The sequence below is a fragment of the Toxotes jaculatrix genome, chromosome 1, assembly GCF_017976425.1.
Source record: "Toxotes jaculatrix isolate fToxJac2 chromosome 1, fToxJac2.pri, whole genome shotgun sequence".
Classification (NCBI taxonomy): Eukaryota; Metazoa; Chordata; class Actinopteri; family Toxotidae; genus Toxotes; species Toxotes jaculatrix.
In genome coordinates this window covers 30580799-30641746 of record NC_054394.1, presented here as the reverse complement: position 1 = coordinate 30641746, position 60948 = coordinate 30580799, and the positions used below count along the sequence as shown (strand labels likewise).

Below are 60948 nucleotides of genomic sequence, written 5' to 3'. Positions count from 1 at the left end.
GATCAGGTATTTGGGCAGATGCGGTGTAACGAAGGTTTTCATCTGGTCCCCGCTCTGTTATCAGCTCCCTGCGGTCCTCTGGTGAAAACACGCCGCCCATGCAGCGCAGAGGGCGGGATCACGTTTTCTGTGTGTCCCGGCTCAGACGGTGATTCAGCAAAAGGAAATACTTCGTTTCAGGATTTTCCCATGCAAAAAAAAAAAAAAGCAGCAGCGTGCCTCAAATATGGATCCCACATATATAGTGGTTCCAATGGAGTGGACGGCCACAGACAAACCGCTCCGGCATCATGACGCGAGCCGCTCTGCAAATGGTAATTCTGAATGTGAACCAGGGGGAGCGCACTTTACTGCGAGTCCACGCTTTGATGGAGCTTCTTACAACGTTTTATTTATTTAATTTTATATATTTATTTATTTATTTATTTTTTGTTATAAACGTCTGTAGGTCTGCCTCTGCTCCCTGCTGATCTTCAGCAGCCACACCACCGGTCTAACTGCTGCTGCAGCTCAGGGATCCCGATGCATCAGCCTGGACGAGCTGAATAATCGCACTGACAGGTTTTGGAAGACTCACAGCAACAAACTGAGTTTCCCCCAAAACCTGCTGCAGGACGCGCGCACGTGCGCGCAGACGGCCAAGCAGATGCGCGGAGACGTGAGCAGCCGCTCCCTGGCCCCGTGGAGGTACAGGTAAGCGCTGCTACGGGGTCCGCGGAGGGTCAAACGCGCTCAGCGATGCCATGAGTTTGGATCACCTGAGTAAAGGGGCTCAAACTTTTTGACTTAATTGAGTTAAATGACCGCGTTTAAAATCCCACTTAAACAGAATTACAGTTATCGGCAAAATATTAACAGTGAAAGTACTAATGTATTAAAAATAATAAAAAAAAAAAAAGATAAGATACTATGAAATATAAGTTATTGGAGCCACGTTGCTGAATTTCTTTGAGGTTTTGACTGTTCTGACTGACTCGATCGGACAAAACAAGACATTTAAAAAAACTCATCAAAACAGATCAAACAATTAATTGATTGCTGGGGAAAGTAATAGGTAGACTAATTGATGATGAAACTGATTAATAATTAGTTGCAGCTTAATTAGATTGATACTGAGCATGTTATTGTTGTAGCTGCTTGAGGTGGAGCTAATTATTGAATTCATTATTAAAAATAACTAGTTTACATACAGTTTGGTTGGTTAGTTCAGTGGTTCTGAGGGTGTATGAGGTGATTAATGGGGAAGGAAGGAAGAAATAACAAAGATCTGACAGACAAATGTGTTTTTCATTTTGGGTAACTACCCTTTTTGGCTCTGAGACAGCTATTTAAATGAAACCACCTGAGATATTTAAAAGGGGAAGTGTCATCTGAAACCACACACTGGTGTTTCTGTAAGACGTCAAAGGCCCAAAAAAAAGTTTAATCTTTAAAAATGTGTTGTAATTTATAAACTGATCTCAGGTTTTATATGTCAAATATTTATCTGAAAAATAACTAGTGAGCTGTCAGATAAATGTATGACATTTTAAAGCTCAATATTTGCCTCAGAACTCCACAATAAAATGGAAATACTCAAGTGAAATACAAGTATTTCCGAACTGTTCATCCTGACCCATCTCTCATTTGTTTAATATAAGCAAACAAATATGTCATTAGTGCAGTCTAGCAATATTCCAGTGCATAACCAGAACAGAAAACCCAAAATGATCCGTTAGTTTTGTACAAAGTAAACAAACAATTTATAACATGTTAATCTAACCTTTGGATTAACCTTTGACAGATTTTTTTTTAACCTTTGAACAGAGGGTTTGTCTGCTGCTGCCTCTGGCTTCATATTTAACAGACAGACAAGATGGTTTATATTTCTAAGTAGCTTGGACAGCGTCCGTCTGACCCTCCCACACCAAGATCCCAAACACGTTTCAAACACTCTGCAACAAACTTCTACAGCAAAACAGCAAAATAAGTTTGTTGTTTGCCAGTTTGTCTACTGTGACTATGAGGTTAGCACCTGGACAACCATCTCAGGATAATCAAGCTATCAGGTTCTTACCTACTTGCCTACCATCAGAGCTGCAGTGTGTTTGTTCTCACACATCACCCAGAGCAACGCTCCTCCTGAGGCCTAATACGCCTAGCAGTAAATTTCATAGAGATGCAATAATTTACTGTGACATCAGCAGAGGCGCTCGCCTCGGGTGAGGCACATTGCCTCTGCCATAACAAGCTGTTAGAAACCTCAGAGGGAGCCCCGAGTCCGGTCGGATCCAGATCATCCTCAGGCTACTTGGGTCAGATCTAATTTTATTCAGAATGACTCCACAGACAGCGCCATCTAACGTACCTGCTTCAGAGTAAAACAGTTGTTGGCTGAGTTTGTACAGATCTGTGTCGGGTTGTGTGTCCAGTGGTCTGTTCAGTGACATAATGAAAGAAAATACTAAATGGCCAATAAAGAGAGAGAATAATAACTCTTTGTGTTTTCTTATTTATGTCTATTAACATGTCTATTAAGATTAATATTCCTCATTTTGTTTCTTTGTATGTCTTGTAGTTTGTGCTTTTGAGTTGAACGTTTTAAATAGTAAAACAGTAAAAGGTGTTTTTACTAACATTAATATTCTCTTGCTCAGGTGCATTTACAGGCATATTTATCCATGTCACTGTTAAGTAAACTGGAGAAAAAAATAAACAAATAACTGAAGATTAAAACAGTAAGTAGACACTCAGCCATAGGAAACATTCTCACTATTCACAGTGTGGAACAGCAGCAAATTAACGTCACTATAATCAAAAATGCAAAATCAGAAAATGAAAATGTGATTAGTTGCTGACTCGATTGCTTTGTGAGCCGCTGATGTCCGCTTTGTCTGTTTGTCTCCTTCAGCCTGAACCAAGACGTGGACAGGTTTCCTCGTGAGATCGCCTTCGCGGAGTGCGTTTGCCAGGGCTGCATCATCAACCAGCACGAAGATCTGAGCTACAACTCTGTGCCTGTGTTAGCTCAGCTGATGGTCCTGAAGAAGACTCGGTGCCCACGTGACCCAAACAAATATGTGATCAAGAAGGATTTTATCAAGGTCCCTGTGGCTTGTACCTGTGCAGTGCCCAGGTGCACTAAATGAGTATTACAGTCACACACTCACATCGGAGCTGATGTTTATTTTTCCTCTTTAATAACCAAGTTAACCAAAGCAAAAATAATCCATTTTGTAGCTTGGGCTCACAGTATATACTTCTGTGTGATCTGTTAGACAAAGGTAAAACTAACACGCTAAACAAAGATAGTTAACTACATAAATGTTGCACTAAAATGGTTTGAGTCATTAGTTTGATGTTAAACATTATACTTATACTAAACATCAGTATTTTTATGCCAGCCATGGATGCTGGCATAATAGTTTTATTAAATACGCACTAGCTAAAAGGCTATGTAATCTTTCCTCACCTTTAATGGCAGTTCTCTCCTAACACCATAAATTATTTGATATTTGTTTATTTGCACAGGGACGAGTATACAGCATAAGCTAATTCCTCACAGACCTCCTCAAAGTCCTGCAGGTTTAACTCTGAAGCATGATTTGTAAAGATTAAACCAAAGACAGGAGCAGCAACCCAGTGCTCCTAACTACACTGATCACCTGATCACATCGTGTCACAGTGACTCGCAGGTAGAAGTGAACAGTATCAATGCCGATACCACTGACGTGTCTATACACTAAGTATTTGCTAAATTAGCTTAATTTAGCATAAAGAAGTCAAAAAAGTCAAAGTCCTGCTTTCAGGATCCAACTTCAGTAAAAGTACAAGTGTGACCAGCAAAATGGACCTAAACCATCAAAACTTTAAGTTCCACAAAAATATTATATAACATTATTAAGTTGTTAACATTGATGCATCAGTGCAGTTGTAGCTGCTCATGTGGAGCTGGTTTTAACCACTGTAGTTAATTTAGCGTTGCGGTTCCCAACCTCTGGGTCAGACCCCTCCGCGTCATCTGTTAGATAAGATAAGATAAGATAAGATAAGATAAGATAAGATAAGATAAGATAAGATAAGATTCGAGAATCTCTTGAAGACTCATCTCTTCTGAGAGCGCCTCCTGTCCATGCACCTCTATCCCACGTCCTGTCTCAGAACCTCAGAACTGTTAGGTTCCACTACCTCGCATCAACACCTCTAAAGTTCTCTACTGAACATGTGATACCACGCGTCATGTTGCTTCTGTTGGACAGAGCCGGCCCAGCTGTTTCCATCTGCTTCCAGTAACCATCACCTTGCCGTAGTTATGATTTAACAGAGAGACGAGAACTGTATCAATCTTATCGGCTAACTCTCGACAAGAAAGCGCATTGCCCAAAATGGCGAACTGCTCCTTTAAAATAGGTCAGTGTTTGACACGTGTACGCTGTGCGCAGGTATGCAAAGGTGACATGAATCTTTAAACCACTGTGACAATTTAGCTTTAAAAACACTTTAAAGCATCAAACTCATCACTGAGAACTTGAGCTTATGTGCTGTATGTTTCATGTGAAGTGAGCCTCATTAGTCCAAATGTGAAGATTCCTACAGTTTTTATTTCTTTAATACACTTTTTAGTGAATTAAGTTATTTTAAAACTCATCTGGCAAACTGTAAACATTGCCCTCTGGTGGATAAAGACTTTAATGCAGCTCTGAATGAGAAAATGTGACTAGTTAATCCACCAGTTTAGATTTACTGCTCGATAGTCTCGTACTATAAGGCATTTTGCGGTGTACTGTTATTTTTATTTTTACATTTTATTTTATTTATTTATATATATTTTTTGTTGATCTCGTGGCATACATTTTGAAGAAACATGCCTCACTGACTCCTGTGCTGTTGCTCGTCATTTGTACACCTTTGTCCATGTTCTTTTTCATTTGCACTTTAAACTGTTTGCCAAAAATAAAACCATTTCTTTGAGCCATTTGTCTTGTCTTATCTTTAGCACTGCATCTGTGTTTCAACCAAGCAATTTAACTGAACTCTCTTTCATGTAAAAATATAATCTATAATCTTAAAGTGAGCTATTCGTTTTAGTCTGATGCTTACAGAGATAATCTCCCAAATTATGAGTTACATGAAAAAGTTATCAGTAATGTTGTTTGTGGTTGTGAGTATTTGTCTCACCTCAGTTTGGGGGGACGATCTCGAAGTTCTGGAACCACAGTTCCCAGTATGGGTGACGTAAACAGGAGGTGTCGTGCTGCTGTGGAGTTAATGAGTTCGCTGTGGGCTACAACTTCAGTCCTGTTTATTTTGCCTATATTTGGTTACATGTGGTACCATTAAAAAAGTATGCGGGATTATCCCAGGGTTTGCCTCTGGGCAGAGGAAAACCCAGAGGCAAACCCTGGGATAAACTTAAGAGACAAAGCCAGTGAAACACAGACTCCACCAAATGAACACGGGTGCAGACAAACTGATGGGGGGGGGCTTAAATACACAGGGGTAATGGGCAACAGGTGAAACCAATTAGGGCGGGGCAAACAATCAACAAAGGAGAAAAACTGACAAAGACAGGAAATAGAACAAAACTGGATACCCTAGGGACAAGTCTTCAAAAATAAAAGAGGAAACACACAACCAAAACTAAAAAAAAACAAAACAAAACAAGAGGAACTTGATTAAATAAACACCACAGGAACAACTAACAGAACTAAAAAAACTGAACAGGAGTCCAAAAAGGGGCTGAAAAGAGATTAACAAAATCCAGAAATTCAAAATGTCCACAAAGAGTTCACAACCCGACCAGAAGAGTTCAGGACACAATTTCTATGATGAGGAGCAGCTGTTTTTAATATGAGACTTCTGTCTTTCCTGAGCACATTTTAGGAAGGAATATTTATTTCAATCAACATTTTTTCCTCATTACACAAGTTACAGTGCACACTTTAGGTCTGCGTCGAAATTAGTAAAGTGGTTTTGATGCTTTACAGCTGAATAGCTCAACATTAAGTGTTGATAACGTGACTGTTTCCTGATGTATTTTCTAAAGTCTGAATAGAGAAAGGACGTCAGTGTGGACCTGAGGCAGGAATTAACCGGACACTCGTTAACTTCAGCTTTAACAAAACACTGAAGTTTTCAACCAGCAGCAGCTCTTCAGAGGAAAAGTGTGACTGAAACAGACACTAACAAAAAACACGTGATGAATCAGGGGAGCGCTCCACCCAGAAACCCAGAAGGCATCAAGCAACACGTTTGGGATATTTCAGTCTGAACCAAAACCAAACAAAACTGGAAACTGTATGTTTCACATCCACATAACGAGCTTTTTTATATTCTGTATAATATTAAACCTTTCACCCATAACTGAAAACAAATATAATTAACATACGTTTTCCCAACCACTCATTTATCAGACGTTAATGTCACACTTCTTCAGCTGCAGTGTACAAAAAAGTCCACATGGTGTCTCTGCATCACAACAGGAGTCAAAAACAGGCTTTTCAATAAAAAAAAAATCTCCTGTGTGCAGCTGCACATTCACGTCGCAGCACTGAGGTTCTCACTGTTCATCCATCACTTCTCATCTGAGCATCAGAAACCGGCAGGAAAGGCAGCTGAAGCCAGAGAGACCAAGAAAATCCACAATCATTTGCTTGACACACAAAATAAACTCATTTATTTTTACTCAAAGGGACTGTCAGAGAAGCTGGTCTCAGCATCACACTTTACAGTGTAAGCAGCTCCTCATATCTCTGCAGATCTTATAGTAGAACATTAAAATCTGGCAGTTTTAGGCAAATATCTGTTGACTTATGAAGTAAAAACACGATGTGTGTTAGCCCACACGGCCTGTTTCCCCCCAAATCCTGTTTAGCTTTTATAATCACTATTTAAACAGTTCATATGTTTCTAAGACAATATAATGTATTTGTGAGCAGATATAAATGTTCAATATATGTTATAATATAATATATGTTTACATAGTGTTGAAGGGAGGTTACCATAAAGATAAATTTCACTTATTCTGTCTCCATCTTACTAATTAGAAAGCAAACTTCATTTCTAAAGCATCTGCTGGAACAGTTGCTGCTTATAATGAAAAAAATCTAAAAGAAACTTAAATCACCTTATGAACAGCAAAATCACAGAAAATGACCCAGTTACAGTTTGTCATCAAATTCACCTCAGTCCATCTCTAACAGGACGCAGGTTTTTCTCAGCCTGTTCATTTACCATGATGGAAAAAAAAACAAACCAAACACTTAATAATACGGGTAAAAAACATGCAGAACTATGGCTACTAAGATCTAAGATTTGTGACGATTTAACGCATGGATTAAGAAATGATAAAGTCAGTATGAGATGCTGAGATTAGTTTGAGATCATCGGTCTCTGAAAACACGACAGGACACAAAAAATATAAAACTGCTTTTATCAAACGTGTGTGACACAAACGGTCGACACAAACAATCTCTAGTGATGTCGACAAGTCATGATCACATTTCCGACACATTAATATCCAGAATTTCATTGTTATGTTGCAGTTTGAATTCTGGACTTATGGGTCTGAAATTCACCTTTTCTCTAACCGGACTCCTGTAAAACTGGTTCCATTCAAATTCATGTGGAAAGTAACTCTGAGTTCACATTCATTAAGTGTTAATTAATCCCATCAACTCACAGTGACTTCACTGTTTCTTAATGGAGTGCAAGAGAAACTCATTATACATCCTTCATCAATTAATGCATTAAGCTGTAGTTAAAAACAGTGCCCTTATATAAGGTGTTACCAATAATGAAAGCTGAGTTGTTACTGGACATTGCTAACTACTCATGTTGGGACTGTAAAAGTGGGGATTTTATTTTGAAGGTGGTTACCTCTGGCCAGATTAGCTTCACAAACATACATATTAAATTCCAGAGTTACAATCTCTGTGGTGTAAACTTCTTTGTGTTACTGTCCCTTCGCTGCAGCTGAGCAAGAAACACATGGAGGGACTTGGTAGAAACCTTCCTGATCTGAACTGAATAACTGCTGAAGCCTCATATTAGCTTCAGCGTCAACTCTGGACGACATTCTTCCACAGAAGGACTTTGGATGTTCTTCCCCATCGCTGACAGTGGACAGACACTGGGAGGGGCTCTCTGCAGCCAGTGATTACAGCAAACAGAAACCGGTTTAGTGTTCATACAGACACCTTACTGTTGTCTTACGACACATTGTGAGCCTGTACTTTAAAATGTATGCCCAACTAAAACCGGAATGGTTGATGAAAATGTGGCAGAGTTAAAATCCTGGGAACAATAACGTCAAGACAGAATATTTTTAGTCATTCGCTCCGGTCTGTTCGCTCCAGTCTGTCTTGTCATGCAGGGCGACCCTGAACATCCTCTCTGAATGTTATGATGTGTCTTAACAAGCCTTTTCTTTGTGTGAGATGAGGATCAGTCTGTCAGCCCATGATTTAAACAAGTTAAACAAAACTGCAGGAATGAATGAATGAGTGGTTATGTCCCATGTTCACTCCTTCAAATCACAGAATTTCCCCCCGAGGCTGTAGCATATTTGTCCCTTCTGTTTGGGAGCGGCAGCTACAAGCCTGACAGACTTCAAGGTTTAGAGGTTTGAAGACTCGGCTAATTATTGACTCCCTTTACTTCACAGCTTCTTAAGCCCCTGCTATGTGAACAGTCATGCTCATTTCAAAGATCAGGCTGTTTCAGCAATTTTAATACATCCACACACTTAAAACTCTACTATCCCTGCTTCCTTCATATCGTACATTCACCAATTGTGCAATTGAGGCCAGAGAGGGCGGTGCAGTAACATGAGAGCAAAGAATAGAGTTTCTCAGCCTTTCATGGTGTGATGTGACTGAGTTTGGACTTAATTCCCCAAATGTGTCTTCGTGTTTCCACATTTAATTCCACTTTGTTTTATCTTTTTCAGATTCATGGCAGGAAATTCAGTGCATCAGACCCTGAGGTTGAGAAACTCACATTTTCATTCTCAGAGAGGAAGGCTCAAAACAGTCTGTGAAAAACAACAAAAACAGATTGCAGCCATAATGTACACGCACTGTATGCACACGCACTGTATGCACACGCACTGTATGCACACGCACTGTATGCACACGTTTGAACTTTGTAGGTTCCTGCGAGCTGCACTCTGTTGTTTGCTGGTTTTAAAAAAATACATTTTATTTTGAAGGCTTGGTGCAGATCCAGTTTTGATCTACAGAGCAACAGAATAAGCTCAGAGAAAAACCTGATGTGTTCAGTTTAACACTGTTAAATGTGAGATGAGAGAGGATTTTTAAAAATATATAATTAGGTGTTTTTTTTTTTTTTTTTTAGCAAAACTAGGATGTAAACTCTGTAAAAAACAGAATAAATTAGCAGTATTATTTCTCCAAGTCTTCCTCAGATGTGATATCTTATTTATTTATTTATGTAACAGATCAGCAGTATGGGCCGGGTTTTTTAAAGTCTGTCCAAGCCCACATACGATCAAACTGTTCATTAGTGGTGGTGGCTATTATCCTGGAGAAAGTACAGCGACTGTACTGTGCAGGGATGACATTAAAATAACCCCAGCCGGGGGGGTCGGTGGGAGAGATGCCCAGGTGCTCCATACACAGCCCCAAATACACATCTTCAATGTAAACAGCTTTAACGTGTCTGGATGCCCCCACAAGCTTTTTAGGGAGGTCTAAAGACAAAATGTAGCCCAGACCCAGAGCATAACGTGGGTACTGCGAGTTAGCGTAAATCTCCACAGGTAGGTACCATTTGGAGGTCTGGTCTCTCAGAACCGCAGCTCCTCTCGCCACGAGTCCCGTCATGTAGTTCGTCTTTGGAGCGTTTGCCAACATGTTAACGAGATTGGGCACATTTAGAAACATGTCGGAGTCGATCTTCATGGCATAGGACGCGTTGGAGCAGTAGGAGTCCAGCCACTCCAGCATCACCATGGTCTTGATGGTGAGGTTCTTGTAGCAGTCCAGGAAGTCGCTCTGGATCAGGTCTTGGTGCTCTGTGCTCTCCTGCTGCAGCTGCTCTTGGAGCTTCTCTGCTCCCTCTCCAGTTTGCTTCCCCAGCAGGAAGAACAGCTGCACCACTTTGCCCTGCACCAGACTTTCACCTCCCCAGGTGTTACGGATGATGTCACGATGAGCCTTGTTGTGGGGCGCCACGGGAACCATCAGAACCACGAAAGGATTCTTCTGCTCACATTTCTGCGGCTCATTTATGATGAAGTGGTACTCGTAGGGATATTCCACTAAGTACGGTCCCGGAGATACATAAGGGGCCGGTGCTGGGGGCACAGAGTTAACCTGTGTCGCCGGCTGAGTCACCACCGAGGCAGTTGGAGTCAGGTGTGCTGTAGTCTCATCTGCCTGCTTTGCAGAAGTCGTTCCCTCAGTTTGGGGAAATGTTAGCGAGCTGGTCTGAGTGGTCAGCTCAGATGTGGATCCAGGAGCGCTGCTGTTGGACTCAGCCGTGTTGGGAGAGGCCGCGTTTTGGCTCTGACCTTTCAACAGAGCCCACCATTTTGGATTCCAGCCATTTGCCATTTCCATTATTTCTGTGTTGTAAAGGAGCACAACAGCTGCCAACACCAGAATGAAGAAAAAGCAGTGGCGCCGTGAGCAGCTGCACCATCTCCTGCCTTCTGGCAGTTTCCCACCATCCGCCGTTCCCTGGCTGAGAGGGGCGACAGGACAGTGAGACATGTTGTGGACAGGAAAGACACCCATAATCAGTGTTTTGCTTTCAAATGATATAAAACAAATGCAAAAACTAGCCATAATTTGCTGTTTACAGTGTAGGCTGTATTTTTCCACAGATAACTCATTGAACAGTGTTATGTTCCACCTTCCTGCACCGCTCTGTTTCCTCATCACACACAAATGCAATCAAAAAAGCAGCGAATGAAACTGAAAAAAAAAAACAAAAAAAAAAAAACACACACACGTACCTTTGTACCTTAGCAAAGCCACTTTCTAGCATGTTGACACTCTCCTGGTTACAGATGTGAATTTTCATCCTTTTCCATATGCGGCAGAAAAAAAGTGACAGGCTGTTTCTCCACTGAAAAATTCATGACAGGGTTCCTTTGCAGTTACGTGTGACTCTTACCTGTCCGTTCACACAAAAAGCCGCAAAGAGCATTAAGGTATTTTTGTTTGTTTCGGGATCCTGACACCTGCGTGACATACTGTGGTGCTACTCTGTAGGTGTCTAGCGAGTCCCTGGGTCGATCAAGTAACCATGGCACCGTGTCTTTTTTTCTCTTACCTGCAGGGAAGCCACACCTTTGTTTACTCCACCCCTTTGCAACAGTTTTTTTTTTTCTTCCTGAAAACCAATCAAAAGCTGAAATGCCTCCAGAGGCTTTGGGTGCAGCTCCTCTTAGCTGAGCTGTCCCTCCTGTTTCACACAAATGACACTTGTGTGTTTGTGTGTGTGTGTGTGTGTGTGTGTGTGTGTGTGTGTGTGTGTCTTAGAGGAAATAAGAAGTGCCTTACCAGTTCTATGGAAACTTTTTGTGTTACCTAACCTATGGTTACTCTGTTGGATTTGAGTCATGAGGAGATTCGTGTATGTTTCTGATTCTCATGGACAACAGCATTAATTATCAATCAATCAACAACAATCAAACTTTATTTGTACAGCACCTTTGGTTCAGGCTAGTGCGGTTCAAAGTGCTTCACAGCTATAATAACAGTAACGATCAAACAGAGATTAGATAAGAACTGGGAAAAAAAGCTGCTTAAGACAAAACTCCTAAAAGGGAACAAACAACATGTACTATAAGTAATAATATAGTAACAATTAAAACAGAATAAAATTTACAGAGGTGTAAAGGTTTTGCTGTCAGTGTTACATCTATAATTTGTTTATTGCCACAGTTGTGTTTGGTTGAGATTAATTTACACTGTTGTATAAAACTGTTAGTTCAGTGTTGCCATTCGCACGATAGTTATTATATTTGTACTGTAATTTAAGCCTTGGTCTTATGTACGTTAATTCCGACAACTGCTAAATGTACGACAACTTAAACACGTCTCAATCTCACAGTGACTGACGGTTTGGAAGCAGCCTGATTATTCAGGACACGTGAACAACGTAAAGAACAACAGAAAAACTCTTCACACTGACTGTTCTTCACCACACTCACACTCAGGACCTTCACCCCATCTCCGCTCACGCTCGACTGCTGTTCGATATGGTTTATGATACAAAACCGGTTTGCTTACATTCCCGGACGCTCAGTTTTCAGACCAATAGAAAGTTGAAGAAACAACAGTCAAAACTCAAGTGGTGAAAAACTGTTTGGAAAACATGATGGAACATGATGGCCTTTATGTTTCAGGTCTGCTGCTGTTTTCAGTCTCCTCAGCTGACTTTCATTATATGAAGTGTGCACAGAACCAGGTGGATACAAACCCACTTAATCATCTAACGCTGCCTAATCAATGACCTTTGACCTCTTTTGGTGCAGTGTCACAGCTCGTCCTGATCCTCACATCATTTACACAAGTCCACAAACTTTAGTTAAGCTTTTTTGTTTTGTTGTTGTTGTTGTTTTGTTCTGCTGACAAAAGAGTTTTGTTTTGTTCACATGTATTATTAAATATTACACTCTAATATTTACTCCTTTATATTCGTCCTTTACATTTGAACAGCTGAATACAGTTTGGGCTGTGATGAGACTTTTCAGTGCCTTCTGCCTCTGGCCTCAGTACGAATTCACCTTTCACCTGCCATCACCTGTACCGTCAGGTGATTACACGGATTACCGTCCGTGTAATCAGCTCACTCTGATCTTTTGGCCTTTGTTTCAAGGCGCAGCAAGGCGCAGCAGGTCTGTCGAGACTTCTCCAAAACCAAAAACACCTCATCGAGGCCTTTTCTCTTGTTTAATGAAACACTATAAAGCATAAATCTAACCCTCCTTGTCCACGTTGTGAGATTAGCAGCGGAGCAGAGCTATGTGGGACTGAAATGAACCTGATTCTATGAGACTTACAGCACTGGGACACTCACTGTGTCCTCCTTCTTTATTTCCATGTCTTTTACATGGGTCGTCAGCTGGTGAGAAGTCGGGACGTAAATATGAAATATGAAAAACGTCAGGAGGGCGTGTTTGAATCTTAGTTCAGCACCATTATCAGCTGTCGAGAGTGTTTAAGATCTTGTTTTAAAGTCGGCGTGAAACATTAAAATGTCAGCCAGCGTTCGGTTAATCGTTCCTCTAATCTGCTGTTTGTTATTTCAGCCCATAATTGATGATCACTGGGCAGAGCCAGGCAGGCAAAGCTGCGCTTGTCAACGCGTGTCTCAAAATCAAGAAACCACCGTCTGCAACAGAAATCTAATCTGTCGGTACCTAAATAAACTCCGTCTGTGTCGCTGCAGCTGTTTATGTTCCAGTCAATCTGTGGCTTCGTTCAGTCAGAGGCAAAGTATTAAAGGGCCATTCCTGATAAAACCCTGAAGTGACTCATTGTGCACTGGGAGGGTGAATGCACGTTCATGTCTATCAAATCACAAGTGCGCGTCACCGCAGGAGCCCGGCAGCCGTCAGCTCCCGGATCAGTCCCGTCAGTCCCGCTCTGCTGTAACCAGTCACCGCGTAATGATCAGCCTTTGTCTTAGAGTTTATCTAAGGTGGAGAACAGGATTCAGAACAGCTTCTTCTGCCGTGAACACTCTCCATCACTCATGTTACTGTTTGAAAAGCTGCATGTGTATTTAGGATAGAATAATATAGAATAGAATGCCTTTTTTGTCATTATACATCTTTTACATATACAACGAGATGAAAAGCATCTCCTTCTTCAGTGCAACGTGTATAAATATACAACATAGAATAGATTAAAATAAAATAAAATAAGATTAAATAAGTTTAGTGCAAGTTGAAAATATATCAAAAGAAAGCTATACAACAATGTATGAAAAGAGAGTTTTAAAAAACATGTTGTTTACAGTGTGGTGAATTTAATGCCAGGACCCTGAAACAGGGCCTGTCGGCCTCGTTTCCTTCTCATGTAGAACATGAGATTATCAGAGGAGTGGTGTGATGAGTCGGGGGTGTAAAACAGGTTCAGCTTGTTTCAGGTGCCTTCTGTACCTCACCTGATTTATCGCAGCAGGTGAGGCAGCACTGCTTTTCCTACCAGTGTCCTCCGTCATCTTTATTGATACTTTTTTTGTTCACCAATGGATCAAAAGGGCAGAAATCTGTCGAGCTGATTATGATGAATTACTTCAGATGGTCTGTTTTGAATAAAATGTCATGGTTCCATCTGGTAAGGTTTCAAATCTGATACTCAAACCCAGCTCACCTGGCTCGTATTTCCTGTCTCGGCACTATCTGCAGCAACACACACACACACACCCACCACCTCAGGCCTGTTGCAGCTCTGCCTTACAAAAACACAAAGAATGTATGGGTGGGTGCGTTTGCTTCAGGTACAACTTACATCAGACATGAAGCAAGATCCAGGAAGTGCAGGTTGAGTGAAATAAAGAGTGTGAAATAAATCTCAATAAACCGATGTACTGAAGTACGGAATTAGTTTGTCTGCAATATGAAAAAGTTCTTAAAAACTTAATTTTAATAAACACTGCAGAAACCTGAAACAAAAACTGAGCTTGATTTGCTTTTGTTTTTTTTTTTTGCTGGAGCACTCTGCATTTTCTTTCTTTCTTTTTTTGTACAGTGTGTACAACACTCAGCGTTACTTCATCCTGTTCAGTGGTGTGATAAGAGACCCAGCGAAGAGGCGAAGCGTCTGCACAGGTGTGTGGAGGTTCGTCTGATGAGAGGAAAGCTGACAGCCCACTCTCAACCTGCTGTTCCAAAGGTGAGATACTAACCACACCTGAGAGCCCCAACCCCCTGACTCCAACACCTCTCCTCTGAGAGGAGTCGGTGGTTATGTTTTAACTCAGCAGCACACGCTCAAGGTCACGCTGGGTGACGTGGACGGTTCTCGCTGCTTGTTGGTTCTAACACGGCTCGGCCTGCAATGATTGACTAACCTGCCACAAGGAGACTCTGAGTGACCTTTAGCTGAACACAAAGTGTTTACACAGGAGAAAGACGTTAACGTTGAATGTACATGAAGGGGATATTGTTTAAAGGGGAGATGTCCCTTGTGCTCTGCTGGTCTTAAATTGGGAACAGGGTGTGTGTGCCGGTGTTTCATGTATGTGTGCAAGTATAAACATTTACATGTCGCTGAAAGGAAGCTTGTGTATTCAGAGTAAAACCTGTTGAACCAGAAAGGCAATGGAACCAATGCAGAGGAGACCCAGTTCTAATGAGAGTTAAATAACGGTGGTCTCTGTGTTATCAAAAATACAAGAATCATTTCTCACAGATGCAGTTTCTGGTGGTGTATTAAACTGCTGTGTTACTGACTGATTTGTCCAGTTATTATTAAATCTCATAGAGAAAGTGTAGCTACGTGTTCTGGCTCTGTTCTGATTTTACTATTTATTTATTTGATTAATACTTAAAGAAAAACAGGTTTATATTGTTTATTTTCTGTATTTTCACCATCACATTTATGCTCTGTATACATTTTATTAGCAGGTCTGCTCTTCAGGTTTTAAAAAAGAGTTAAACAGGCCTGAGATCTGGTTTGGTGAAAGAGGTTTTAAATTTCAGAAGTGAAAGTCTTGTGTTTTTTTCCATTTAGTTTTTTTTTTTTCGGGGATGTGAAAAGTTTCTTTCATATTGCTGGAACCAAACAGGTTAGTTCAACCAGTCCTGCCTCAGGAGAAAGTAACAAAGGTAAGTAATGCAAACAAATCAGTGTGGAGATGAGGCCCAACCGGTTCGTCCACCGATTTTTCAGTGACCTACGTGTGTGTGTAGGTCTGACGGTGAAGACAGTGGTGAGCGGAGGTGGAGCTGTGTTGTAAAGGCTGTTTTCTGCCAGTAACAGTGACAAGAACAGTTCAGAAAGTTCAAGACACAAAGGCCAACAGACAGACACAAACATAAAGTGAACAGACACAATATAAATAATGATATACACAAACTATTACCCAGTATATGACAACTAGGGTTTAGATGAAACAGGACTGGGGTAATTCCTCCTTACCTTGGACTGTGGACACAGCAGACGTCCCCATGTGGCTGCAGTTGGAAAAACAGGAGACATGTTATGAAGAGATGGAATGCATCTTAACCACTGAGTCAAACTAAAAGGTATAATTTGAGTTTTAAAATGGACATGAGAGAGACAGAGACATGTTCTCACAGAAGACAAAGGTTAACTCAGCGTCAGCTTTATAAATGCAAATTAAAAAGCAAATGAGCAGCAGATAAATCTGAGAGGGAGAGATGATGAATTCTCCCAGAGCCCAGGGTTGACCTCTGGGCTCTGGGCAGGCTGGACCAGTTGTTTGGGCCTATCCTCAGACAGGTATGTCGTTATGACTCCTGGTATTAAGTTTAGTTACAGGTGGCCGAAAAAATCAATTACTGCAGATTTAAGGAAACATTGTGCACATGTGAGTCAGACTTGCTGTGTATCTGCCTCCCACCCTGACACATTAGGACTCACTACTTCCTGTACCAGCATCCAGTGTTGACGCTGTACTGAGTAGCGCTTTATTTACATTTCTCAATATCACAAATGTTCCTTGAGAGATTTACAACTTAGTGATCATAAATCATGAGGTGCCAAGCTGTCCCGTACAAATCTGATTCTCAGGAAACTGGGCTGAGGTTCCTCCACGTCAAACTGGGAAAACAGTTCCTGTCGTGGTGCTCGGTGACACTGTCGAGCCGGAACAAGAGCTGTTGTCTAAAATGTCACTGTATGCTGAAGCATGAGGATTTTACCTCACTGACAGCCTCGTCCAAACCATAACAAACAGACCCACATCTGCTCACAGCAGCTGTGATTCAGTCAAACATCAAGTCACGTGTTTCACTCAGTTCAGGTCGTTATCACCTCCTGAAGGATGGATTTTATCCGCCCTGACGCCACAGATACTGGAATTCTGTTTGGGAATATTTAGCACTGACACACAGTATCTGTCACTGTCCATAACTGTCCATTATAAAAGCGTGTTGACTCTTTAACGCACTGGTTCACATTCAGATTCAGGTCTGTCTTAAAACAACAGTCAGGTGCCCGAGTGCACCTTAAGACATTTTATTCCATTCAGTTTCATTCTTTTGTTCAACCCGGCCATTAAAAGATCACTATCTGAAACTAATCTGTGCTGAACTGAAGGTAAAAATACATTTCACTTTTTAAATAATGCTTATGAGATACAAGATCAGCTCTTTCATCTTTTAACTGAACCATACAGCGTAAAACACAGTGTCAGCTTTTTAGGAAAAATAGTAATAATACAAAAAAAAAAAGTAAAAATAGATGCAAGCTAACCATAAACCGAAAACGACTAAAAATGCACACAAATGACCGAAAAGAAACAAAACAACTAAATACAGACACAGAACCAGAAGGACTCTGAAGTTTGTTGAAGGGTTTGATGCAAAATCCTGCCGACAAATAAATCAACAAACAAACAAACAACGGGCCTGGCGGAGGTAACAACCACAGAGATGCAAAATGACCACAGAGACGCACAATAGCACAATATATCTGGAAAATTAAAACAAACACAAATATACAAAAGAATCGCAAAGTGATGCAACACAAATAAATACAGACGCAGAAAAACCGCAAAGGCTCCTGCTCCAGTGGAGGGGGGAGGGGGAGAGGGGATTTTCCATGAAGCCCCCACCACGACGCTCCCACCTCCCCTCGGGTTGTGCGTAAAGACGCGGTGGGAGCGTCATCCACCGCGGAGCCGGCGTGCGTCCCGCGTCATATCTTCCAACTCAGCCGCCGCTTCCTGGCCGGCCCAGGCAGGCGCCTCAGGCCCCGCTCCTCTCTGAACCGTTACCCAAAGCTTCTCCTCATTCACCGGGAAAAAGAGAAAACGGTCTCTGCTCCGCCGCTCGGTCTGTGCGGAGCTGCGGCGAATGAGGAGGCTGAAAGCCACAGATCCTCAGCAGAAGTCCCGGGACTCGCTGCTCGGTCAGTGTGTGTCTGTGTCTGTGTGTGAGACTTGTTGTCGGTTGTTGTTAAGTTAAAGGAAATGAATCACTGTCAACTCATTTCTGCTGTTTCCTCTGTCACATGTTCGGGAGGGAGCTTTGTTCCTGTGGAGCCTCCTAACCCTCAAATTATTGGCAAACGATTTCAATAACTGATCAGTCGTTAAAGTCTTTTGACTGTTGGTCAAACAGAGTGATTGGCAAATGTAAACCTGGGATTCAGGGAATAATATCAGGCATTTTTCTAACATTTTATCAATTAAAACAATCAGTCGCTTTTCTGTGTTTACATATTACTTACTAATTACTTATATATATGAAAAAAATGGAAGCAGAAGCACTGATTTAACTTCCTTCCATTAAAGGCCACAGGAGCTGTAACGGTCTTAAATGTTAATGTTTTCCTTTTCTCTGCTGTGAACAGTGACATTAGTTATAACACTTGATTATCAGGATTCAGTTGCTGATTTTAGCAAAAACATCCATCAACAGATTAATTATTAATACTTTATTAATCCATCCATCAATTTTCTGCCACTGGTCTGGGTCCACTCACTGATGGATGGACAGTGGCTCCCTGGACATAGATAAGTGAAAGGCCTCCCACCCTCCTGTGCAGGCGGCTTTGTTTGTCTCTTGGATGGTTCTGCCTTTTTTTTCAGTCTTTAATCTTTACGCAAATAAGGAATATTAACAGTCCCTGACCCCTCAGGCCCCTGGAGCTGAGCCACATAGACCTTTTCAGTCATCCATACATGGATTAATCCATCTGAAAGAGCAGGGCCACAGGATGGAGGATGGAGGCTCTGTCATAGTTGAGATTCTACTTCAGTGGTGCAAATTTGCAATTAATCAACTTATATAAACCCAAATGATTTGGAGTAAACCTGGGGCTCTAACCTGCGGGTTAGATCTGCTGCTGATCTAACATACATCATTCTGTTCTGTCAGCAGTGTCGGGGCCGGAGAGGGGGGGGCAGCCTGAGGCGCAGCAGCCGTGGTGATGGTGTTGGACTCAGGTGAAGTCTTCATGGATCAGGTTGAGGGTGAAAGCGTCAGGAGCAGCAGGAACCTGTTGGAGCCAGATGTCCGAGGAGATCCACCAAAAACCACCAGCAGCTCTGCTGCAGTAACCAGACTGTCGGCCAAGAGGAGCAATGTCGCTAAGAAGGAGACGGTGTCCCACAACGGACTCCCAGCCCAGACCAACAGCAGCCAGGCAGAGAGGAGGTCGTCATCATTAAAAGTTGGGGCCACGTCCAGACCACCGCTCCGCCGTCCCCTCAGCCTGGAGATGACTCCTCAGCGCCTGCGAGGGTCTCAGGACCAGGTGGCGGACAGGCGGATTGTGCAGCCTCCTTGGCGCAGCGGTTCTGCTGCCCCCTCGCCCCCGGCTCGCAGCCTGACCAGCCCCAGCCTGAGTGCAGGTGGCTGGATGCGTCGCAGTGAAAGCACCTGCTCGGTCAACTACTCCCTTGGGCTCCGGGCGGGCAAGGGGCAAATGCGACCTGCCACCTCCCTGCCACACATAGCTAAAGGAGTAGGGGGCACAACACTGCCTACCACCTCCAGGCCCTGTCTGCTTGTTGCCCTCAGACCTCTGAACTTGGAGCAGGAGAAGCAGGCTTTCTTCCAGTCCGACTACAAGTACGAGCCTCAGTTTGAGTACGCCCAGCCTGAGCCGAGGACGGTGCTGGAGAAGTACCGAGAGGGCTCCGGCCTGTTCCTCGAGCAGGTACGGTATGTCAGGATCAAAGGCCTGAGAAAACCTGTCTGCCTTCACAAATGACGATGTCTCTGTTTACCTGCAGGCGGTTGGAATCATGGAGTGCGTCCTGAGGAAGTTTGGCTCCTATGAGAACTTTGAGGAGGTGACCGGTGGCAGCGTGCTTCCTAAAAGTCAGGTGTGGGCGGCCGTACGCAAATATCTGCAGAAAGAAGGCTGCGTGGGAGAGGTGAGTGCCGTGCTCGCAAATCATTTAATGGCTGCTCAGACTGAAAACAGCCTGGCTGTGAAAACGTGCTGCGGAGGACACACATATGTATACATACATACATGTACTTGGCAAATCTAGTGTGAAAAGGTTTGTATTTTTCTAAGGTGGATGATGTCTCAGACTGTCAGTCAGCACAGAGCAGCTGTTTGATCAGGATTTTGTACCAAAGGGACCTTGGCAATGAGAATGAATGAGTGAAACAGCTCTGTGTGTGTGTGTGTGTGTGTGTGTGTGTCTGCTTGTGCGTTCAGGTTGTGGTGCGTCTGTCCGACGAGCTGCTGTCTCAGGCGGTGATGGTGGTGGAGAGCTGTCGTCCCACTCTGACCATTAACCTGGCCGGGGCCCGACAGCACTGGCTGGAGGGGATGCTGAGACATGAGATAGGTAAGCTGCAGCTCACAGTCGTCCGTGGACCCACATGCTGTGTTAACTGTCACTGCAGAGAAATAAATCTCCTTCACCTACGTCGTTTTTCCACCTGCGTACGTCTGTCCTTTGAATGCTGGCAACCTCTGTGTCAGTCCAGGGTTCTGGCTCAGTTGCTTTTTATCAGACCTGAGTCCTTGTTGGATCCATTTGGGTTCAGTGTTCAACTTTTGTAAATAAAGTTAAAAATAACTCAAAGTCAGAAACTCAGCTGAGAGCTGTCCATAGGTTCAAACTAGTTCTCAGTGTTTTAGGTGGAGATTTGCACATCACTAAGTGAACCAACTGATGAAGCTAATGTTAGCTCGCTAATATCACACCTGTTCAGAGTGAAGACTAAGGTGAGGTGAGGTGAGGTGAGATGGAATGCAGTCGCCACATCTGACCTTAGGTTTAATAAGGATGTAAATCTTGAAGACTTTAAATTGTATTTCAGTAAAATTCTACGACGTACATCAGATCATTAAATGAACCTTATATCTTGTCTTTGTTGTTGTCTCAGTTTACAAACAGGTGATTTTACACCCAAATCTTATCACGCACATCCTGAGGGGAGGAGTAATATTACTTATTACTATTTACTTTTTATCTTTGGTTTAATAAAGAAACTAATCAGGTTTTTGTGTTTTTTCTTCTATTAAGCTCATTCTTTTATTTCTCTTTTACATATGGAGTTGATCATAACATTCTGTGATAGAATGCAAATACACCCTGAGACAAACCGCCTTTATTACCTTTATCACCTCACTGGTAATAAAGTGTTAAATGTGGGTCTGTGTTTCATCTTCGATGGATCACTTCCTGTATGACTGCTGGGTGTTGGTGCACAGTGGAAGCTTTAGACGGAGGATCGTGCTGATTGGCTCTGAGGGACTGAAAATACTTCACGAGGAAAAACTGCCTCACTGCAGCAACTAAAAATACAGCTGCAGACTCGCAGTACATGAACACATAAATAGGTCGGACGTGCACAGAAGTTTTGCCAAATGACACATTGTGTTGATTTTCGGAGTGAAATGAAGCAAACACAACCTCTGCCAGTTGTCACAGCCTCCGAGCACTTTTCTCGTCTTGATCGATGAGTGTTCAGCCTCATTGCTTTGCAGACATCAGACTTGTTGACTTTTGTGACGAGGCTGCAGGTAAAGTTTCCTTCTGATGTCTCTTCCATGTTGAACCCTCATGTGGGTTGTTTCTTTTCCTTGCTCTCCAGCAGACCTGCAGTTTTATCTAAGAGTTTTCTTGGTCGTCCAGATGTTATCTTCACTTCCCCAGTTCCTCTTATCTGCCATCTCTCAAGAACATTTCAGACAGTGGGACATTGGAAGCTCTCTGACATCTTTTCATAGCTTCTCTCTTCTCTCTCTTGCTTTGTAGCATCAGATAACCTGGTTTTCAGGTCCTCAGTCGGCTGCTTAGAGGAGCCCACGTGGTCTGAGGAGTCAGAGAATTTATCATCAGTTGATAATTAAAGACAGGTCTTCACCTGCAGGTCCAACAGGTCCTCACAAGTTCATGTTGAGCGTGTTTTATCAGTAGACAGGCGCCCAGATGTTTGCATACATTTTTAATTTCTGGTTGCTGCAGAGCTTGTATTTACTTGCTTTGCTACTTGATTGCTACAGCATCTCTGTGAGGTTGTAACTGTCCATTGTAAAGAAAACCAAATTATAAGACGGATAAAAGCACAGGTCCGAATCTTTGTCCATGATCGTCAGTGTCAGTGATGTAAAACTGGGTGGTGTCAGAGGAAATGAAAAACAATAGCAACAGAAGTCGCAGCGGTAATTTTACACCCCGGCTGTTTGAACAGTTCATCCATCACATGATCTTTTCAAAAAGAGGAACTTCAGGGTCACATGTGGTGTCATATGACAACAGTTTGAAGCCCACAGACAGGTAATCCAGCTGTGCAGGCTGACGCCACAGATGTCACCTCTGAGGGTCGAATGTCTCCTTTCCCAGAATATGTGTTTCCTCAGTTCCTCCTTTTTATTTCTTCCTTTCTCCTTAAATGGGAGGTGCTAAGACACCTGTAGCGGCCTGGCTCCAGGGAAGGTAATGTTTGCTGTGCTGGTTTGTCTGTCCTCCACTTTGGTTCACACTGAAATACCTCAGCAACTAATGCCATGTTGTTCAGACATTAATTTTCCCCAGAAGGTGAATCCGACTGACTTTAGTGATCCCGACTTTTCCTCTAACGTGAGATGTGATTCACATTTTTGGTTTTTAGTAAAATGTCTCAACATTTATCGGATGATTGACCATGAAAATTGTTTCCGATTTTAACGTTTCCCTCAGGATGAAGTGTCGATCATCTGAAACATGCAGCAGTGACATCTCTCTGTGTGTTGGTCTAAACATCCTCAGAAAACAATATCCAGACAACATCTGTAAACACTGTAGGTCCAGAGGTGTCAAAGATGTGTTGAAGGGTTTGTTTGTTTGACATACATGCCGTCGTCTCTCTGACTGACTCAGATGTTTGTCCTCCTCAGGGACACACTATCTACGAGGTGTCAACAACAATCTGCAGCCGTGGGCCACCACAGAAGGCAGGAAGCAGTTCGGACTGAAACCAGCCAACCCCACGGAGGAGGGCCTGGCCAGCCTGCACAGCGTGTTGCTACGGAAACAGCCCTACCTGTGGCGCGCGGCTCTGCTGTACTACACGGTGTACCACGCCACCAGCATGAGCTTCAGCCAGCTCTTCAGTCACATCGCACGCTTCGTCCAGGACCCCGACGTCCGCTGGGAGTACTGTCTGAGAGCCAAGAGGGGACAGACGGACACCTCGCAGCCTGGTGAACACAAACACACACATACACTTACAAACAAAGGCATAGGTTTGGTTTCAAAAATCGGAGGGGGGCCACGTGACAGGAAAAAACCAACCTCTGAAAATCTATGAATGCTGTTTCCTGAATGAACACAGGGCCAGACCATCTGCTGCAGGACTCCTTGTCCTTCTTGTCTCTGTAGTTAGTTCTTTATGAGACCAATCAGACGCACGTCGCACTGCGTGATGGATGAGAAACGTCTGGAGTGGTTAAAACATCTGCACAGTACAGTACATGTTTTCATGAATAAAAAACAGAGATGCTGTGCATATCATTAAAACACTAACCACACTTCAAGCTTCCTGTGGAGCTTCTGACCTGTGGTAGCGATGGAGCTGTTCATGAGTGTGCATGTGAGTAAACATGGGTGTAAACTGCAGGATTTAAAACATTTAAACTGTTCTGTGAGGAGTGAAAAGCATTCGCCGGGTGACTGTGTGCAGCCTGAGAGGTGAAACCTGGGGTAAAGAAAGTCCTACAGCTCCTCTCCTCTCTCACCTGGATTATAACAGCTGGGCATTAGGAGAGATTTTAGTGAGTAAATCAAAGAGAAACACACTCATACTGGAGAATAACTGTTTGACAGAGAGATGAACTTCAGCCCAGATGTGAACAGCTGTTATGTTTATTCTCGCTGTACATTGTGTGTTTCTGTCTCAGGTTGCTTCAGTAAAGATCAGGTTTACCTGGACGGAATCCTGCGGATCCTTCGGCATCGAAGGTCCATCGACTTCAAGATGCTGACGTCTTTAGGCAAGGTCAGTGTTAACCAACGCAGAGCCTACTGTGTGTTTACATGCAGAATTAAGCAGCAAGTGAACTTTATCTCTACAGAACCTTTAAAAACCAGATTTACAAGGTGCAAACTAAAATACAGTTCTAGATAAAACAAAAAGAGGAATAAGACAGAATAAAAACAAGATAAAAGCACTGGGGCGTAAAGTCTTATAAATGCTGGTTTAGAATGATTATGAACAAAATAAAGACCTAACACAGATGAATCAATAGAAGCAGGTGTAGACAGGCTTCCTCTGCCACCTGCAGGGCTTTTAAGGTGAGAAAAAAAAATCTGATCATTTACTGAACAGACTACAAGTCTGCTGACGTCCTGACACACAATATATGTTCACTGTGTTTAGAATGTGTGGAGGAACTGAAAATCACCAGGAAGAGAACATGAATGCTTTCAGTTTTCATCAGACTGGGTTAGTGATGCACTTCAGCCTCTTGTGGCTGAAATAAGTATCACAACAACAAACACTTTTCTCCCGCTCTTCTGTCAGGGCAGGCAGGAGGAAAGAAATCCACATTTTCACAGATGAAAAAAAAAAAACAAACAGAAAAAGATGATCTGGCTTGCCTTTCAGGGCTTCTGTACAAATTATTTGGTGGTAATTAGAATATATTAATAATAGATTCACATCAGTATTGATACTTTTTATTTGGTCTGTCTTCTTTACCTCTGCAGGTGTCTTTCGAAGACGTCGAGAGGCTGCGACATCTGGCGGTGCTCACCAAGACCAGAATCCCGCACTTCATGCGAGACCAGGAGCGGTACCTGCAACATCTGGATCACATCGTCGCCGTCAATGAGCTGGACGATTCAACGCTGGAGCTCCTGCTGCCCTGACCGTCCCTGCACCATCTGAAGCCAAGAAGAAGAACTGGAGGATGCCGGTACACTGACTGTATCATGAGGTGCCCTGAATATCACTTAAAATGTCCAGTATTATCGATGCTTTACGTGAGCGACTTTTCTAAAACTTGAACAAAACGAACAAAAGGGACGTACACACTAACACCTCTATCTACATTTTCACTTTTGTCCACTGCATGTCTGTGTGGCTTTTCCACAGAGCCCAGTACAAGTGCCCCCCCCCCTTGCCTTTACTCCCACTATGAAGTTACCTCAATACTGCAACTCTACGATGTAACCAACATTATATATGTAGACTCATACATAATCACTGCACCCAGCGCCTGTACAGGACACTGCTAACATGTCCTGTACAGATTTTGAGCATTCATAATCACACGCTTTATTTATGCAATTATTTAAGTTTTTTACTTTGAGAGAACAGACTGAATGTCTCTGGTATTAGCTTTATACCTTCTTTTTTAGACAACTTTTTTTATGCCTTAGATTGTTTGCATTTTAAAAAGGACACCAAGGACACGTTATTTCAAAACCCTGGGGAAGTTTCAACTGAGGCCATGAATCTTTAAAATATCAAGTGCCAGTGGACTCAGTCAAATATTAAAAATATTCCCCAGGGAGGTTTTAAAATATCAGTGTTATTAAGAAGATAATCAGCTGTGTTGTTTCTGTCTTAGCAGTGTCCTTGGTGGTCTTTGCATATCAGTATCAGTATGCTACTGTGATGTGACCCGTCCCCGAGCTCCCACCTCTGCGCAGCGGCCAAACTTTCTTTTGCAACGTTAAAGGAATAGTTCAACATTTTGGGGAAACATACTTATTTTCTGTTGGGAAAGCTAGATGAGAAGATTCGCACCACTCTGTCTGAAATGTAAAAAAGACAACTGACCACTGGCTAAACGCCTCCTCTGAGCAGCGAGTTGTGTGATTCACTTCATGATCGCTGTTTTTAGACGGCAGAGATCACAATGAGAAAATTACAAAAATGACTTTAGAAGAGCAGGTGGGTGAGTTTTATGGATATGGATGAAAAAAGTGAAAACAATGTACCCGCACTGCCATGTTTGTAGTTTTTCTCTGCTCACACCATAAACATAACTTGGCCTACTTCGAGGACAAGGAGCACATCGTGACACATGACATTAGTCTGTGGAGTTACAGGTCATATTAAAGTCCTGTTCACGACAATAATAAATAAATAATAAATCTGTTGTGTAGCATTTCCCCACTGTGTGGAAGCTGGATGCTAACGGAGTGTAGGCTAACATTAGCAGCTCTGTCCTGCTTTTCACTGAATTTGGGGAAGTTTCAGTCAATTTCAGTTCAGCAACACCAGCAACGTTACCTGAGGTAGTTTTACGTTTGTCAAACACATCAGTTTGTCCTCAAAATAAAAGCCTTTTCTTTTCTCATGTAACAAGTTAAAACATACTGTTGGCTGGGGCCCGTTAGCCTCAGCCTGTTAGCGTGACATAGCCTGAGTGCATTAACACCGTTTTCAGCTTCAAAAATAGGTTTTTAACCAATTTATGGATCTATTGTTTGCTTAATTAGCTGCAGCTCATGAAACTTGTCAGTGACTGTCACCAACTAGAAATGAGAAGCTGCTTTTGTCTGAAATCAGCGGTTTGTTCTGATGCTGGTGACAGAACGTTTTCGTTGTAAACAGAAAGCTTTGGCAGCCTTGACCAACAGTCAATCCACCATTTTAAGTGAAGAAATAGTCCCTGCAAAATGGCCAAATATCTTTTTTTAAATTTTGGACAGAGCTTGGCCAGCTATTTCCCTGTTTCCACTGCTTATGCTAAGCTAACGGCTGCTGACTGTAGTTTCCTGTTTAGTGGATCCATGTAAGACCTGGCATCTTCTCATCTAACATCTCTGCAAAAGAAGTGAACAAGCATATTTCCCAAAATGTCAAACTATCCCTTTAACATGTAGATAAAGTGCCTGAATGGCACCTTTCAAACAGTGTTGGGCTTTTTGTGACGCAGCCAAACTCAGCCAGTTATTGTCCACCCTGTTCCAGACATGATGAGTCACTGGCTGAGGAGGAAGCAGGGGTGTTGTGGGCGTGCCTTCGATGGGTGTAGAGCTCATCTGCTGTAGCTAGCCATGTGTTTGTAGGTTGCTTTTTATTGTTTGGCACTAAAAACTTCAGATGTCAGTCGGGCATTCATTTCAGGCCACGTCGTCTCTGAGCAGAATTAGCACTGACAGACTGAAAAACCAGGTCACAGCATGGATGTGGGCTGAACAGCGTCACAGCCGGTTCAGCAAGTCCCAGTTTTTAACTCAAACACTCGACCAAAATGTGAACTCCACAACTATGATGCATTTTAAATATTTGAAGATTGACGTGTAATTGGAATTCACTCCGCTGTGTTTACAGTTTTAGCCGTTTGGTAAGCAGATCCGTTTTAAATTTGAGCAGGCTGTCGTCTGCCGACGTCGGCCCACATTCGCCTGAACAAATGCACCTATTTGTAACGCACGAATGTTGCACAAGTGTTTTGTGTTCTGGAAAACACCTTGAAGTTCCAGTTTATTTATTAAAAAGTACACACACTCATCGAGCTCTCTGGTTTGTTTCACGATGCACCAAAACAAGCACTGATCACCTGGCAAACAGTTTGTTTACCTGCAGAATTTAACTTGAGAATCATCACATTCTTCAGTTCTTCAGTATCAGAGTAACAGATAATTGTCTGTACATCCACGGGTACATTGCAAAGGCAAACTGCAAATAGTTCATTTGGTATAAATTCAACGCTGACAATGTTGACAAAAATAGGATTAAAATGGGTCTCAAGTTGCAGCAATTGCTGTCATCCAAATGTCATCCATCAGGATGGATTACTGAGCAGCCCTCCGAGGCCCAGGGGCCCAAAAGGTGAGAGGGCCCCCGGACCAGAGCCTATGAGGAGACTGTCACACAAAACAAGTAAGAATGACCATGCCAACAAGAGTCTGACTGGGCAAAAAACCCCCAAAAACAAATACTAACTGTATTTATAAAACCACCGAAAAAGGGTCTCAATCTGTGGGTCAACTGTAACTCAGGATATCCAATCTCAGTATGTTTTCCCCCAGATTTAAAATCTATATATGAATCTAATAAGCTTTATAAAGATAAAGAAATGGTATTTACTATTGATCGGTCATGCTGTCACACAAGGTCTGTATGTTAATAACAGAAAGGGCGGAATTTCATTTCTTCCAATTGCTCCTGAGGCAAGAAAAGTCCAACACACGCGTTTAAATAAAAACGGTTTATTCTCTTTCAATATAGCTTTTGTTCTATCCATAGCAGAAAAGAGCCTCCATGCCACTCAGTGCTAAAACCTGGAACTGGATCTCAGGTCACCACAGCGTCGCAATGACGGACAAATGTCTTTACAGCAACAACACCAGCTTGACACCGATCTGACAACAGTCACTTTGCTCATTTTAAAAACGGGTTGAGGGTGATGTTGAGAGGCTGCAGGAGGAGGAGAAGGAGTAGGAGTAGGAGGCTGGGGTCAGATCTGATTTCAGATCTCACTTATTTGTGACTTGCACCAAGCAGCGCAGATGCCCTGGGCTTTGATTTTGGAGAAGTTTAATCCGTGCGTGTTTTGTGTATGCTGCAAAATTGACATCTTACTCCAGTATGGCTGTTGATGTGGAGGCAGAGGTTTCTGCCACGAAAAGGTCACAAGTTGAGGTAACAAAGATTCTTCCTGAAAGGACGGAGGAAAAAAACAGAAGAGTCTGATGATGATGAAATTAGAGGAGTGCTGCTCTTGAACAGTATTGTATTATGCAGAAAGATGTTTGTCAGTTAACAGACCTGTCTGTGTAACAATAGAATTCAACAGCACCACAGACCACAGCCGCCAAAATGATCACACAGTTGAATCTGTAAAAACCATTTCAACTAAAACTGAACCTGAAAACCTTTATGAAGGTGGATTTATGGCAGGACTGTTTTATTAGACTGCATTAATTTTAGCTGGGTGTACATAATAAACTGCCAACTGAGTCTATATACGGCACTGTGCGGTTCAGGAACACACTCTGTAGCAGGAAGAGTCCAGTTCCTCTGGATTGCCTTCACAGACCAGAGGAACAAGGAGTCCTGCAGCAGATGGTCTGGCCCCCACAGAGCCCTGATCTCAACAGTTAACTGACAAATAAGAACTATTCATGCCATTATTTTTAAGAGCATCCTCATCCTCCTTTACTTTCAGTGCCTAAAGCTTTTACACAGTACTGCATGTTTAAAAAAAAAACAAAACAAAACAAAACAAAACAAAACAAAACAAAACAAAACAAAACAAAACAAAACAAAACAAAACAAAACAAAACAGAGTTACTGAGTGTGTTACCTGCTCTCTGGTTATCATGTTGCATTGGAGCTGCTTATTGCCTTTGTGCCGTCGGTGTTGGCATTTGCTTGTTCCTTCACTACAGGATCTGAGGGACAAAGACACAGCCACTTTATCTGCAACGGCACACGACAGCACACGCACTGTTGACTGTTACGACTGTTTTTTCTAACAGCTGCATATTTATTCAGAACTTTCCATAAAAAAGAAATAATATACCAAAAAAAATACAGCATACAAATATTAACTGTAAATTGCTATTAGTGTATTGTTATCAGAACAGGCTGTACCTGACTTACAAAGAGAACCAAAGTCTTAGATACAGACTCATGAATAAAACACGGCTGAGGTGGCAGCAGCACGGTGTCGATCATATCTTATTTAAATGCAAACGTGTTGTGTTAATACTGACAGGAGATTCCTCACCGGATCCCAAAACTCTGTAACATAATATCAGTGAACGGAGCTGCTGTTCTTTTCATACCAAGAATCTTTAAAAATTCAAGTCACCTGTTCGTCCACTGAAATTCAACCAGGCTTACAAATCCAACTGTTCAGTTCTACGAATCTGTGCCTCAGCAGCCAGAGAGGCCGAGCCTTCTGTTATTACAGGTTTCCAATAACTAACGCAGCGTCTCTGACGGGTTGGCAAAGTTAAACTAAAGACTTCATAGGTCATTTTTAATACCAGAGAATGAAATTTAATACCTGATTGACAGTGAAGACCAATGATCAAACGGCCCAGAATTATTTACCAAATGTATGGCTTTATGGACATTTATATCACATTGTTGTTGTTAGATCATGGCTGTAAATAACAATAATCCCTAATAATATCATTAACTAATGATTAAAATGTGAAATTTTCTCCAAACCTTTTGTTTTTGCTGTATTTTACATTAATCTAATAAGATACTTTTCATTGCTGTTGGCGTAACACGCAGACATGTGATATCACAGTGGTTGTGATAGACTGACACTCAGGTGGTTCAGGTGGTACTTACAGAAGTATGGGTGCTGCATGGCCTCGGCTGCCGTCAGCCTCTGCTGGTGGTCGTAGCGCAGAAGCTTGTCCAGCAGGTCCAGAGCCTCTGGACTCACCAGGTGCTGGTTCTCTGACTGGATGAACTGCTCCCAGCGCTTCCGTGTTTGCCTGGACATGAACGACCAGCCTTTAATGTGACTAAACTGAGCACGTTTCTTTATTTAATGTGAATTATAGGAGCACGTTGCCAGTGCTGATCTGTCCTCATGGTGAGAATCATGTATCGTGCTGATACTCACTGTCCCAGCAGGTCTTTGAAGCGAGTGTCCAGTTCTATGTGATATTTGTGCAGATAGCCAAAGAGCTCGTCTGTGCCGAGAACCTTAGCAATGCGGACCAGCTGACGACAAGACACATGCACATTTCATACATCAGTCATGTTCTGAGGATGCATTTCATTATAATTACGGCAGATTCAGTTTAATAGGTGACTTCTGTTCCTGGTCTGTTATTGATTTCAGGTAAAAGTGACATTATAATGTCTGAAGAAGCTGTAGTTTCTGATCCATCACCTGATCGTAGTTGTCCTGGCCATGGAAAAATGGTTCCTTCAGAAAGATCATGCTGGCCAACATGCAGCCTAGACTCCACATGTCCAAACTATAGTCATACATCTGGAGAAAAAAAACAGGATAAACTCAGAAGTGTGTGTGTTTTTCCCTCAATAAATTCAGAGTTAATAACTGTGACAGCAGCTACCTGATAGTCCACTAGCAGCTCAGGGCCTTTGAAATAGCGGGAGGCCACCCTGACGTTGTATTCCTGAGCGGGATGGTAAAATTCTGCCAATCCCCAATCTATGAGACGCAGCTGTGACACAAAGGGAAAATACACATTCATCTGGTTCATACTACAGGGTAAAATGCTGACGGCCCAAGACTCTGGGTGAATTCTGTTTGAAGCCTGGTCTGGCTCTTTCTGTGACCTGGTACCTTTCTCAGCTGGTGGTCGATCATCACATTGTGGGGCTTCACGTCCCTGTGCATGATCCCCATACTGTGACAGTAGTCCAGAGCCTTAAAAAGGAGACAGAGGCATGTTCAGATCTGTCGATAACCATCACCTGTCCTGCACTGGTATTTTTCCCCTGACGTGTGAATCACTGCTCCAGTTTTTTCCTCTGTTTCCAGTCTCTTTTTTTAATATTTTTTTTTGGTTTCTGCATACTCCAGCCTGGCCTGACATATCATGGATGCAGCCATTTATTCTTGTTCAGTAAGAAAAACAACATCCATCGGGTGAGATATTCCATCACAATAAAAATAAAGTTTTCATTTAGTTCAGTTTCTTTTTTATATTTCATTAATCATTTAATCTATACAATGTCAGAAAAATAGTAAAAAATGCGTATGAATTTTTCAGAGCCACACAATATTTCCTCAAAATTCTTTTGTTGAACCAACAGCCCAAAACTGAATGACAGCATTTTGACGAAACCACTTGTCTGTACAAATACTAATCGATTAATCAATTTTTAGAAAGTTGTGTCTCTATTTACACTAACAGCAGCAAATCTTCATTTGAGATGCCTGAAACGGTTTTCTCTGATAAATCACTTAAATGATTAAACATTTATCAAAATTGTCACTGATTAATTTTCTGACCACAGATAAATACACTCTCCTTATTATCAATCACAGACAGGAAGAAGTTTTACCTTGAGCAGCTCATACATGTAGTAACGGATATCATAGTCTGTCAGCTTCTGGTAAAGCTCCTGTCAAACAGATAAAAGACGTGTTTCTAAAAATCATTACATGGTGTCAACAGTCAAACTAACCTTTATACATGTACAACATTAACTGGAGGGTTATGCGTGTTATTAATAATGGATATCAATGTATTTGCATGGATGGCGACCCTGCTGGTAGTTCTGCATGTATGATGTCGGCCAAACATAAGTACCTTAAAATCTGTGTTATTGATGCACTCAAAGACAAGCGCTGGTGTTCTGGACTGCAAAGAGAGGACAACACAAGGCTTAACTGAGGAGAACAGCAGGTAGGTGGAGACCATTATCACTGCATGGACGGACACACGCGCACACACGCACACAGTTACAAGCATGACTGGATTATCACTGCTGACATGCCGACTTGCAGCAAAGTTAGTGGGTTACTGACTCACCACCGGGTCTTTGACAGTGTCCACCAGGCGGATGATGTTGGTTCCACCGCGCAGGTTTTCAAGAATTTTGATTTCCCTTTTGATCTTCTTCTTCTTGACGGGCTGTAAACAAAAACAAGTGGTTCAAAACAATGATCAGCATCCAACTGAAGACCTAAAATGAACAAAAAAACAACATCAAGTAATGCGGAGAGGTTCGTCAAACACAAAGTAGGGTATTTACAATGTTCAAGACCTTTAACACGGCGTTGCAATTCAATACCTTTTTCGTGGCTTTACCAGTCAAACAACAGTGAAAAATTATAATTCCAAGTAATATAATTTCAGTTACCATGACCCAGGCCTACGTATGGGTATGCTGGACAGTGCAGAGCAGCAGTAACTGGCACATTTTGCACATGGTAGTTTTTGGCTAGTGTGATTTCATGTTTTAATGATCAATAACTTTATTTTTTGTATATTATTTTTACACATTTATCTATTTATGTATAGTATGCTGAGTGCCTGGACATTACTGCTACAACAGTGAAATTCCCCAGTTTGGGATTAATAGAACATATCTATCTTTCTGTCTATCTAAATACTGTTTTGGGCTCACCTTGAGGATTTTCACCACCACCTTCTCATTGTTGGTCACATTTATGGCCTCAAATACTTCACTGTACTTCCCTCTACCCAGTTTACGCACCAACTGATAGTTGTCTTGATTGCTGAGGAGAAAAAGCAGAAAAATTTAGTGAGTAATTAAAGAGTAAATCAACTTTAAACCTACTCAAAAGAACAAACGAGGACTTGTGTTAAAACAATTACCCAAATAATTCTGATAACAGATTACTCATTTAAGCCATTAAGCCACGGATTTCTCCACTTTGTGTAAACTGAACCTCTTTGGGTTTTGGAAATTTACTCAAATTCAGTGATGAGCATATACAATGTGCTGCAGTTGTGAAATACGGCACTGTGTAACACGTTGAACTGTACCTCCAGTTTGGCACATGTGCATCATAGTCCCAGTACTCTCTGTTCTTCTGTGTGTTGACATCGGTGTACACCCGAGCCTTGCTGCTGGCCGGCGTGGATCCGGGCATCGCTAGCTTTGGGGCTCCGTGTCGAGGATCTTCACCTCCTACAGAATACTTGTTGGCTCGATGCTGGAAGGCAGCACACCGACTCTCCAGAATTTGTGGCTTTAAGACGCCTGTGCTGTGCTTATCATTGGCGTTGGCTGCTTGTGGCTTCTGATGAAAGGCTTCAGGCCGGTCTGATGCAGCTGCTGTGCAGACGGACAGAGCTACGAGGACTGAGTGTGTGAAGCCCCTGAGCAGGATGTTAGGCAGGATGGGATAAAGACCCGCCAGCTGCAGAAAGACAGAGGAGAGAAGAAGCTGAGGCTGAGGCAGAGGAGAGGATTCAAATAAAGGACGCAATAACAATGAGACTGAAGATGGCTTTTGAACAGGGGGTTAGATAATATTTATTGCATGAAGGGCTGGGGGTAGTGATTAATTTCATTACTGATTGTTTCTCTGTTTTGTATGAAGTTCTTATTGGTTGCTTTATTCCATCACCAGTCAGTTTGGTTTAATGTCCTATATAACAAAGAAAAACATCAACTTCTCATAATTGTGAAGCTGAAACAAGAGAAACTTGTACAAGAGAGAACAACAGAGAGGCACACTTCATGTGTGCCTCTCTGTTGTTGGTGTTTACAGTTGTGAATATATGCAGTAAATAATCGGTTTTAACACTGTTCCAAAACCCCCCTTTTCAGATGTGCAAGAGCTTTACTGTGAAGCTTTAGTGTGAAAACCCCCAAATTTCACAGCTTCTGCTCCACCCACACCACATCGGTGGAGATGTAGACCAAAAGCCCCATAAACCTTGAACTGTCAAATTAGAACTAGATTTACACGGAGACTGTTTAAATCCAAGTTTCTGATTTTAAATACATTTTATCTGTTTATGAAAAAAGACAACTTTGGAATTTTACTGCACCGTCTCTATCTGCACCAATATAAACCTAAAAAAAAACCCTATACTTACACTTGTGTAACTGGGGTTTCATAAACACAGAGACACTAAAGAAACTAAACTCTCAGTCCAGACAGAACAATCTTCAGTTTGTGACAGATCTGAGTCGTAGTCATGTTTGATTTGTATCTGTCAGGACCAGTTTCTCAAAAACCCATCGACTATTTTGGGTTTTCATAGCTTTTGAATTCTAATTGTGGGCAATTTCACAGCTTTTTCACTATACAGACCACACTGAACTACATCTGTGATTTAAAAAAAAAACAAAATACTATCCTTACACTTGTCAACCCTGGACTAGATTAACATGGAGACTCTTTAAGTCCGGTCAGAACCCAATTTCCGATTTGTGAAACCTTTATTCTTCTCTCTATTTGAGAACTGAGAACACAATGCCATTTTCTCCATCCAGACCACACCAGACCAAAGCTGGCTCAAACCCACGATTTGTAGACTCATCGAACATTGACTGCATTATCATGTCAACACTGAGATCTCCTGGCAGACGGGATGTGGCAGGTGTCATGTCAAATTTTGTTTCCCTGTCAGAACCGGTTCCCCCCAAAGCCCACGAAACCATTTTACCACAGCCCCAAAGCTGTGCGTGGAGCCCGTGACGATACGGGCTCCCCGGGGCCTTTTTCACCGGCTACATTAGCCACTCTTCGCCTTTTAGATGAGTCGGGTTATCACTGATCTTGACGGTTACCGCTAAGATATCTCAACATTCAACCTAATCTGTAAGCGCCAGCATCAATTACGATGATCTGATATACTGCTAACTAGCTAGCCATGGGTAACGGTGACCTAGCTTACTTAGCAGCACATAAAATGATGAACATGAACCGCTCATACAGAAAGGCAGATAAATACACACTGTTAATTTATGCTATTTTGTACAGGAAACGTCTGTAGACAGCAAGCTATTTATTGGTGTCGACATTAGTGAAATGTGAAATCAATAACGGGGCTAAAGTTAGCCGGCTAACCTCGTCGTAGAAATACCGGAGCTCAGAGGAAGTCCGCCCGACATGAACGTTAGCCCGTTAGCACCAGCGGGACGTTTCTCTCCGCGCAGCGCCGAGGCACCACCAGCTCCGAAGTTTCCGACAATGTGTGTGAAATCCGCACAACCGGGGATTTAATGATGTTATGGGATAGGCGGTGGTTCGTTAGCAGAGGCAGGATGATCTTCCCTTTTGCGGTAAACATCCCCCGGAAGTGAACCGTCAGGCTCGGTGACCTGAAAATCGTTAACAATAAACGGCAGGTGGGGTCAACCAAACTACACTTTGGCATATTAATTAAGTTAATTATCAGCGGGTTGGTGGTGATCAGTTGATTCTAGTGCAGCTGCTGTGACTATTAAAAAGAACACAATGGGTCTTTTTAAAGCAGGAGTTACAGAACCAGCTGTTCCACCACGTCTGAAAAACCTGAATGAAGGAGTCTTGTTTGGTTGGAGTCTTTAGCTTTTAAACAAAAATCTTTAAGCTTTAAATGAGCATATTCAGACGGGCTGTATCATTTCACACACGCATACACACACTCGTCACTTTATTAGGAACACCTGATTATTCCTGGGACATGTTAGTAAGGATTCAATTAAAACTTTAACCACTTGCTGGATCGAGGTTAAATTTGCTTTTTTCTGTTGTATATCGTTGTAAACTGAATACCTTTTTTTTTTTGTTTTGGACTGTTTGTCAGACAAAACGAGACATTTGAAACAGTCATCTTGAGAAATTGTAAGTCATATTTTTCACCATTTTCTGACATTTTATAGGCAAAATGATGAATCGATAATGAAAATCCTTTGTTGCAGCTCGGATTTTAATCAACAGACAAAATATATGTAGTAGAATGAGCTGTGATCAAAGAATGTACACTTTTTTTCCATAAGGGTGGTTTATTTTAATTGTCTGTATACAATATGAACAGGAGTCTATATTGATATCCATATGTGTAGATCCAACGCTTCGTTAAACTCGCTCATCCTCCCGCAGGAGGATCTGAAGCAGACTCACCAGGACTTAAATCATGGCACACAGTCCCTGTAGACCCCCCAGCCCCAGCCCCACCCCCACCCTTTTCCCTTTATCCATGACTTTATCCATGAAACTCCAAAAACCTTCTTTTAAATATACTGCAAAGATTGTACGGAATATAGAAATCCACACAGTAAACTTAAGTACACACATTTTTTACTTTATCCCTGGTATAAACCAACACGCAAGTCGCAACTTTGAGGCTACTTGGATTAATCTGCTGAACGTCTGGTCTCGACCAGGAGGAGGCTAGAATCCTGTGAGGATATAACAAGGCCAATTTTTCAACAAAACAAAAAAATATTAATAACATTACTTTTGTTAGATCTATCGCACAGTAACTAATGCAGCTAGTTTGTGGCAAGTGAGCAATATAATGCTTCAAAGTCTCGTTGGGTTAAACCTTGTGACAATCCATCTGGAACTGAAACTAAAGCGCTTGCAAAATACAGCAAGCTCATTCATAGTGAATACAAAAGCATGTAACATAAGCACTATACAGTTTTCAATGTTTACATAAGCGTATACACACAATCTATAATATAACAGAGTAGACTATGCCATGAATCAGTAGTCATAAATATTACATTGTGCATGTTCTATTGCACATGTCAAGTGTTTGTATGACATGATAGGTATGGGTTAGTTACCTAAATGTCATTTGTTTTAATACAAAGATGCAACAACACAGATCTCATAGGACACAGGCTATACATTTTCACAAATCCACTTGTTTTTTTTTTTCTTCTTCTTCTTAGGATGTTTTTCCTAAATAAACCAAACCTATAATACAACAGTGATATTAAAGTGTGATAAATACTCATGCACAAACAGATGATACTACCTAAGAGCTAGTATGTGAAAATATACTGCTGCACAAGCCAGCCGCTGAATACGAATGGGAGGGTTTCGGCTATACTGGACATAAAATTAACAAAAACACAAAAAGGAGTGATGGTAAAAAAAAAAGGCACATGGATTTCAGAGGAGCTTAACATGAGCACACACGTATCTAACAACTGCCTGGAAGTTCTTGCCATCTTTCTCAAAAACAGATTCAACAGTTACAAAACAGACGATCACATGCAACCACAGAATAAGGTCCCACACTCAGTACTAAACAGAATCAAGATCTTCCCACATTTTACTTTACAAACCTTTTTCATTCTGTTTTTTTCTGTGTATTCCAAAATTAGAGGAGGGATCCTAATCCCCTCTACTGATTTAGGGTGTTTTGCCTTTTAATCAATGAAGGACGAGGATGAACTGAGTCTTACAGATACTAGAAATCATTAAACATAATGGGTGAATGTTAGAAACTACAAATGGGAGAGAGGAGGCTGGCACACGTTGCTTTGAGGGCAAATGTCATGTTTGCTGCCCGGGGCTGAAGAGCAGTTCTGTTCATGGGATGCAAGGAGCTTCGGGGAAACTCTCACCCTCAGCAGTGTGCTGAACTGTGTGCTCCTGCAAAGCTGTGAGGTCAACAAAACGCTCTCCACACCACACACACTTAAACTGTGTCTCCCGCGAGTGCACACTCTGGTGCTTGGCCAAGTGCTCGCGCTGCTTGAAGCTCTTGTCACAGCTGGCACACTTGAAAGGCTTCTCCCCGGTGTGAACTCGGCGATGGCGCTGCAGCTCGGACGAGTACCTGAAGCGCTTTTCACAGTCGGGACATTTCAGCGGCTTCTCTCGGGTCGGATCGCAGCGGTGCTGAACGAACTCGGAGGACGACACAAAGCGCTTGTCGCACAGGGAGCATTTCAGCGGCTTCTCTGTGCAGTGAGAGTTCTGGTGGCGCTGCAGTGTTGAATTCTTTTTGTAACCTTTGCCACAAACGTCGCACTTGTAGGGCTTCTCCACCTCACCGCCACATTTGTGCCTCAACAGTTCTCCTGATTGGCTGAAAGACTTCTGGCAGGACGCACATTTAAAAAGACTTTCCATGCCATGGACCTGCTGGTGGTAAAGCAGGTGGGATGGCTGAAGGAATCCCTTGTCGCACAGATTACACTTGAAAGGGCGATCAGCTGGATTTTTGTGAGTGCGACGGTGGCGCACAAGAGCATACTGTTGTTTAAAGCTCATCTGGCACTCCTCGCACTGGAAAGGTCGCTCCTCCGAGTGGGTGCGTTCATGCTGCCGCAGGTCCGACGGACGCTTGAAGCTCTTTCCACATGAACCGCAGCGGAAAGGCCTCTCCCCCTCTGGCTGGCATTGATGGTGCAGGAGCTCAGACGACTCCTTAAAGTGCATCTCACACAAATTGCACTTGAACAGGTGCTCGCCCGAATGAGCGTACATGTGCCGCACGAGGTGAGAGCGGTGCTTAAAACTCTTCTCGCACACAGCACATTTGTACGGCCGCTCAGAGCTGTGTGTACGCTGGTGGTGTGCCAGGTGTGAAGACTGACTGAAGCTTTTATCACATGTGTCACATTTGTATGGCTTTTCACCAGTGTGTACTCTCTCATGGCGGGTCAGCTCTGACAAATGCCGGAAGGCCTTATGGCACACTGAGCACTTATATGGCCTGTCTGGTGCAGAGGCCTCAAACGTAGGAGGAGACGAGGCACTGATCGCCGCACCACCACCGGACGTCTCACCGGTGGAGGGCTGCTGGGGGTTGGCAGCTGACGAGGTTGGGGTGGCGTTTCCAGACCCTGGCCGGTAGGTTTTCTCACAGATGGAGCACTTCATAGGGTTGTTTCCATTGCCATGCGAGTTGTGATGCTGCGCCAAGGAGGTGAGCAGCGAGAAGCCCATCTTACACACACCACACACAAAGGGTTTTTGCTCCACCTGCACACACTGATGCTCCAGCAGGTCCGTCGCCTGGCTGAATATCTTCATACACTGCGTGCACTGGAAGGATCGGTCCTGGCTCACCATGCACTGGTGCTCATGAGGGTTGGCCAGGTGAGATATGTCATGACCACAGGCTCCACACTTGTGTCCTCTCTCGCCCCCTACCTGTAAGGAGGGCTGCTGGGCTTGAACGACGTGCTGCTGGCCATGCTGGGGCTGCTGCAGGGTGGCATCTGGCTGCAGGACGACTCCGTACACAGTGCAGCCCAGGGGGTTGTCGGTCGCCTGGGGGAGCGTGTGCACAACAGAGGGTGGAGCCACTGCATGTTGCTGCTGCTGCCACGCCTCCGTCATCCTTCCACTTCGCATACAGGGATTCAGTGCTCAGGAGATGGGGTGGTTTTCAGCACCAAACTGAGAGGGTGGATGTGGTTGTAGAAATGGTAAATAGCACAACGAGAGGAGCCAAGCGCTCTATCTGTGTTTACACACCTCCTTTGAGATAGGTGAGAAAACCTGGAGGGAGATCAAAAATCAGTAAGGTAAACAACGTTACTAAGTAAACATCAAACAGGTACAATATGATTTCACTGAGTAAATACAACCCAGTATGTTAATGTAAAGGTGTGGGTCTGACGAGCTACAACAGTTTCTTACATAATTCATCATATACAGACAGACAGAAAACTGTCTGATTAGTCGCTTGTCATAATCATTTCAGTCCACTTTCAAGCAAACCAGAGAAAAAAAGCCAAACATAACTGATTCCAGGATTTTCTGTTTTCTTTGTCACATCTCACTGTGAATTATACATTTAGAGTTTTGAAGTGTTGTTCGAACAAAACAAAGCGTGAAGATGTCAACATTCTCTCTGAGATTTTTTATCTTTGATGTTTTGATTAACTGGGGAAAAAGGTTGCAAATTAATCCATAGTGAAAATAATGTTAAGTTACAGTCCTAACTTGTAAGATAAAATATCTGAGGGCAACACTTTGGACTCCAAAATGCTGTAATGGGTGGTTTTCGCCATTTTTAACGTTTTATGGACCCAACGAGAAACTGGTTAATCGTGCAAACAATCAGCAGATTCATCTGTTCTAAAATAATCATCAGTTCCGGCCCTGAACTGAAACCATCTAGGTTTAACTTGGGCCTAAAACTTGTTCCCCGATTATTCAGGAAACAAATCTAACAGTCCTGTGTGAATACTGTTATCTGTAACGTAGATAATGCAGAGACATGTACACACCCGAAGCATTTTTATAACAGGAAACCTGCAAAATAACCGTTAAAAACACGAACTGGGCTCGGTCTATTTCCTGAAACGCAACTCGGGTACGTAATGCTCCAATTTCTCGGCCAAACGTGTATTTTAAACGTTACGTGATACAAATCGCTTTACGATAACAGCTTGATCTATCCAGCTTTATCTTGGGGGTATAAATGTTTGTTTTATATAAGATATTACATGAAACTCTCTCGGTTCAAAAGGATGTAGCTATCAGAGGTTAGCTTGTCAGCTGCGTTAGCATAGCTAGCGGCTACAGCTAACGTTACTAAACACCTGGACCTCCTCTGAGATTATCTCCATTTAACTCGAAACAGAATACAAATTAATCACCGGTCTTTCCGTGCGATAAACTGCACATACTAACTAATACAAAAAAATCTGAAAGCGACGGGAGCAACGCAGCCTTTAAGCGGCCGTCGCCTCGGTTGAGACGCCGCTTTATGAAAGGCCACAGTAAGGTTCACTGGTCTAACGTTTGATGCGAGCCTTCACTGCAAACGGACCCCGAGTCAAACTAGGCCTCCTCGGAGCTGCAGGGGAAAATCCACCTCCTGCAGCCGAGTCCCGCACATCTGCAAAAAAAAAAAATAGCTTTTTCTAAAAAAAGAAAAACAATTTACGGTAACTTACCCGAGCTATTTATCGGTGGTTTTCACTGCGGTCTTCAGCCTGTTGTCGACAACCTTCGGTGTATTTGGGACTCGGAGGACCGGCGGTAGAGAGGATGCGGTTGAAGCCGGACGCCATCCTCCTGCAGACGGACGGACACCGGAAACCGCCACGCAGCGAGCTGCCGTCGCTGTGCTGCTGCTGCTACGGCCGCTCCATACCGGAGGTTCACCGAGCAGCCCGAAACTATCCCAGGTGGAGATAAACTGCTCCCAGAGTTTGTTTGAAGATGAGTCAAACAAATGCAAAGGTGAATAGGAGCTTGTTGAGATATTAGCAAAGATGTTTCCTCATTATAACAGTAGGGGGGAGTGTTTCACTGATTCAATCAATAAAAAAACTAAACTGAGTACTACTGCCTGCAACCGTCATTTTCACCCACTTATAGACAGAATCATTTCATCAACACGGATGGATTACCGACCAGGCCCTCTGGGCTCAGGCCCGGGGGCCAGGGTGGTCAGGGGGCCCAGCAACAGGTCCTGTTATTACTTGTTCGAAAGTCACAAAGCTCAGTTAAAATACACATGAGCCAACCAAGAGACACAAACGACCACAAAGAGACACAAATTGACCACAGAGACACAAATCAACCACAAAAAGGCTCACGGCGACCAGAAAGAGCGCAAAAAAAAAAAAAAACACCACAAAGAGACACAAAATGACCTCAGAGACTCTGAATGTCCACAAACTCATGCAGACAACAGTGGAACTTAAAACGACCAAAACAGATGCAAACTACCACAGAGGCACTAATTGACCACAAAGAAACCACAAAAAAGATGACCAAAAAATAAACAACCACAAAGACCCACAATGACGAGAAAGTGTGAAAAGCAAACAAAAAAAGAAACTGACCACAGAGAATCAAAGAGATTCAAAACAACTACAACAAAACAATCACAAAGAGACAAAAAGTGACTGCAGACTCAAAAAGACCATAAAGAGACTCAAAATATCTGTGACCACTTGTATTAAACTTGTTTGGTGTTACAACAACACCAAACCACCTTTCTAAATGTGTTCTGTTGTTTGTTTTAGCTGCAGAAGTCTTCATACACACACTGAAATAAACGGTGACCTCTGCATTATAATTTTAAAGCTCAGCAGCCTGATTAACAGCCTCTAAGGTTTCAGCCTAATTGGAAAACAAAACGGGGGAAGTTTCATTGCAGTTTGATGCAAATAGGCGCAAAGCCTGGGGGCAGGGTGATAATTATGTTTGTCTGACAAAGTGGCAATAAGCACCACCTTGCTGTTTTGGATGGATGTGGCGTTATGATGAAGAAATACATTTACATACTAATAAGAATATATATTGTATTATAAAGTACATCTAGCATTGATATTTTATTAGTAAAGCAGTAGTGGAAGGTAGCCAGGTGCATTTACTCAAGCTAAAATATAATTTGTACTTTTCTGGTTAAGATGCACTTTACGCCACTTTATTCTTCTACTCCACCACTTTGTAGGTTTTAAAAATCTGAATGTGCAAAGTAACAAGTAACTATAGCGGTCAAATAAAAAGTAAAAATTCCAGTTTCCCTCTGCAAAGAGAATATAAAATATAATTCATTGTTTTTCAGTACATCAAACTACGTAACAGTAAATACAACATTTTGTGTTGCACCTCGGTTGTTAAAGAGTAGTCGGTTGGATGTGATCACTTTTACTTACCTTGTTAAATATTCAAATTTTATTAGAATACAAAATACAGGAAGTCCAATATCTGTGATCAGTGAGCAGATGACAGACGTGTGCCAGCAGCTTGACCTGCTCACCTTATTTCAGCTCATCTGGATTCAGATAATGATAAAGATGGCCAGTTCCCAGATTTACACCTTTCAGTCGTTTTTCACAGGAGATGACACATTTAAACCGGAGGCCACAGTCTGAATTCTCAAGGTTAATTTAACCATTAACATTTAATAAGCACCAATAATATTAACATACTGTACTCTAGAAAACTGTGTGTCCACATACTTGGTTTATTGTACTTACCCAAGTGCTACAGAGATGGGATTTTACCAAGAAGCTTCTCATATAAACCTGTTTTAAGCTTGGCTTCAACCATTTGAGCTTTCATTCATTACTTTGAAATTATAAGTGAAGTCTTTTACTGCGTTTATGTTGCTGTTAGCTTTAGCTAATTTACCAAAATGTCAAACTATTTCCTTAAATAAAACTTGCAGAGAAAAATGACTGCCAAGGAAAATGACTGCAGCTTCAGATGCTTCAGCAAATACCCAAACAGGATATTTGTTTTTGTCCTGGAGACACAGGAGACAGTGTGATGTTGTTACAGTGACACAGAGGGAGAAGGTCGGAGCAGCTGAATCAACCATGTCGCCAAGAAATTACATTTATATGAAACTAAATATGTTGCAACTGAATTACATTTTCTGTTAAATGATCTTATATGTGTCATTCAGGATGTCAATCACAAACAATATATTTAGTCTTTTTATTTGGAGGATTTGTTGGAGGTGATTTTACAAAATGGTACAAATATTTGCATAAATAACTAATATAATATATAATTTTCATAACTAATAAATATAATAAACAATAAAGTTTTTGTAAATATTGTATAGAGCGTTTTTAATGTCAGCTCTCTATTTTCTCTCATATTTTTATTTTATTTCATCCTTATTTTGATGCTAATACTTTTGTTCTTTTACCTCAGTAAAATCAGATGGATTTTTACTTCCAGCAGAGTATTTCTGCAGCGTGGTATTTCTACTTTAACTTCAGTCAGTGACCTTAGTACTTCCACCACTGGTCATGTTATATTTGATCATATTGGACAACGCTACCTCAAACTGTAGTATGCAGTAGTCGTAGTAGTAACTGTAGTTTTCATCACCACTTTTATGAAGTTGAATCATTTGAAACAACAGTAATAACCACACCAAACCCATAATTTCAAACATTTCATTATTTTCTCCACATTAACTTCGAAACAACCTCATAAACCAAAGAGTAAGAAAGAGCATGCTCGGGCATGCAATGATGTCACAACATGATGATGCCACTGGGTGCGAAGTATAAAACATACAGTAGCAGAGTTTCTTTTTATATCATTCATAAACTCAGGACATTTTCGGTATCCACTGAGAGTTAAAAGCTAGCGTTTATTTTACACTGCTCTCCATGTCTCACGTAGCCTTGTGTTGCTGGATAAAAGAGAGACGAGAGGGAGAAACTCACAAACTGACACCAGATTGAGCAGGCTGAACAAACATGCTGAAAAAAATCTCATCCGGCCCAAAAAGTGTCTGGAAATGACACCGTAGAAACCCCATTTTTCCCTTTTTGACTGGTCCAAAAGGGGGACTGGGAGAGAGAGACAAAACAGTGCATGCCATTTCAGGGTGAAGAGGGAGGTTTGTGTGTGTGTGTGTGTGTGTGTGTGTAGGGAAGGGGGTGGGGGGTTGGATGGAGGGTCACCTTTCTTAATGTTGAAGGTATACCTCTCCTCTTAGCCTGCCCACGTGGGGTGTTTTGTCTTGGGTCGGGGGTTTAAATAAATCGGAGACTGAAAATGAATAAATACGAGGCACTCAGCATTCTCTCTGTCTTGCAAACTGCAAAAAGTAACAAACTTGAATAATAATGACACATACACATATATAGTAGAATTAGTGGTTATAACATAACAGTCTCAAGGCTGTACAAAGGGGCAAGGCTGAATCCTCCTCAGTATGTCAGCAGTTAAATGTGTTTTATGTGTTTTTTTTTCCTTTGCGTGCGAACGTGTATGTTCGTGTGGGTTGACATAAAATTTCACTTCACTTACAATAAATTCGGGAAGTCCCCCCGAGGATGAGACTCATGGGGCTTGGCGTGTGTTGGTCGCTGACGTCTGATCCGCGAATCAAACGTGAATCTGATTCGGTCAGATCCTGTGATTTTTGGTTGGATGTGAAGTGATTTCCAAATCTCTGCCGACAGGTGCAGCGACAGGAAGTGATAATCAGGATGGAGTGCGTACAAATGAAGACAGAACAGTGATGTTAAAGGGATAGAAAATGCAGTTTTTAAAACTCCACACAGCCTCATGCAATGGTTGTGTGTGTTCATGTAGTTCATAGTGGAAAAAAGAAAAGAATAATGACGGAGCCCTTTAAAATGGATCTACTCTTGCAGCATAGTTCTGTATGTAGCGCATAGTGCGAAGAGGGGTCGGAGACTGGTGGACTGGACTGAGAGGGGAAAGGGGGTTGCTGTCTGTGGGGTTTAGGATGGAGTGTGTGTGCCATGCTCTTGGTTAGCATGTTTCTCATGGTAACCAGAAAACAAGGGTTGCTATATTTTTTGTCTAGAGTGATGGAAAAATGGGCAAAACTGCCTGTGCCATCTCCAGTCCGTTTAACAGTATTTGATGGACACCCATGCATGTGGTCCTGAAACACCACACTAGTTTAAAATTGCACTCTTTACTCTCCTGTGACTCTTATCCGATCAGCTGTTTTTCTGTGGTCGCAAGCTCAAAATAAGCATTTGAAAAGGAACGGTGCTCTTAGAGAATGGGCTTAAACAGAGGTGAGAAGACCAGTAGCAACAATAGAAAGGCTCTGCTGTGTCCGTCACTCAGGCTGCGGGCTCCAGTCGAATAGGCAGAATGTCCGTCTCAGTAAGTAATAATATAATATACTGTAGTTATCAATAAGTCTTAGTAGATCATACCTGTATAAGCTTAAATAAAGAAGTGAATGAAAAGAATGGCTACTCCAATATTGAGTAAAATGACCATAACCACCAGAACAGAGCTGGAGCCCTAAGAGACAAGAGAGGAGAAGAGAAGCTGTTAGTCCAGTTACTGCAAACAATAGAAACAGTGCAGCCACAAGAAATGCATATTACACCATATAAGAACAGATGGTAATCACAAAGTGGTCAAGTATTATTTGTAATAAGGCTTTCTGTAGCTTCATTTGATCCTTTTCAATGAGTGGACACTGACCGAACGTGATAGTTTGCGGTATTTCACTATTCCTTTGATGATTATTGATTCATTGGTTTGACTTAACACACAGCAGTGGAAAGAATGATGGAAAATGTGGATTTGTACCATAAACAAACACACAGGCTTTATCTCTGAGACAGAAGCGTAAGGACTCACTGAGTTTGATTTGAGGGTGAGATGCTCTCCTTCCTGCTCCAGAGTGATGGGCTGAGACTTTAGGGGTGGGGAGAGGGTGAGGTCCCTGTGCAGCGGCCACTCCTCCAGCTCTGCCCCCACATTCAGGTTGTCCAGCATCTGTACAGAGTCCATGGATCCCTCTCTGACCGGCCGAAGGCCTCGGGATCGCAGCCTGTTGTTTTTGGGGGCCGGGGACTCCTGGCCCAGCCCCCGAGACGTCTGCGAGTCCGGACACTGAAGCCTCATGTCGACCGTATAGTCATTCATCCTCTCCTCGTCCTGCTCTGTGAGGCGTGAGTGGGCAGGGCTCCACCTAAGGGTGCTTTCAGCAGTCCAGCCCACGGTGAGGCCATCTAGCCTTTGGTCGATTACAGCATGCTCGTTAAGCTTGTGGTTGGAGGGGTTGTGCTGCTTTGGATGGTGGTTGGAGTAGACATGCTCTCGAGGGTTATAAGTAGAGGAGACGTGGTCCTTTGCATTGTGATTAGAGATATAATCTTGGGACTTGTGATTGGAAGAAGCATGCTCAGAAGTCTTGTGATTGGACATGTTATGTTCCAAGGCCTTGTGATTGGATAAAATGTGCACCTGCGGCTTGTAGTTGGAAGAGGCATGCTCGCAGGCCTTGTGATTGGTGGAAGAATGATCCCATGTTTTGTGATTGGAGGATGAGTACTCCCTTGACTTGTGATTGGAAGAGGCATGCTTGGAGGGCTTTTGGTTGGATAACGAGTGCTCCCACACTCTGTAGGAGGAAGCATGCTCCCGGGACTTGTGATTGGACAAGGATTTCTCCCGTGGTTTGTGGTTGGACAGAGGGGCTTGCTCGTGGCCGTTGATTTGGCCCTCTTGCTCCTCAAGAAGGGAGGGTGTGGTGGAGCGGCTGCTGCCTCCTCGCTCCGGATACATGTCATCGGTCCAATTGTTAGCCCCTCCCCTCGGCAGATCCACACCCCGCCCCTCCACCAGCACCTGGATCTCAGCCCCGCCCTGATCGTCCACAGCGCTCTGGCGCATGAAGCAAGCATTTCTGGGGCGATGGACGAGCTTGGGCGGGCTGTGGGGGGGCGAGGTGGGTATGCTCAGCACGGGGCTGAGATCAGGTGTTATTACAGGCGGCGTGGTGTCCGGAGTGCACAGCTCCGGACTGTCTGTTCCTGTGGAGATGACCTCATGGTCTTTGTCCTTGGCGTCCTGGTGCTTGGGCCTCTGACATTCAAGCCCTATGAAAACAATTGGAGAATAGCAGCAATGAAGCAATTTGGCACTGATCCACAGTGAGTCCGAATACACTTGATTTAGTTTGAATTCTCAAAGACTAATCCTCCGTAGTTTGATGTTTATTATGACATCAAAATATGTATGCTAGCACTGAGCCCAGTGCACACTGTAAATCCACACATTTGATATATGTTTTATTAATCTGTGAAAGATCAGATACATAAACATCCTCTGATGTAGATTTTAAATGAAGATCGTGAGCGCAGTTACATCACATCTGCAGTTTTCTGCCTTTTTGATTTAAACTCACGGTTTCAGTCCAGGTGTCTGCGGGGAAAATGAAGCACCATTCAGAGGGACAGTAGGTCTTTAACAAACCTGGACTGAATATAAACTGATATTCAACAAAGAGGGAAACAAAGGGCCTGCGGGTCTGTATTTCAGTATGTTAGTCAGTTATATTTCCATGTATTTCCTATGTAAGGTAGCTCTAGAAAACTTTTGAAGAAGAAATAAAAACATTTCAGGCTCGTGAACTGAACGAGTCTGATGGGGCCCCTGTCCCCGTGCCCATTAGGCCCCGTTCTGTAATCAGTCCATTACACTGACTACACCAGTCAGATTATCCATATTTTAATATTCAAAAATCAGCAATTTGTAAAACTTCTTGTAAAACTGATTCTGAAATGTCTTTATTTAATACAAATAAATGTGTCTGATGATAAAAGAATGAGACACGACATCCACCACCGTGAAACAGGTCTGGCCTGAAAATTCATCACACTTCTGTGTCTGCTGTCCTCTCACCGTTCCCGTAGATGTGAAAAGACGGGGAGAGCTCTTTGGCGGCTATCCGGGCCAGTCGGCACTCCTCCATGGCCTTCTGCGCCACTCCCTCAGCTGCCTCCGCCTTCCCTCGAGCGTGGCTCATCCTGAACAGGACAGGTAGAAACGCTGCAGTCAAACAGGCTTTAAAGCTTATTTTCAGTCCTGCTGCTGTGTGTACATTTACTCAAGTACTGGACTTAAGTACAAATCCAAAGTATTTGTATGACTTTACTCTTCTACTCCACAGCTGAGAGGGTAATATTGTAATTTTCACATTTGAGAGTTTTAGTTACTTTACATATTAAGATGTTTGCATAGAAAACCTGTGAAGAGTTTATAAAATATGGTGCTTTGTTGAAGATTAAACTGCAGCACCTGGCAGCAAATATAAGCAGATCTGAAATGATTAGTCGATTAGCTGAATGAAAAAAATTAATCTGCAACTCTGCTGATGTGTTGAAGTCATTTCTTTATGGAACATTTCAGCTTCTCACATTTTAATATTTATGAGGTTTGGACCAATGGTTGGACAGAACAGTGACGGTGTGACACAATTTTACAAACCCAACAATTAACCAGTTAATCAAAAACAACGATCATGAGATTAATCCATTATGGAAAATAATTAGTTCTATTTAAACACAAAAAGTTCCACCTCAACAAAATACAAAAGTAAAATACTTCCTACACATTAATGCACGAGTAATAATACTGTAATTGCAGAGTACAAGAGTAGAGACTGACATGAAAGTAAAGACGTGTAATTGAAAGGTGCCATTTTAACGTGTGATTGTAACTGAGACTTGTAAAATACACAAACTGCAGCACACGGAAGCAGCCACATGTCAGTTTGCACTGGGTTTTATTTTCTGATATTCTCCTGTAAAATTCTAAATATTCCTGAACTGACTGAACAACAATAAAAAAAAACACCTTTAGGTTTTATTCATCAAAAGCTTTAAACTCCAATTCAATCTAATCTTCCTGTTCTGTTCAGGACCGTGTGAGTGTGGTTTGATCAGATTTAACTGGAAATGATGGCGACACAACTACCATCACCACAGCTGTCATTTATATCCTCATTTAAATGTTGCTTCATCCTGATTGGTGCACAGGAGTTTGTGACATCACTTTTTTCTGACCGGTCCGAACCGGAACCAGAAACAACCCAGACTGGTGTAATGTTGACAGAACATGGTGAGTACATAAAGGATCTCGATGGTCGTGGTAAAAAGCTGATTGAGAAAACATGTTTTCAGGGTCGTATCACATGTTTTAAAGGTCATATCTTACCTTGACATGGCAATCTCTGCTTTCTGCTTGGCGATGTCTGAGGCCTTCTCAGCAGCTTCCACCGCTCGGTCCACCTTCTCTCTGATTTTACTGGCCCTCAGTGGAATAAGGTTCTTGCGTTTCCCGCTCACCAGCACATTCTGCTTGTACTTTCCTTCCTCCTTGGTGCCATCAGGGAAAGTGGTGCAGCCATATCCGTGCCTCTTGTTCCCTGCCCATTCGCCTGCGTAATGAAGGCCGTCTGAGCGCCGACTGACCCCCCAGCCGGCCCTCTGGTCGCTCCGCCACTCGCCAGCATACATTTCTGTGACAGTGGCGTCCACAGGGGCGCCCTGCTCGCTCTCGCTGGCGTTGGAGTGGATGTCAGACGCAGCAGAGCTGACAGTGCTCATGCCGGCCTCGCTGCAGAAGGAGCTCTGCTTGCTGAGCTGACTGGCCAGAGAGCTTTTGGACTCGGAGCGCCGCAGCTTCAGGCCGCTCAGGATGGACTGCCGGAAACGGCCTTTCCTCTTCCTCTGGCGTTCAGCTTCGCTTGGAGCTGTCAGAGCGAAGCCACCTCGGCCCACTGGGCTCCCGGCCAGCCCGGCCACCACCCCGTCTGTGGGCGTGGCGGCGGTGCCATCCTCCAGCACAGCCGGAGGGCCGTGGCTGTGCTCGGAGCGGAGGGAGTTTATGGATGTTCGCAGAGGGAAGAGGATGACGGCCGCCATGCCATACGGTACACTCTGTCGTACGCCATAGCCATGACGCATCCCACCCAGCCACTGGCCTTGGTAGGTTCCTGAAAGACAAACAGACAAAATGAGGGTCAGAGGAGGAAATGTGACAGATGCGTGTGGGAGATTATTCCTGGCTCAGCCTGCTACTTTGGTCCAGATTCAAATATCTCAGTGACTTTAGGATGAATGGCCATGATTTTTCTACAAATATTCATTGTCCCCAGAGGATGAGCCTTAATGTCTTTGCTGATGCTCTGAATTTAACACTTTATTAAAGCTGCCTTACACTTGAACCCAAGTTCATCATCAAAAGCTTCACACAGATACGAATGAATACAGGACTCATGTATTAGACTGCACAGCTGTGTCTGTTATATCACCACTGGTGTTTTCATGTCTTGACTCTTTAAAAATTGCACTTGTGCTAATTTGTGTCCTTCTACCAGCCTAAAAATGCCAACAACTGTGTGCCAAGCACAGATGTATTTATAATTCCTGTGTTCAAAGGTTTGTGTGGTAGCCACACAATGCCAGGGATAAAATCTTTGAAATGTCGCAGTGCCAAACTGAGGCATATTGGCACAACGTTAAAGCTGTGAAAATAAATCAAAGAAACACTTGAAACAAACACAGAACAACAGCAGATATCTGGCATTTCCTAGGCTGCAGAAAAGTACATATGTACTTTCTAAAAACTGGCCAAGCAGTAGTATTTATCGAGTGAATCTTTATGCCTGAGCCATTTAAGATTTGGCAGATGGGGGTGGGGGTGGATGGCGACCCAACATACTACAGTTTGACAGTTTCATCAACTGTAAAACAAATGAGCGAGATCGTTACTCTAAAATCCTCCTTGTGAATCTTCTTCAAAACTTCTGAAAATGATCAGGAACAAAACACAAATTAAAATCCATCAACCACAGAGGTTCCCACCGTCGTCTCCATCTGCTCCAACGAAAAATAAACCACCCAGACCCCTTGGAAGGAGGAGCGCTCCCATTAGAAACTCTAAAACAAAGCAGGTCTGCGGTAGGGAGAGGTCAACCCGTCCATCCTCTGCTCACATCCCTGAGGTGAATCAGACCCAGAGTTTCTGGGCAGGAAACCCGACAGCCTCCTGCTCAACTCGTGGCTTGTCAGTTTCATTTAGAGGAGAGCTCGGCAGCAGACGTTCCTGCTGACAAAGCTGGAGAGTTTTAATGTCATGAAAGGCATTTTAACAGCTGTCTGCACTTCCTTCACGCGATCTGGGCTGAACCTCTGTACGTCCCTACAACATCAGCTCACTCATCGAAATGCAAAATGACTGAAACCACGTCTCACATTTTTCATATACACGCTATCCATCTTTTCCTGTTCTCAGCCCAACCTGTTTATTTACATTTAATAAAAACCACCATCATTCCTGAACCTTAACCAAAGTTCTTTTGTTGCCTAAAGCACAGAGGGGACTCTGGACATGTCACACTCTCTGTACAACCACCATCCACCCTGACCACCTCCCTGTACATGCACTGCTGTTAATAAATGTAGTGCTGCTGTAAACAAGGCTGTGAGAGCGATGTGAGGGAACCAGAGCACTGACACAGAGGGCCGTGAAACCAAAACCATGAGCTAAAAGAACCTAAATCGCTGTGTCGAGACGAGTCGGTGCGTTGTTTGTTTCAGGATACGATGAACTCTTCACGAGCTTCAGATCAGTTTCAGACCTGAACCTCTGTTCAAATACTTCATCTGGGAGTGAAGCAGCGTTAGTGACAGTGAGACTCGCCGCTCTGTGAGTCACAGCTGTGAGGACAAAACCATTTCATTACTGGGTCATTACAGGGGTGTGTGCTGTTTGATGCAGCAGTGAACCGACGTGAATATCGATCTTTACGGTGTGAAGGGAAATCTTCGGGGCTGTTCTCTGTATGTTTTCCTAAATGTATTGTTCTGTTGCTGTGCTCTGGTGTAACTGGGAAAAACAGTAATTCAGATGTTTTGCTTCAGTAAAAGTAGAAATACCACGATGTAGAAATACTCTGTAAACGTCCTGCATTAAAAAAAAGTAAAAGTACACCAGTGTTAGCATCGAAATATACTTCAAATGCCATAATAAGTACTTCTAGTACTTCTTATGCAAAATGGGCCATTTCAGAGTTTTGCATTGTTGTATATTATTGTACATCATGTAAGTGTTACAGCTGGTTAAGGTGTAAGGTGTAAGGTGAATTACTTTATATGCTGCTGGGTAAGTTGTGAGCTTTCCTGTGTGGATCAGTACTTGAGTAAATGTACTTAGTTACTTTCCACCACTGAGGATAACAGTTCCCTTAAATTCATTTTCTGAGGTTTTGTTTTCCCACTTCAAGCACAAGGTGAACGCACAGATATTCCCAGTATGAATAAATATGTATAGTTAACCTTACTAACTTTATTTACAGTAATTCTCACCTTTTATTATCACTTAAAGGACTTCTTGCTCCTGTGCACCAATTGTGCTGTTTCTTTTTATATACAATTTACGTTCTCTACACAAGGGAATCATGGGTATTTTTTCCACACATACTCTTTTCGGGCCTGAGTTACACACATAATAATGAAAGCACAAATTTGGGAAAAATCACAGATTCAAAATACGAACAGAGCAAACCTTCACCAGAGGCATCAACACAAACAGAGGTTTCTCAATTTGTTTGTCAGCAGCTAGAAAAGAGATAAAGCTGAGCTGTGCAGAGAAAAAGCAAACAGACTAAAGATCACGCACAACACAGCGCAACCAAAGAGCAGATGGCGAGAAAAGCTGAAAGCAAAGAAACTGTACATTTTTCATTCATTCAAAAAAAGGTGCAAAAATGGTTATTTTTTTCATTTCTACTTTTATAGGTTTGTGTCAGCGTCTGTTTCTAAATGTACTGTTGTTTTAATTTGAAGTAATCTGACCCACTGAGCACTAAACTAGATTTTAAACCTAAACTCAAATTGTCCAGGACCTTTGTTTGTCTTTGTACAGTCTGATTTAACGCCGAGCAGGATACTTGTCTAATTCTTTACAGAAATATGCAACAGTCACCGTAGTAGCTCTGACTTTCTAAACCTTTCTTAAAATGTATTCTGAATAAAACAGATACAAACCTAAAGCTCAGAGAGCAGAGGTGATATTTTCTGTCACACGCAGTTAAATACCTCGGGACTTTTAAACTCCACAGTCCTTAAAACCAGGATTCAGTAGCTGTAGCTGCAGACTGACTGTGACTGGAGTTTCACCTTCATCGTCCCACACAGACAGAGGAGCTTCTCACAAATGGAAAACGTTAAATGTTACGTTTATATGGTAGATTTATTCAACGTTAGTTAAAATGTTTAAGTAGGTCTGTTTTTATAGTGGACGTTCATATGTAGGAAATACTGTGTAGTGTTTGTACGTCGAGTTCACAGTAACTGAGACAGTTACTGTGTGTGGTCTGTCCTGGAGCTGTCCCTGGTACTGAAACCAGTCCCTGTTAGACTCAGTCTCAAAGGTTTGACCTTTTAAAATACATCATCCCACACGTTGGCCTTGGTTTCTCCACTTCAGGTGTGTTTTGGTGTGTACTGGACACAGCTGTGAGAAATTACACGTTGTTTGAAAACTCTAAGTTTCCTGACTGTGTCTGTACAAAGTATTTTAGGATCCGTGTATCACTGCAACAGCTGCTGACACAGAATTTGTTCAAACAAACTGCGGCTCCAAGTGTTTTCCACATAAAAGCTCTCACCACAGGCCTTATGTTTTTTTAAATCAATATCTTATCACTATCTCTTAGACTTATTCTGACTTTTTGTTTGTAAAACTTCGAGTCACCTTTCAAAGTAGGCCAAGTTTATGACTGTAATACACCTGGTGTCTGTTTATCATCTCAGCATCTCAGGTAGTGTCTTGGCTGTTGTGTGTATTTATTGTATTCCCAACAATCATCTGTCAGGAGCTTTTTCAAGGCTCCAAACACCTTAAACCAGATACCAGATACAGTCTCTTAGTCTAATTTCATAGGCTGCTGTTTTGCAGCCACTATGCAAGAAATCAATGTACTTTATCATTTTGTACTAACAGGAAATGATAAAAGATTTTAAATCAATCAAGTGCAACTAATTAAATTTAACAAACAGGAAGTGAAATGTTTTTCCAAACATTTGTGGTCTGAGGCGTTCCCGGAGCTGTTTCACCACCCGCCCGCCTTTGTTGGTGATTTTTTGTGTTTATTTATTTGGCATAAGAATCTAAACAATATCAACAATAACACCTTTTAAAGTTTCTATGGAGAGTGCGTTAGCAAACATTTAAGGTGGCACCCACATTATTACCTAATCTTGTAGCCCAAGCTGTGTCAAATCTAGTTTTTAAATCGTTTAAATCTGGGTTAGTATGAACACACCGCATACAGTCCTACACCGTGAGACCTGGGAGAGGAGATGTAGTACATCTTTCACATTCAATCTTTCACAAAGAAAACAAAGAGAAAACTAAAGAGAAAAAATAGAAATTAGTGCAGGAGAAAGTTGTTTCTCCTTCTTTCCGTTAATTAACCCCTCAGATTTGGACCCTTTGGAGGGCCCCAACCCCTAGGTTGGGAACCACTGCACTAAACTAGCCAACTGTATATAAAGTATTTAAAACCAGCTCCACCTGAAGCAGCTGCATCAGTAGAACGAAGCACTGATTTAATTATCACATAGAATTATTTATTCTGGACTTTGTACTTGTGCTTTTGATGCTTTGATTTTCCAGATGAAACTTCTGTACTTTGACTTCAGCCGGGTTTTGAATGCAGGACTTTGTTTGTAATGGGCTGTTTCACACTGTTGTATTGGTGCTTTTACTGCTGAGATCTTTTCCCACCACTGACTTCCTGTCTGTGGCTCGGGAGCTGTCCGCGGTGCTGAAACCAAACCGGGACCGTCTCGCGCTCGGCAGATTTCTTTGAAGGTGCACGAGGCTTCATGTGGCCTATGACATGTTTTTATTGTTAGCCTCTTATCACTTTTAATAAGCGCGTGCTCTGTTGACAGACCTGTTTCGTGTGTGTGTGTGTGTGTGTTTGTGTGTGTTTGAGAAAAGCAGCTTCCTACACATTTATTGGGTTGTGGAAAATGTGTCAGCTCGTGCGTGCTATATTCATCTGTCGGCGGTCTTCCACGTGAGCGGAAGAGACGAGCAGGGCTGTCGCGTGACGCAGTCTTTTTTTTTTTTTCATGTTTTCCTCTCCTCACCATCTTTGTTTTTTCCATTATCTTACAGTCGCGTGTTTAAACAGCAGGTAGAAGGATGCAGCGTTAACGCTCGCGCTGGGAGGCCTCCACCTGCCGGCGAACAGCCTCCACCTTCAATGCAGCACCGACACACACCGTGCGTTCGCTCCACCTGCATCACTTATTGACCTCGCTCTCCGTCTCCATCATCCGGGTCCTGCGCGGTGCTCGGAGGCGGGCGGTGCTGGCGTCCGTTATCAAACGGCCTAGATTACAAACCCCCGAAGTCATAAAAAAAAACCCGAGAGTGACAGAGACAGAGAGCCAATCAGAGAGCGGAAGAGCCGCGAGCTGGTCTCTAGTGACACGCTGACCTGCTGTCTCCCGTTACCATGGAGACCTCACAGCACAGAGGGTGAGATGCAGAGAGAGAGGGGTGGGGTGGCGGGGTGGGGGGTGTTTTTATAAACCTGTGTGTCTCCAAACAGGAGTGATGAGAATCCAGCATGGTTTAATTTCTAATATTAGACACACACGTCCTCCTTTTAACACCCACAGCCTGTGTTGTTTTCTGACGGGCTAAGAATAAAGGCTGGTCAGTAGGCCAGTGTGAAGGTGATCTGTCCCTGTGACAGCCCTCCTGCTTTGGACATGTGGACATGGACGGATTGTGAGCAGGGAGCAGGACCCCCAGACGGATTCGTTTTAGTCGCTATAGGCCTCGCTGTAGTTGTTTTGTGTGTCTTTGTCGTCACTTTTCGTTTCCCTGCTGTCGTGCTGCTGTTGGCTGAAAAGCTGCAGCTGAACTTCAGTGTTTACTTCACTCTGGAGACGAAGTGAAGCTGCCTGACTCCTGCCACAGCAGGTCCACACTCACTCTCCTCTGCAAAGACATTATACTAAATACTACAGCACACACCACAAAACATGGCCCCCCGGGGACCCTCTGACCCCTCAGGCCCCTGGACCTGTGCCCCTTAATTCAGACCACGACTGTGGATGTGACCTACATGTTATTTGTGTAGTCTGTGTTGGAGACGTGTTACAGTGGATGCTAGCAGCAGGCTAAGTGAGCAAGCTGCTTCACTCTGAGCCTGAAAATCAGTTTGTGGAACAAGTGAAGATGTTTTTATTCAGAGAAGTTAAACTGGACTAAGTCTGATCTCTACACTGTTTGCTGTGAAAACAAAAGCACCGAGAGGGAAAAGTGGCTCTGACAGGTGAGATTTCCTTTTGTGTGTTGCAGAAAATCAGTTTAAGGAGCCTTACCTCCGTCAGAGTAGGTTTCAGTGCCGTATCCATCCTGCAGACCGTTGCTCCATGTCCCCTCGTACCGGGCCCCGCTGGCCGTGCTCTCCAGTTGCCCGTAACGGCCTTTGAACCCCTGCGTCCACTCCCCTCTGTACTCCCAGCGGCCCTTGCTCTCCACTCCGATGCCATGCCGCTTGCCCTGTGCCCAGGTGCCCTGGTAGCTGTTCCCGCTGGGCCACGTGTACACGCCCAGGACCTCGAAGCCATGGCTCCAGGCCCCCGCGTACTCCCCCTGACCCTGGGGCCCCGTGCAGACCCCACGGCCATGGGCCTTACCCTGCTCCCACCCCCCGCAGTACGACCCCCCGTCATCAAAGTCAAACCTGCCTCCAGTGGACATGCATGAAACAGGTTTAGGCAAATCCTTAGAACGTCAAGAAAAAGAAAAAACAAGGGCCTGGTTCACTCAGAAGGAGCAAGGAGGGAGGAGGCCTCGTTTGAATCAGGTAGCATGGAGGTGCAGGGCCTCGACTCTCCCTCTCCTGGTGGTTTAGGATGTAAAACACCGGCTCCTCGGTTTAAAAGCAGCAGAACACGGCCCAGGGAGCATCACCTTACAATGGAGAAGCAATCTAAGCCTCAGCGATGGGTCTGGGGTGACGAATGCAGCTGCCGTGTATGCTGCTTCCCATGGGCATGCAGGCTCAGAGTGCTTCTCATCCTCCTCCTCCTCTTCCTCCTCCACCTTCCTGCTCCACGCAGCCTCGCAGCCGGGGAGCTCGCCGGCCCGTCGCCTCGGCTGTGCAGCGGGGCGCTCCAGACAAGCGAGGCCTAGGCTTTTCCAGCAGTCCCAGAGGCCCACAGAGCGGCGGCGGCAGCGGCGACCGAGCTCAGCTCAATCAGACATTACAGCATCCCCACATCCCTGCTGCACCGGCACACGGAGAGGGATACAGCACAGGGATGCTGCTGCGCTCGAACGCCATTAAAAAAAATCAGAGGAGCAGAGAAGTTGAAGATATTTCTCTATAGCATGGCCTGGAAACAAGCAATCCAGGCTAACGCTCACAGACACACATCCATAACCACACGAACGCACACGCAGCCTCAGCCTCGCACACACACCTCGGCAGACATAACAGAGTGTGAATATCTCCTCAGCTCCTCTTATTTCTTCCCCGTCTCTCCTCTCTCTGCTCTGCTGAGATCTGAAGACGAGGCTCTCTCCTGAAGATGAGGGTGAGAGGAGGAAAAAATAGAAGCAGAAAAAAAATTATTCCTCTCCTTTTCCCTTTGTCCTCTCCGTTTCAGCGCTCGCCTAAATCTGGATTGTTGTTGTTTCCCAATTCCACCAAGTCATCTGCCCTCTCTTGTTTTTCGGCCTCTCTCTCGCTCTTTCTCTTTCTATCTCTCTCTCTCTATCTCTAAAATCTGCTCATTACAGGACTGTTCCACCCCAGCCAATACCCCTCCCCCACATACACACACGCACCCTGAACACACACTCCTTCTCTGAGCTCTTAAAGAGATAGAGACGGAGGGATGGTGCGAATCGCTGCATGTACGGAGCTCGCCGCTCTCTCCCTGTGGGGATACAGCCTGCTTTTCCTAATTATCCAGCCTCATTTCACTCCCTCACACTCCTCCTCCCAGACTGAAATCTGGTCAGTCAGCAGTCTGTTTTCCTGATACCTGGAGGTTTGTGAGCTCATTGATCCCCCTGCCACCCTCACCCCAGCTAATTGTGTAGTCTTTTTCGCTGTTGTCTCGTAGGAAAACCAATGGACCACAGAGACCCACAATGGCGTTTTTCACAACAGAAAAATGCCCACAAACCGTTACAGTTAATTATGCAACATAAATCTGCCAGTGTGGCACCAAATATACTGTACATGGAAGCTTCATCACAGTCTGACCACCACACACAGACGCCTTCACTTTCACAGCGGTCGGATGCTTAATATTTTCCCAATCAATAACAGAAGCATGATGATGATATTGGAAATCTTACTGCCATTGAACACACCATCTGTTGGATCTCATGGACTGACCTGATGAGATGAGGTATGTGTAACTGAAACAGACTGAAGGTGAACTGGTTTTCACCCACAGTAAAAAAAAACAACAACAAAAAAAAAACAATCAGTGTCAGGTGAACATTATTAGAGCGAATCAGTCACAGACAGAAAACAGAGGACTAAGGAAAAAGTGTGGCATCACGCACACACAAAAAGAGAGAAGAGACAAATAAAAACATCTGAAAACATAAGAATAAAATAAAATACGTGTAAAAATGTATATATAGATCATAAATAGAAAATATTTTTGACATTTTAATAAACTTCATTACATAAAATAAATCAGTATTTAAAATGTGAAATATTAAAAGGAAATAAATCTGTAGTATATTTTATATAAGTTTTTGTTCGTGTTTCCTTTAGCTGATTGTGATTATTGTTCCATTTGCAAACCACAGCCAGCTGAAACGATTGAGCTGTTAGCTGGTGCTAGCTCACCATGCTTATATTTAATGCTAATGAAATAGATTATCAGTGATTCTCAGACACTGGGAGGAGAGGTGCAACGATGGTGTTAGCCTAGCACAACACGAGAGGCAACAATCCTATTCAGCCGGCCAGATGGAATTATAAAGATAACTGTGTGTCCCTACAGGGTAGCCCCGTGACAGTGTTAGCTGTTAAACATGCATTTTTCCCAACATCATACAGAAGATCCTCTGAACTAATATTTGTACAAATACATTCAAATACACTTCAATGAAGAGTCAGGACTAATGTCAGTTCTTCAGTTCAATGTGTGTCCAGACCATCCAGCCTGTGGAGACTCTGAGGTCAGTAGAGGGTTGGAGTCAGTCCATGCTGCTTTCAGCCGTATTGTAGTAAACACAGTCAGTATCAAAGCTTCTCAGTGGCTGCTTTCCTCAGGGAAACTGTGAGAGGAGGATGAGCTGTGTCCTGATGATCCAGAGGTTGAAGCAGCAGCAGCTTGTGTGTAGAGGCTCTGACTGGTCCATGTTACTGGGAGGTAGAGTGGAGAGGAGAGCTTCGTCCAGCAGAGACTCACAGAGGACACCGAGGAGGTTTTTATTCAGTTTAACAGAACTTTATAAACACTGCCGTTTTCAGCTGCAGCCCCACCCTGTGGAACAGCTAAGTACTGCAGTTAACTTCTACATATTTTTTCAGTGGAAAGGTGATGTTGCACGTTTAAGGTTACGTCTCTTAAGTCCTGCTTATTAACACCTGTATCAGCTTTATCTCATATTATCACAGATACAAGATAAAACCTGAACAACATCTGCTTTTAATCTTCAATCAAGTTTTCTCTGCTTAATACAAACAGATTACATCTGGATTTTGATGTAAACCTTAATATCATATGAAATTTGAGTTTGTGTGATGGGTTTTAGTATTTGACATTTTTATTTTAATAATAAAAATAATAAAATTGTGCGTTCGAGCCTGTTTGTTTTTCCTTTTGGAACAATAAAGTTATAGTCGAGGTTGAAACGATCATAAATAGGAAAATGAGCCTAAACAGAGCTGTGACACCAACATGCAGTAACATCTACATTTAACAAGTGAAAAAGCCACGTTTATTCCTGGTTTTAGTTCAAAGAGAACAAAACCCTGCTTCTGGGCTCACAACAGCAGGTCTCTAAATGTCAAGTTAAACTCAGACCAACTCAAAACATTTAAATAAAATTCAATAAAACATGAACGAGTCTCTAATTACATCATATTCAGTTATATCCTGAACATACTTATCGCAGTTCAACACAGACTGACCAGAGACTGGAAATGAAACAGAGCATCAGCTAACAATCAGGAGAGAGCACAATAACAGCTAACATCAACCTCACAGTA

General features: G+C 43.0%; 6 protein-coding genes across 9 annotated transcripts; 2 read left to right on the top strand and 4 right to left on the bottom strand.

The window, feature by feature from the left end:
• Positions 1-227: 227 nt before the first annotated feature.
• LOC121185359 (interleukin-17A-like) lies at positions 228-4157 on the top strand. The gene is made up of 4 exons (XM_041043439.1): positions 228-314; positions 449-693; positions 2891-3115; positions 4082-4157. Exons 1-4 carry the CDS (start codon positions 291-293, stop codon positions 4155-4157), a joined length of 570 nt encoding a protein of 189 aa, XP_040899373.1. The 5' UTR covers positions 228-290.
• Positions 4158-8694: 4537 nt separating this feature from the next.
• Positions 8695-11256, bottom strand: LOC121183437 (beta-1,3-galactosyltransferase 1). Its single transcript, XM_041040509.1, has 2 exons — positions 10961-11256; positions 8695-10686 (listed from the first exon to the last, which is right to left on the bottom strand). The coding sequence occupies exons 1-2, from the start codon at positions 11026-11028 to the stop codon at positions 9441-9443; spliced, it is 1314 nt and encodes a 437-aa protein (XP_040896443.1). The 5' UTR covers positions 11029-11256; the 3' UTR covers positions 8695-9440.
• Positions 11257-17874: 6618 nt separating this feature from the next.
• Positions 17875-27565, top strand: LOC121178334 (uncharacterized protein KIAA0895-like). 2 transcript variants are annotated; one of them, XM_041032853.1, is made up of 7 exons: positions 17875-18059; positions 19034-19814; positions 19891-20034; positions 20328-20460; positions 23001-23306; positions 24003-24100; positions 24811-27565. In XM_041032853.1, the coding sequence occupies exons 2-7, from the start codon at positions 19083-19085 to the stop codon at positions 24970-24972; spliced, it is 1575 nt and encodes a 524-aa protein (XP_040888787.1). In that variant the 5' UTR covers positions 17875-18059; positions 19034-19082; the 3' UTR covers positions 24973-27565. The 2 variants fall into 2 exon arrangements, with proteins under 2 accessions (XP_040888787.1, XP_040888788.1); XM_041032854.1 differs by having other exon boundaries at positions 19031-19814.
• On the bottom strand, positions 27565-35784 carry LOC121178360 (casein kinase II subunit alpha'-like). The gene is made up of 13 exons (XM_041032855.1): positions 35562-35784; positions 33523-33899; positions 33140-33251; positions 32542-32643; positions 32320-32370; positions 32072-32131; positions 31347-31430; positions 31114-31224; positions 30927-31028; positions 30654-30754; positions 30374-30522; positions 29370-29457; positions 27565-28721 (listed from the first exon to the last, which is right to left on the bottom strand). The coding sequence occupies exons 2-12, from the start codon at positions 33627-33629 to the stop codon at positions 29384-29386; spliced, it is 1053 nt and encodes a 350-aa protein (XP_040888789.1). The 5' UTR covers positions 33630-33899; positions 35562-35784; the 3' UTR covers positions 27565-28721; positions 29370-29383.
• Positions 35785-37246: 1462 nt separating this feature from the next.
• Positions 37247-41649, bottom strand: LOC121184179 (zinc finger protein 319). The gene is made up of 2 exons (XM_041041672.1): positions 41354-41649; positions 37247-39947 (listed from the first exon to the last, which is right to left on the bottom strand). Exon 2 carries the CDS (start codon positions 39798-39800, stop codon positions 38025-38027), a length of 1776 nt encoding a protein of 591 aa, XP_040897606.1. The 5' UTR covers positions 39801-39947; positions 41354-41649; the 3' UTR covers positions 37247-38024.
• A 4442-nt stretch (positions 41650-46091) lies between these two features.
• jph3a (junctophilin 3a) lies at positions 46092-57461 on the bottom strand. Of its 3 annotated transcripts, XM_041037584.1 has the most exons (6): positions 57080-57461; positions 49881-50661; positions 48567-48691; positions 47301-47761; positions 46518-46904; positions 46092-46172 (listed from the first exon to the last, which is right to left on the bottom strand). In XM_041037584.1, exons 1-6 carry the CDS (start codon positions 57459-57461, stop codon positions 46092-46094), a joined length of 2217 nt encoding a protein of 738 aa, XP_040893518.1. The 3 variants fall into 3 exon arrangements, with proteins under 3 accessions (XP_040893518.1, XP_040893500.1, XP_040893509.1); XM_041037566.1 differs by having other exon boundaries at positions 46518-47767; positions 48561-48691; XM_041037575.1 differs by having other exon boundaries at positions 46518-47761.
• Positions 57462-60948: the final 3487 nt, after the last annotated feature.

What these genes read in the sequence shown, in the direction of transcription:
- jph3a (XM_041037566.1), bottom strand. Translation starts at nt 57,461, where the DNA reads ATGTCCACTGGAGGCAGGTTTGACTTTGATGACGGGGGGTCGTACTGC. An exon ending in CATCTACGGGAACGGTGAGA is followed by an intron (nt 47,768 to 48,560) that starts GGACAGCAGACA and finishes CTCCAATTGTTT; the next exon opens with TCATAGGGCTTGAATGTCAG. An exon ending in TCACCCTCAAATCAAACTCA is followed by an intron (nt 46,173 to 46,517) that starts GTGAGTCCTTAC and finishes CTTGTCTCTTAG; the next exon opens with GGCTCCAGCTCTGTTCTGGT.
- LOC121185359 (XM_041043439.1), top strand. Translation starts at nt 291, where the DNA reads ATGACGCGAGCCGCTCTGCAAATG. An exon ending in CTGGCCCCGTGGAGGTACAG is followed by an intron (nt 694 to 2,890) that starts GTAAGCGCTGCT and finishes TGTCTCCTTCAG; the next exon opens with CCTGAACCAAGACGTGGACA. An exon ending in TGTACCTGTGCAGTGCCCAG is followed by an intron (nt 3,116 to 4,081) that starts GTGCACTAAATG and finishes AATCTCTTGAAG; the next exon opens with ACTCATCTCTTCTGAGAGCG.
- LOC121178360 (XM_041032855.1), bottom strand. Translation starts at nt 33,629, where the DNA reads ATGCCCGGATCCACGCCGGCCAGCAGCAAGGCTCGGGTGTACACCGAT. An exon ending in ACACTGTCAAAGACCCGGTG is followed by an intron (nt 32,371 to 32,541) that starts GTGAGTCAGTAA and finishes CTCTCTTTGCAG; the next exon opens with TCCAGAACACCAGCGCTTGT. An exon ending in GCCAGGACAACTACGATCAG is followed by an intron (nt 30,755 to 30,926) that starts GTGATGGATCAG and finishes TCTTGTCGTCAG; the next exon opens with CTGGTCCGCATTGCTAAGGT.
- LOC121183437 (XM_041040509.1), bottom strand. Translation starts at nt 11,028, where the DNA reads ATGAAAATTCACATCTGTAACCAGGAGAGTGTCAACATGCTAGAAAGT. An exon ending in GGCTTTGCTAAGGTACAAAG is followed by an intron (nt 10,687 to 10,960) that starts GTACGTGTGTGT and finishes CGCCCCTCTCAG; the next exon opens with CCAGGGAACGGCGGATGGTG.
- LOC121184179 (XM_041041672.1), bottom strand. Translation starts at nt 39,800, where the DNA reads ATGCGAAGTGGAAGGATGACGGAGGCGTGGCAGCAGCAGCAACATGCA.
- LOC121178334 (XM_041032853.1), top strand. Translation starts at nt 19,083, where the DNA reads ATGGTGTTGGACTCAGGTGAAGTCTTCATGGATCAGGTTGAGGGTGAA. An exon ending in GACGGACACCTCGCAGCCTG is followed by an intron (nt 23,307 to 24,002) that starts GTGAACACAAAC and finishes TTTCTGTCTCAG; the next exon opens with GTTGCTTCAGTAAAGATCAG. An exon ending in TGCTGACGTCTTTAGGCAAG is followed by an intron (nt 24,101 to 24,810) that starts GTCAGTGTTAAC and finishes TTACCTCTGCAG; the next exon opens with GTGTCTTTCGAAGACGTCGA.